General features: G+C 35.0%; 1 non-coding gene across 1 annotated transcript; it reads left to right on the forward strand.

Moving 5' to 3' along the window:
• The first annotated feature begins 35,384 nt into the window (after positions 1–35,384).
• On the forward strand, positions 35,385–35,490 carry LOC122106404. The gene has a single exon (XR_006147170.1). It is a non-coding gene; the product is annotated as a U6 spliceosomal RNA (small nuclear RNA).
• Positions 35,491–72,089: the final 36,599 nt, after the last annotated feature.

Below are 72,089 nucleotides of genomic sequence, written 5' to 3' on the forward strand. Positions count from 1 at the left end.
AATGGTTTGCATTTCGAAGTAAACTACATAGGCCTGGAGTTCAAATGCCAGGACTGCCACCTACAAATGGAGGGAGATCTTGAGAGAATCATTCCTATTCATGGGAATGCTTAATGGAATGTTATAAAAGTAATAATTAAATTGACAGTTTGTTCATGATTCTCTTATAGAATGCCACACAAAAAGTATTGGATTATGTCTTTCATTCTAGAAACATGGTATGGTTCTCCTAATTAAAGAATACTGACTACTTTTACATTAATGCATTAATAAGTATTCAACCATGATACTTCATTAAATGGAGGCTTAATTTAATAACTAATAATTCATTATATATATAATTTAATGTCCTCACATTGTCTCTCTCTCATATATATATATATAGCAAACTACACATGCATCTATCTACCTACCTACCTATCTATCTATCTATCTATCTATATCTATATCTAAATCTATATCTTGGTTACAAGTATGTCTTGATCACACATCCTCGGAACTGACTGGCAGCTCAGCTTGCCAACGGCTTTGTTCTAAAACTGACACTTTCATGAACTGGGCATTGTGGGCTCTGAGTTCAAATCCCAGCATCCCAAAAGTTTATATGTGGAGTAAGAAGCCAATTTTGATACATTTCTTTTCCTTCCTTGTAAAAGTTCTGGGTCTCAGTGTGATGTATAATCCACTTGCAAATATATCCATGTGATAAGATATAATAAATGAAATAAATATTATATATTAATAATAAAATAAAGAATAAATATAAAAGGGTAATAAATGTCATATGGAGTAAACTCATGTATGTAAAAAGATCTTACACATGAATATTGATTTTTACAGTGCTGGGGCTAGAATTCAGGCCCTGGAAATTGGTCTCAATTTCTTGTTTTCAATGATGGTGAGCTTCCCCTCCCTCAAGTGCCACAGAGTTACCCAGACCCTGAGATCAAATCCCAGGCCTGCCAGAAAAATGGTGCAAATTCCAAGCCAGGGTCTTATTTTTTTTGGCCAGGCCAGGGGCTAGAAATCAGCTCAGAGCAACTCTGCATCAGCTTCGATAATCCTAGGCTGGGGTGCAGCCTCTGGACCCACAGCCCATCCTGAGATCCCAGGTCCCGAGTTTAAATCTCGGGACTGGCAAAAAAAAAAAAAAAAGGTGAAGGGCTGGGAAGTTGGCTTAATAGTACAGTGCTTGCCTTGCATGCATAAGCCCCTGGGTTCAATACCTCAGCACTACATAAGCAGAAAAAAGCCAGAAGTGATGCTATGGCTCAAGTGGAAGAACAATAGCCTTGAGCTGAAGAGTTGAGGGACAGTGCCCAGACCCAGGCTTCTGGCCCCACAACAGACAAAAAAAGGGGGGGTGGAGGAAGGAGAAGGATAAAACTGGGAAGTTCCAGAGGGCAGTTTTACATTTTTTTTTCCTTTGCATTGTGACCATCCTGGGTCTAAATGACAGGACCCGAAAAGTGTACATGACCTTGCACTGTTGAAGTTTGGTGGGCTATCAGTGAAGTCATAACCTATACCAGCAACCTAGGTCTGGGGTTTGAATCCTGGGACCGCCACCTACAAATGGCGGGAGATCCTAAGACACGCATTCCGATAGACATCCCTATGAATGGAATCATGTAAAAGTAACAAATACATTAGTAGTTAGTGTATGATTATATTAAAATTATACACAATACTCATAGTACATTGACTAATTTTCAATTGATACTTTATTATGTATTCAACCATAATACAATTAATAATATAATTTAATAATATATAGACATCTCTCTTGTTTTATGCATATATATATATATATATATAAAACAATCTACATATGTATTACTACACTTGTCACACCTGGGGCTCAGTGGTACAGTTCTCGCCTAGTATATATGAAAACCTGGGTTCGTTTCCACACTATCACACGCACAGAAAAAGCCAGAAGAGGTGTTGTCACTCAAGCACAAAAAAACAAGTTAGAAAGTTCTCACTGCAACTATAGAAGGCCAGGATTTCAAATACCTCATGACAGAGCAAACCGAGAGTCTGAAGCTGATGGCTGCCATCTGAATAGCTGAAACGATCCTTATCAGAAGGAACAGTGCTGAGGGAATATGAAAACAGAATTTGAATTCATCTACAAAGCCATAGTAATCAAAACAGCTGGGTACTGGCACGAGAACAGACCTCAGGACCAATGGAATAGAATTGAAAATCCAGAAATGAACCTACAGACCTATAGTCATCTAATCTTCAATAAGGGAGCTAAAAATGTAGAATAGAAGAAAGACACCCTCTTCAGTAAATGGTGCTGGCAAAATTGGTTAAATACTTGTAGAAAACTTAAGCTAGATCCTTATATATCACCTTGTACTAGAATCAACTCCAAATGGGTCAAAGACCTCGGAATCAAAGAAGAAACCCTGAAAACTTTACGTGATGGAATAGGAGAAACACTAGGTCTCCTTGGCACAGGCCGAAATTTTCTTAATAGACATCTAGAAACACAACAAATCAAAGAAAGGGTGGACAAATGGGATTGCATGAAATTGTAGAGCTTCTGCAGGGCAAAGGACATAGCTAGCAAGATCAATTGAAAACCCACAGATTGGGAGATCTTCATTAGCCATACAATGGACAAGGGTCTCATATCTAAAATATACCTGGAACTCAAAAAATTAAATCCCCCAAAAATAAATCTTCAAAGAAACAACTACCCAATAAATAAGTGGGCTAAAGACTTACAGAGAAAATTCTCTGAAGAAGAAAGAAGGATTGCCAAAAGATATATGAAGAAATGCTCAACCTCCCTAGACATAAAAGAAATGCAAATCAAAACAATATTGAGATACCACCTCACCCCAGTTAGAAAGGTTAAAATCAAGAACTCTAATAACAACAGAGGCTGGAGGGGATGTGGACAGAGGAAACCTTACTGCATTGTTGGTGGGAGTGTAAACTTGTTCAACCATTTTGGAAAGCAGTATGGAGGTTCCTCAAGAGACCCCACAGAGAGCTCCCCTAGGACCCAGCAATCCCAATTTTGGGCATTTACCCAAATGTTCACAAACAAGGCCACACTAAATGTACCAGCACGACTATGATTATTGCAGCCTTATTTACCATAGCTAAGGTATGAAACCAACCCAGATGCCCCTCAGTAGATGAATGGATCAAGAAAATGTGGTATATATACACAATGGAATCCTGTGCCTCCATCAGATTTAATGACATTGGCCCATTTGTTAGTAAATGGAAAGACTTGGAAAAATTATATTAAATGAAGTAAGCCACGTCCAAAGAAACATATGTCCCATGGTTTTCCTTGTTTGCTATAATTAGTATATGTCTGAGTCAAACAGAAATGGTCAAATAAGTTGATGTTAAGGAAATGAACCCTAAGTTATGTGTTCGAATGTTTTTTCTTCCTTTCATGTGATTGTTTCTAACACATTTATAAGATGATTTCCTTATTGCTTTGTATGCCCCTTCCCATGGCATAACAATAACCCCTGCTTTCACTGTATTTAATATCGCTATAATTTGTGGAGGGCAAGGGAAAAAACAAATCATTTAAATAGGGATACAGGTGCACCCATTGCAACAATCAGATATAAAAGTCGTTACGTTGAGAACGAACTTTACAAATTTGTTGGTGGGGGGAGGAGGATTGGATCGGGGGGGGAGGTGAGGATCGGAGGGGATGGGAAGGGGAGACCAAGGAGTAGGCTACATTGCTTGATAAAAAATTCACTCATTATCTTGCCCATGTAATTGTAATCCCTCTGTACATTATTTTCACTATTATATATATATATATATATACATATATATATATATATATATATATATTCATTGTTAGAAAAACAAAAGAATCCAAGGCTTGAAGAAAACTCTGTCCTGACTTTTTTCGAGTGTGTTCTTTATTCATATAAAAATTGTCTGTAAACTTCTTCTTGAAAGTATTACAAAAGGAAACAATGTGCCATTTGAAGGCCAGAATAGAATAAAAGGAAATAACGTTGTTTTAAAAGTGTTCTATTACAAGGAAACAAAGACTTGGAGGTTTTAAATTGTCTTATGTGTGGATATTTCACTACTGAGATGATTCTGTTGTTGCAGAAGTCATTTATTAATTCCTTTAGTCTTGTCCTAAATTCTCCAGCACAATTAGTATTCCATAAAAGCAGGATCCACTGAGTATGATCAGCAAATGGAGCCTGTTCTCAAACCAGTGCTTTAAGGATGGTCCCTAAGAAATATGTACGGTTTTTTTTTTTTTTTGCTTGTTGGTTTGTGTAGTTTGTCCTTGTTCTGGAGCTTGAACTCAGAGGCTGGACCATGTCCCTGAACAAATATCTTCCCTGGCCTACTTCCCCCAAAGCTAGTATTCTACTGCTTGAGCCAAAACTCCACTTCTGGCGTTTTTGGTGTTTAGTTACAGATAAGAATGTGACAGACTTTCCTGTCTGGGTTGGCTTTGAACTGAGAAAGTAAGAAAGCCATGTGACATCAACTATATCATGATTTCTGTTTTGAACCAAGGAATAGTAGATGAAGTTTATTATAAAGCTAATATTTGACAATTTTTAAAAGAAAAGAATATGTCTAACAAAGAATCCATAACTGAAATAACTCCACAAATGTAGGTGCACTGAATCATTTTGGAAGCATTTTTTCAACTGCTTGGGAAGATAACTATTGACTTCATACATCCTTTTGGGGAAACTTAGTCATATTTGCTTGTTGTCACTGGCTTTGTACACATGTATGCTGTACATACTTCTAAGGGCCTTACATAAAGGAAGTCTTGGAATTCTCAACAATATTTAAATAAGATGCTCCCTATATTCATTTTCACATTTGAGGATCACTAAGTACCAAAGTTATGTGGAAGGCTGGGGTTAGAATATGGACATGAAATCTGTCTCCTAATATTATAAAGATAATTTATGTCATTTTGAGTTACAGTTTCTAAAGTAATAAAAAAATAAGGTAAAACAGTAACAGAAAGACAATTTTCTATCTTTCCTAACTCTCCAACAGAAATTAGAGAATCCAGTAAAGTTACAGCAATCCCAGGATGATATAGGATTTTATAGGATCACTAGATGGTGAAAAACAAGATAAAAAAATGGTTCCCCTGGAACAATGGGAAACAAAATCTATACACACAGATTGTGATATAGCTGGAAAATAGTTTCCACTATGCTATGTGTTTGATATTTTAGGTTTGTTTACACAGCAACTTTCCTCTCTCAGGAAATGACTCTATTCCTACTTAAGGTTTTGCCACTTATAACCCAGCAACAAATAATGCTTCTAAATATGCACAAGCATGATACTAAGAGTAACCAAGGCTACTTCCATTGCCATAGGTGATAAATAACAATGCTCTTGGGAATAGTCAAACAATTTTGAACTTTTTCATACCTTTCCTAGAAGTCCTAGTTTGTAAAACATTAATAAAGGATTTTTATATTTTTTATTTTTCACACTAAACAAATACACTTTTCCTCCTTGCAAGCCTGATTTTGAAAGAATCAGACACTCACAATTATTTTATAGACAAAAGTTTACTGCTTTGGCTTAGGTGTTTTCCTGCCTTTGGGTGTTGCTCTCTATTATTTTGGCAACTATATAGAAAAACAAGAAAAATACATTATGCTTTGGTTGAATTTTTCAAAGTCAAGCTGTCTTCAAACACAGTTTTCTATTCCATTCTTCACTGCTAATTAAAGTTTAATTATTGCACTTTAAATAACAAAAACATACTTTAATGTATATTCTCATTGAAACCAATGAAAACAGGTGTGTCTGCCATTGCTTTTTAAATTGTTTCCAAGTATTTTCCTTGGCTATTTTCATTATTGCCTTTGTTCCAGTCTTCTAATCAGGAATACAGTGTTACACAAAAAGATCTTCCTAAGATATAGGATGTTAGGCAGAAAAAAATAGAAATATAATTAAAGATTTTCGTCTCTTAAGAGACTAAAAAGCTCAGAAGACATTTTGCTATTACTGGCACGGTTCTTAAGCTAAGTGAAATGCATGTAAATATGACAGTTATTCCAAACAATAGTTATGGCTTATACTTTTCTGCTTCAATGAGATGAGTAACTTTACTGTCAATGAAATCTCTGACAAGGTTGGAGGGCATATTGATTTTAGGGTAGGAAGGTTAATGTTAGAAAGCCAAGGGAGATTCCTAAAACAGCACTGCCTATCACTTATCAGTTAATTATACTTATGGCATATAAGTATATAAATAAATAAATAAATATGAATTGATTGAGAAATGTGTGACTTACACAATTGATTCAATGGTTACCAAAACCAGAAAACACTTGTCCTCATTTATATAAACTATTATATCTAGTGAGGATTCAAATATGTTTAGAATTATATTTTAACATTTATGCCAAATATTCGTTTATTTTTAACAGTTTATTTTTAAATTTTGTTGGTCGTGGGGCTTGAAATCTGGGCCTGGACGTTGTCCCTTAGCTCTTGACCTCAAAGCTAGTGCTCTACCACTTGAGCCACTGCCAGTTTTCTGGTGGCTCATTGAAGATAGTCTCAAGGAGCCGGCACCAGTGGCTCACGGCTGTAATCCTAGCTACTCTGGAGGCTGAGATCTGAGGATTGCGGTTCAAAGCCAGCTGGGACAGGAAATTCTGTGAGACTCTTGTCTCCAATAAAACCAACAGGAAGTGGTGCTGTGGCTCAAGTGGTAGAATGCTCACCTTGAGCTGTAGAGCATAGGGACAGTGCCCAGGCCCAGAGATCAAGCCCTACGATAAACCAAAATTAACAAAAATAGTCTAACGGACTTTACTGCCTAGGCTGGCTTTGAACCATGATTCTCAGCCATCAGACTCCTTAGTAACTAGGATTACAAGCATGAACCACGGGCACCTAGCTACATAATTATTTTTTACACATTTATGAAGTATGGAGTGGTAATCCCATTCATTTATATGTTGTGTAATGATCAAGCTATATCATATCCATTAGTTTCTTTATGTAACATTTCTTTTTAGTGAGACTGCTCGAAAAGTTATCTTTTGGCTGAGATGAAATATCTATTCTTAACTATAATCACTTTGGTCCTTATGGTATAAAATTAATATATTTACCTTTAGTATTGGAAGTCTGCTAATTAAACTCATAGAAAACATGAATTGTATGGTGAGAGAGGTTCATGGTTCCATTACTTGTTTTAGGAAAACAATTATGCCTTTTGTTTTCAATTATATTTCTGTGGGAATGTGAATTATTCATTGATTTAACTGTTAAAGTTAATAACTGTTACATTATATCAAGTTGATTCCAACTTGTATTTGAAAATTGCACATTTAACACAAATATGTTTCCACTTTTTTCTACCACATAACTAAAATAACAGTAAAGCAAAGCTTGGTGTTAGTGGCTCATGTGTAGAATCCTAGAAACTCAGGAGGCTAAAACCTGAAAACTTTGGTTCAATGTCAGTCTAAACAGACAAAAATGTGAAAACTTATCTCCAATTGTCCTGCAAGAAGGAGAAGATGAAGATGTAGCTCAAAGGATAGAGTGTGATCAACCAAGGAAGACAATTAAACATTGAGTTCAAGCCCTAAAAATGGCATAGACACACAAGACAACAATAAAAAGTACTATGAACATCAATAATGAAGACAAAATAGTAGAAAAGATCATGAGAAATATTGCATAAAGAGCTGGAAGACAGAAATCATTTGACAGAATTTTGATTCAGGAGAGGGAAAACTCACAGTCTCATTTGTACTCATTTGTGTTGAAACCTGGCTACTGGGTAACACGTGAAAGAGTAGACTGGATTACCTGACATAACAGACATTGCCTGTGACTGACTATGCACACAATTCCATCAGTGCAAGTTTTTGAAGAATTTGTCTTTCTTCCATCCTGTGTTTCTAGCTCCCTTATCAAAGATTATATGCCTATAGGTGTGGATTCATTTCTGGGTCTTCAATTCTTTTCTATCGATGGAAATCTGTGCTTCTATTGGAAAGAATGGCATTACCACATTCCTGAGGAAATTGGCTTCTCTGTAAACTGAAAAGAAAACTTCTAAGTTTAGAAGATAAAATTGAGGAAAGATTTGAACACTTAAAGTATAATATATAGTGCAAAATATGGGAGAGAAAAGATAAGATGAAAAGTAGAGTAGCTATCAATTGAAGAACTCATAAACAATTACCAAAACTATACAGGAGAGCTGGGATAAAGCTCAGTTGTAGGACTAGACTAATATATACAAAGCCATAGGTTCAATCTCCAAGAATACCTAATAATAAGTTAATAAATAGTAATAATAAAATAATTACTTGAAATAAATGCTTTCATATTAGAGAGGCCTGAATCCTAAAACAGTAAACAAAATACCCTCAATTCTTGTATCCAATGACAAGAAACTACAAGGATGAAGAGGAAATAGTTTTCCTTTTCTCTCCTTTCTTTTCCTTTCCTGTTTTCTTCTTTTCTTCTTTCCTTTGGCACTACTGGTACTTGAAGTTGCTAAGGCTCTGACCACTTTAGATTATTTTTCAGATGAGGTATTCCTTTTTGTCCAAGCCTCCCTTGAGCAATACTCTCTTACCTATGGCTTCCACAAATGACAGATAACAAGGAACTTACCCTATATCTTGCTTTCTTTTTTGTAGTTTCTCACGATTTTTTTTGGTCAGAACTGGCCCAGAGTATCAGTCTTCTAAATCTCTGCCTTCTAATTAGCATGGCGTGGTTCAATTAAACCTTGGACCCATACTATTTTTCATTGTAAACATTCAATATTGACTTCTGTTTTCTAGATATCATTAAATTCAATTGAGGTTAGTATGGATATTTATGATGTTATAAGAAGAACATAGAGAAATCCCTTGAACAGGTTTTTTCAGTTACTTTAAATATTTATAGTATGAGATTAAAAGAAGGACATTAATATTTCACAAGTATTATGCAGACTTCTATTGTTTTAATGATTTTGTGCACACATTAAGTTCAATATAATTTTATCAACTCTATATGAATAGTTACAGACACGTTTCTTTCCCAAAAATAAGTCTGTCTCATGCTTCCTTTTTATATTTAAACACACTACTTCTCTTGGTCCCACCCCAAACCTGTTTCATTCTGGAAACCAAAACATTTTTTTTTTCTCCGACTTCTAGATTATGCAATAAATAAGCTTTTAGGATTGCCCTCATATCTATGGTAGATTATTCCCTGTTGTTGTATGCCTTAATATTGTATTGTATTCACTCGATTAGCCTTTTGGTTCTGTTATTAGAGAATGTAGCACAATTCGTTTCCCATTCACCTGAAGAAAGCTTGAATTGATTTTCATTTCTTTAACTAGAGGAAATACTGCTGCTATAATCCTCTGTGTTTTGGCCTTTGGGTGAATGTTACAGTTTATTTTCATGAGACAAAGCCTGAAGAGCTCAATTCCTGTGCTATAATCTAGGTGGTTGCATATTTTATATTCTAGGAACCTGTCAAAATGTTTTCAGAAGTGGCTTTCCCATTTGAGATTCCTGCCAGCATCCAGTTTCTCTGTTTCTTGATAGCATTTAGTATGGGCGATATTGTAATATGTGCAGTAATTCTCATACATGTTTTATGATGTCATTTTTGTTTTAATGTGCATTTATTTGATGACTGATGATGCCTTTCTTGGGCTTATTTTTCACAAGATGTATTTTGCTAGTTTCTAATTGATGTTCTTTTTAACATTAGTTTTTGAGAGTTCTAGGTAGAGTATAATTTGAGGCATTCTTCAGGAATAGGATTTGCAAATATTTTATCATTGACTATCGGTACACTTCATCCACATTATTTTCATCATCATTATCATCATCATTATCATCATCTGTTGGGACTTCATCCATCCCGCGAAAGACGGCCGGGGTCTGAGGAAATGTAAGTGCGGCAGATCACCCATTACCCAGCCTCCCTCAGCCTGGGAAACAATCAGACCCAGCAAGGAGTCAAGTCAAGCAGGAAGAAACTCGTTTTATAACACAGAGCAACCCTTTTAAAGCAAAAAAGAGCAGGTGGCATGGCAAGGGAAGAAGAGGAACCAATCACTGTCAAGGTCACACCCTATCATGAACCTCAGCTTCCACGGGCTGGGTATGCACTGAACAAAAGCAAATTGGGCTCTGCCCACTCAACTCCCTCTCAGCACCATCTTTGCTGCGCATGTGCCCTACAATCATCATCATCATCATCATCATCATCATCATCATCATCATTATCATCATCATATCATCATCATCATCATCGTCATCATCATCACTGTTAGTAGTATTACTATTAGTTTTGTACGTGTATGTATGGTCCTGGGACATGAAGACAGGGTGCCTGAGATTTGCTGCAATTTGTTAACAATTTACCATTTCAGTCATGCCTCACTTCTGGCTTTTTTGCTGATTAAACAGAGATAAGATTTTCAGGGACTTTTATTTTGTGGTTTGCCATTAAACAGCAATACTCACATCACAGCATACCAAGTAGTTAGGTTCAGATACACGAGTCTCCTGCTCCCAACTTCCATTCACTACTTGCATATGAGCTTTCACAGACTAAATTATTTTATACATTTTTGAGTTCTACTATATCAACTTTTCCTTTCCTACAATTTTAATGCCAAATTTATTTATGTTTCATCTCCAAAATTGTCAAGGCATCTTCCTTTGTTATACATTTACATCACTCTTTATCTTTTATATGCCACCTTCAAATCCTGCTTGAAGTTAATATTTGAATAAATTGTTATTTTGAGTTAATATTCACTTTTTAATTCTCCCCAATATTGTCTAACCTATTACCACTTATTAAAGAGAATGTCACTCCCCAATTGTTTGGTTTTATACTCTTATTAAATATTACTTGATAATAATTAAGTGGCTCTAATCTGGTGTTCTACAGACACATTGAGCTGTAAAATCTTTCATCTACAAATATAAAAATTTTACACTAACATAGCTTTAATATTAGACAGAGAAATATATTCCAGTTTATTTTCCTTTGTCAATGACTCAAAGAGTGATGGTCAGGTGTTTTTAGAAATGTTCATAAACTTATAAATAAAACTGTGAACCTGGGCACTGTTAGCTCACGCTTATTATATTAGCTGGATAGGAGGCTGAGAGCTGAGGATTGCGGTTCAAGGCAGCTGGAACATGAATGTCTGTGAGACTCTTATCCCCAATTAACCACCAGAAAACCAGAAGTGCTCAAAGGGTAGAGCACTCACTTTGAGCTGAAGAGCTGAGGAACAATGCCCAGGACCAGATTTCAAGCCCCATGTATGACCCCACAAAAGGAGTGTGGGGACAATTAATATCTTTGCTCAATTGTATCCTCCAATCCATAAAAAGTATATGTCTCTATTTACTTAGATTTTTGCTTTTATATTCAGCATTGCATAATTTTCAATGAGGGTGAGTCAACAACACTTTAATACATTTTGACGATATGTGGAGATGGTACAAAGAAATTCACAGAAAACAGATGAAAAATAAGGGGCAATTGGAATGGAGAAAGACAGAAATGGATTAATCAAGCCCTTGATCAATATGTGAGTGTGTAAAATATTTCAATAAGGTTCCTTTGTACAATTCATATACACCAATTAATAAATATCTTCCAAAGGCGCTGGTATTGAAGTATGTCATAAAGGATAAATACAGATTTTGTGGTGAAATGAAAGAAAATACATACTTATATTAATACTTATAGTAATAATAAACTAAGAAATTTGGTCAACTTTCTGAGGGCTCATGGCTCATTAGAATAGAAAGCCCTTTGTATCTAACATAAGACTAAAATGTTAGACTTGAGCCTATTTTTAAGACTGCTAATGCTATTGCCTTTTGAGTAAGTATTCTCTTTATTGTTGTTGTTGTTGCTGGTGGTGGTCATGGGCCTTGAACTCTGGGCCTGGGTGCTGTCCCTCATCTATTCAACTCAAGGCTAGATCTCTACCACTTGAGCCATAGCGCCACTTCTGGTTTTCTGGGGTTTATTGGAGATAAGAGTCTCATGGACTTTTTCTGTCCAGGCTGGCTTTGAACCACGATACACATTTCAGCTTCCTGAGTAGCTACAATTATAAAGTGAGCCACCGGCACTGGGCTGGAATCAGTATTCTTAGTACAAAGAAAAAATACAAGTGATTTGGAACCAAGCAGTAGAAGGCTGCCTTTTTGGCTTCAGAAGAGAGCTGGCTGGTATCTTATGAGTAGATAGATTTAGGAAAAATTGAACATATAAGTCCACATGGAAGGCTACAAAACATTTTAGTGAAGTTCCAAAAATGATAAGGACATGAATTGCAATAACTAGCTTCGTAATAAGGGACATGTTTGGAAGTTTTGTCTCTATTGTTACTTTTGTAAATGTGCAATGTCATTTTATTCATTTTTGTTATTGTTGTTTCCTTAGTATGTTCTTTCCCCTATGGAATATCCCCTGTTGTCACTGTACTCGATTTTGATACCCTGCATCTTGCATATACATTTCTAATCTGGGGCGGGTAAAGGGAATTACAAAACGCTGAAACAAGGACACAGGATGACCCATTGCAACACAGATACCAATAAGAGTATATTGGAAATCAACCTTACTACTTCATGCTGTGAAGAGTGGGGAGAAAGGAATGTGTGAGCTGGGGGAGGGAAGGGATAGTGGGACAACAACAAGGAAGGAAAGGGGTAATAATGATCAACAAGTAATGTAATCATTGCCTTACTCATGTAACTGTAACCCCTCCGTACAACATTTTAACAATAAAATAAAATAAAGTAAAATCAATAAAGGGCACGTTTGGCAAATAAAGTAAAATGCTAACTTACAGACATATGAAAATAATAATAAACATATATGTCTATATACATGTATGTACACATCTGTATATTCATATATATGTATACATATATAGGTATTTGTGTATGTACACATATAAGTATGAATATATTCATATGCACATAGTGTGTATATATATTTGTTTAAAGAGACTTGAATAAGAAATATATTAATGTCTATGAAAAACTTTAGCCATCCTGCCTATGAAAAGCTTTAACTATCCTGAATATGTTATCAAAAATCCAAATACATATCTTTATAATAATATACCAAAATCCAAAGAATATATGGAAAAATCATACCGTACCTATACATTGAATACATATAGAGATTTGTGGAAATAGAAAAAACAACAATAGAATAGCAGTGCACAATCAATATGTAGAAATTGGAATCCTTATATATTGGTGCTTGACACTTAAAGTGATATAGTCAGTTTGTTAAACATACTGGCAATCTAAGATATTACACATAGAGTTGCCTCTATGATCCAGCATTTTGAATCACAATTTCATATACAAAATATATTTCAACATATGTCCAATGAAACACATGTACAATTATATACATAAGAAACCCTTTTATAATAACATATAATAAAATATTGAAATGCCATGGAGGGCATCAAAGAATTACACACACATACAAATCAATATGGTATATCCCTGGGAAAAATTTATATGGACTTGGTTTGGAAACTAATTTTACTTGGGAGGAATGGATAAAATAGATTTCAATTTCTAATTATATGAGCTTTTTATAATGGACACAGCCGTAGTGGTAGACTATGAATTAATGGTTGTTCAAGTGGAGGGTAGGTTGAAATGATGACAGGAAGTGACTAATAATAGATATTGGCGTACTTTGAGAGGGTAGTGATGATAAAATGTTCTAGAACTGAAAGTGATATTCATAGTCCAACTCTTTAACAGTCTATTAATCATTGTACTTTATCAAAGAATTACAGATTGCATTTGCATTAACCTTAAGAAAAAATTTAGAATAGTAATGGGTGTATCTGAGTGATAATTTAGAATTTAAAATCACAGAATTCTATAATGCGTAAATTTAATATGTTGATGAATAAGACTATCAATAAAATATGATCTGTGATATATCTTCTGAGTCACTGTTTATGATATTGCAAGTCAGTGAATACTCTACAAAATTATGTAAATTGAAGAATGAGATAGGACTGAAAAGAATGAGGAATAATGATCATCAAGATGCATTGCATTGAGCTGGGAATTTGGCTTAGTGGTAGTCTTAGGGGAATAGTGTGAAGCCCTGGGTTTGATTCCTCACTTCTCCATTAACAAAAAAAGCTGGAATTGGCACTGAGACAGAAGTGCCAGTGTGGGAAAAGAAGTTCGTGGACATTGCCAAGGCCCTGAGTTCAAGCCCCAGGACTGGTCAAAAAGAAAAAGATGCATTGTATTAAGATAGGCACTAACGGCTCATGCCTGTAATCCTAGATACTCAGGAGGCTGAGGATTGAGGTTTGAAGCTAGCCCAGGTAGGAAAGTCTGTGAGATTCTTATACCCAATTAAATGTCAGAAAAATCTGAAAGTCCTACTGTGCCTCGAGTGATAGAATTCTAGTGTTCATCAAAAGGAGGTCATGCACAGCACCCAGACCCAGAGTTCAAACCTCAGGAGACAAGAAAGAAAACAAAATAACTCACTAAACACTATTCATAAACTGCATGGTCAAACAGCAACTCCCATGCAACCACTTAAAGTGAATTAAAATATGATTAAAATAGAATACAAGTCATTTTGTGGACCAAACATAGATAGAATACAAAGGTTGTTTACAGGGACAAAGTAAATTTTATCTCAGTTAGAGTTGAAATTTGTTCTTCAGTCTTCTTAAATCTTTTATGAAATTGACAATGCTGCCAATTATAGGTCAATTTCCTTGAGGAACAGACTGAATTCTGCTTTCTTTTCATAGCAAACCATAGAGGTGAATTTTTTGCCTCTTTTTGGAGTATATCTGATATTTTAAATATATTTGTCCTAATATAATATTGATCCAATTAGGGTGATTCATTAGGGTGATGTTAGTCAGATTTTTTTTCCAGTAAATCCTATCCCTTATAATAAATGAGAGCATGCTGTGTCAGTCTCCTATTAATATGACAAACTATTTTATAAAATTAATTAATAAGGGGGAAAGATTAATCTTGGCATCTGATTTTATACATTTTATACATGCTTTCGGTTGGTGGTGGCACAGAACCCAATGTCAGGAATTTGTGATGGAGTATGTGTATTCATGGAAAACAGAAAGTAAATAAGAGGAGGAATAGGAGTGGGAGAGAGAGAAAGGTGAGGAAGGGAAGAGGGAGAAGGAGAAGGAAAAGGAGACGGAGACAGAGAAGGAAAAGAAGGAAGAGGAGGAAAGGACTTTGATGTTAACATCTTCTTTGATCACAAGTTCTCAGTTACCATACCTCTACAACTGTGCCCACCTGAAAAGGTTCACCATCTATTTATGGCAACAAAGTGAAAGCTAATTATTAATCCCAATCTTTATGATTTCAGATTTAACTTCTAGGATGGTGGGTAGATACTTCTATACAAGTGTGATAACTTCTGTTCCTAAATATTTACTTGAATTAATCAGATAAGCTATTTGACATGTAGTTGGTTTGATTATACCAATGTTGGAGAGATGAATGAAATATTTTGAATGCAAATACATTTTATTTAACAGATAAAGAAGCTTCAAGAGATTTCATTTTGTGACCTTCAAAAATGACTATTGCATTCAACTTACAATGACTTGAACTTTTCATAATTTTATGGCATTTCCATTGAAAGTATTTTGTCATCTATAGCGAGGTTCATTCTTTCTAGTGAAGGAAAAATGAATGCTATCACGATCATTTATTTCTTAATTATCCTATAGAGAGTAGGTATAATATGAATTTCCTGCCATTCAAAAATAAGTTATATTCAAGTTTATAGGAATAATTGGAAAAGTCATGTAATATCTTGCTTTAGTTATCTCATATTAAGATTGATTCAATTTCTAAAAATCACTGTTGATAGAAAATACATGAAATTCAATTTTTGTCTGAAATGACTTGGTACTCAAACCTGAGAAATACACGACCATTAACTATGATTTCTGTATACTCAAAAATATATGAATCTGCATTTTTATGTAAAAATTTTAAGGTAAAAGAAGAGAAAATCATATAACTGCAGTAGATAATAATCAAAGTTAATGACAAATTGCTCAATTCATCCTGAGAGAGCCTATTGATTTTATCTTACATGAGAAATTTGATTAATGATCCCTTTGTTGCTTTTGAATAATAGAGTATTTCAATTTGTCCAAAGATTCTGTCATTTAAACCTTCAAGTGTATATTTTTTTCATAAAAATGAAAAGTATTTTTCCACAGTGCAGGTTCATATTTAACAAGTAAATAAATATCTAAATTTTAATTTATTAAATTGAACCTCTAGAATTCAAATAATAAATTTATTTTATTCTTAGATATATTATATCTATGCTGAATATGTGTGTCTCAAGATTGTAATCCTTGCTACTCAGGAAGCTGGGGTCCAAAGGCAGCTTTGGCAAGAAAGTTTGTGAGACACATCTCAATTAATCACACACACACACACACACACACACACACACACACACACACAGAAAGCCAGAAGTGGAGTTGTGGATCAAACGTAAGGACACTATCCTTGAGTGAAAAAAACTAAGATATAGGCCATGTGTTCAAATCACAAGAATAACATACACCCACATGCACACACATGCACATTATTTCTAAATTCTTATTTTAGTTTGAAGAAATAAACAATGTCATGAATAGTAATATTTGTTTCATATCCTGCAACTTTTATGAAGTGGTTTTTAGTACAATTTGCTTTAAGATATAACATAGGTCATTAAAATTAATATTAATCTAGTTAATATTTATAATTACTCATAACACATTAGTATTTTATGTATACACTTGAGACATATTATGAGTAAAAGAAAGAAAGGAAGAATAGAAGAAAAGAAAGAATGAAAGAAAGAAAGGAAGAGAGAGAGAAAGAAAGAAAGGAGGAAAGAAGGAAAGAAAAGAGAGCAAAAGAGAGAGGTAGGGATGGAGGGAAGAAGGGAGGAAAGAAAGACAGAAGGAAGGAAGGAAGAAAGGAAGAAAGGAAAGAAGGAAGAAAGGAAGGAAGGAAGGAAGGAAGGAAGGAAGGAAGGAAGGAAGGAAGGAAGGAAGGAAGGAAGGGACAAAAACAATATAATTTATAAAATCTGTTATTTAGCCCAACATAAACTTCATGTAAGTTAACCCTTTTGTAAACGCAAGGATACAATTGTCACTTCTCTGCATGTTTTCCATGCATGAATGAAACCAACAAAGGAAGGATCAGAAATAACGAGATGAATCTGTTTGCATGTCTAGTAAATATGTACACAAATCTTTTCTCATTTTCTATACATCATCAAATAACTATTTGCATTGTTATAAATATTCTAAAAATTGATGTAACCAAAGTATGTCAATATATCATATAATGTGAACACTAGTATTTATAATGTTATTAATATTACAGTCTTCATATGATATTAATTATAACAATTATATATTTTATCAGAGAAATTAGCATACTCTGATTTGGTGTCTGTGGGAGTCTTAATAGCACACAGCAATTAAAATCTAAGGAGATCTGTATTTCTGGAAGTAGTTAACTCATTGGAGATTGTTCAAATACATCAGAAGGGCCTTAGCAAGGCTGAACATGTTTACATGATTACCTATGATGTGACTCAAGAGCCACAAAACAATCATACTTCACTTTGTCATCACTACAATTATTCCCATTGTAAGAATCATTCACATAATTTACACAATATAGGTTTGTCCTTAAGTTATTATTATCTATGAAATAATATAGAAATGATACACTACACTGAGTTAAAGAAAAAGTTGCATAATGTATTGGACACTGTAACTCCTTCCAATTACATGTATTGAAATTCTATTCCCCTGATTGGTGACATTAGAATCAGACTTTCAGAGATGTCCCTGCAATAATGATCCTGATAAAAGAAGCTCAATATAACTAGTCAGCAAACAGATTATAATGAACCAGAAAGTAGACCCCTGTAAGACAAAGGTTTGCTTTGAATAACCATTTTTATAATCAATGTTCAAGCTTCTAGAGTATGGGTAATATAATCTTAATGTTTTTAATCCACTTATTTTGAAGTATTTTCTTATAACATCCCAATAGAGAACAAAAAGCAAAGTAGTATTGATTTAAATTTCAAATTTTTTAAAAAAACTATTCATAATGTTTTATTACTTGAACTTTATTCTCCAAACCTCCAGGTTACAAATATTATTAAATGGGAATTGAATTGAGGTTCAATGCTATATTCAACTATCATAATTAACATTTGGAATATTTTTATTATCTTTAAGTATTTGTACAAAGGAGTTGCCATTCACTGAAACAGTTTATGAATACAGTGTCACCCCTTTCAACATTCTCATCCACCCCTCCCAATCAACCCAGTCCTTACTTATCTCAATATTATGTTTTGTATGGTATTACTTGTCATTTAACAAAACATTTTATGTATGCAATACACCTGGAATTGTGTTACCACTTCAACAACTTTACTCCCATTTCACACTACCCATTGTTTTGTATATTTCAATTCTGGGAAGTATGCAATGGATTCTTGCCTGTATTCTATCCTTTTCAATTTCCTACCCCTCTCACCTTGCCCCCACTGTCCTCTCTTGTAGTACACATTTACTGGTATTTATTTTGTTGGGTTTTGACTTAATCTTTTAAGAGAACTATACTATTTTCACTTGCCATGGACTCTGACACTTCAGATAATACATTTACCTCCTTGCATATCAGCCAGTATGTTTACTTTTACATTTATACGCACCTTCTGTCTACCAAACATAAGGAAAATCATACAACCTAATTTTCTCTGGTTCCAGTTAATTTCACTTAATATGATTATTTCTAAGTCTTTCATTTTCCTTAAAATGGTGCAATAGGGGCTGGGAAGGTGGCTCAGTGGTAGAGCGCTTGCCTTACAGGCATGAGGCCCTGGGTTCGATTTCTCAGCACCACGTAAGCAAAAAGAAAAAAGCCGGAAGTGGCACTGTGGCTCAAGTGGTAAAGCACTAGCCTTGAGCTAAAGTGCTGAGGGACAGCGCCAGGGCCCCAGAGCTCAGGCCCCATGACTGGACTGCCCTCCCCCCAAAAAAGAATGGTGCAATATTATTTTTTTCTGATTGATGAATAAAATTTGGTTATGTATGTATATATACAGGCATACTTGTAAATAGTGATCAATAAAATTATATATATATATAATTCATATACACACACGCACACAATTCTTGATCCCTTTTTGCAGTGAGAGGCATCTGGGTTGATTCCATATGTTGGCTACAGAAAATAGTGCAACAATGAACATGATTGTGCTGGCAACTTCAGTGTGGTCTTCTGCTCTATTGGATAAATGGCAATAAGTGGAATTGCTGGATCATAGGGAGCTCTCTATTCAGGTTTGTGAGCAACCTCCATAGTGTTTTCCAAAGTCGTTGAACAAGATTACATTACGACCAACAATGTAATAGCGTTTCTTTTGGATCACTTCCCTATCAGTATCTGTAATTGTTTGTTTTTTCATAATGGCATTGTAACAGGAGTGAGAAGAATCTCGGTGTTGTTTGGATTTGCATTTTTTTCATGGAGAGAGATATGTCTATTTGTCATTGTTACTTTTCTTCTAAGAAGTTCTCCTTAAGTCATTATCCCATATATTAATTGTGCTCTTGTTAATTTGATCTGTAAATATGGTTTAGTTATATAAACCCTTGTCTAATGCTTAGTTAGTAAAAATCTTCTTCCATTCTATTCTCTTTCTATATACCCTGTTAAATTTTTCCTTTCCCATGAAGAAACTCTTCAGTATGATGCAACTCTATTCACCCAGAAAAAATGATATTGCACCATTCATAAGGAAATGGAAAGACTTGGAACAAACCTATATTAAGTGAAGAAAGTCAGATTCAAAGAATATAGGTTGCCCAATTTCCCTCATTTGTTGTATTAGAATGTGCCTCTAATTATACAACTTAAAACACTTGGATGGTAAAAGAGAAAACATTACATTTGGACATGATAAATTACATTGAATTCTGAACGTTTATACAGTAAGATCAAAGGAGGATGCCCTTTGGAGAGGATCACAAAGGCTCAATAGGTATATGAATATTATCATATAAAATAATGTTCATCATATTCATCTCCAAGAAATGATAATGAGAGTTTTTATTTATTATTTTGCTTTTTCCATCTGAATTCGGATGCTGTTTTTTTGTTTCAATTTCTGCACCTTTGGTCTTATATGTAAGTTTGGAAAGGGCAAGGGGAAACACAGAAATGGTGGGACAAAGGGTGAACAAATGTAGCAATGCCACTCAATAGACACTATCTTGTAATGAACTATACAACTTATGGGGGAGGGAGGTTGAAAGGGAAAAACTGGGAGAACATGAAGGAAGAGGTGACTCTATTGAAAAAGAAATGTGCTCATTATCTGACTTATGTAATTGGATCCCTTCTGTGCATCATCTTTACAAATTAAAAATGGACCTCATAAACAGGCCAGAGTAGTTATATTAATATTAGATAAGATTTGCTTTAATGTATTCCTTCCCTTACACATGTAACTAATCTCTCTTTAAATCATCCTAACAACAAAATAATTTTTTAAAATATTGAAATATAAAACTTGACAGGAAATCAAAAAACACTTAAAAAATTTAGGTTCAAATTGCAAGTAAAATTTAGACCTACACTCTGAGCAAGAGTTAGGATAAATGTGAAAAAAGAGGCTTGCTAACATGATGATTCAGTTATATGTAGGCTTAGGCAAAGTGATCTAGTTAGAGTTGGGGTTGAGATGAAAAAAAGACGTAAGATATTGTGTAAAACTGTCACATATTTTAAGAAGAATGAATCAAAGTTAGAATGAATGAAAACGAATGTCTGTGTTACTTTCAAGATTCAGATATAATTTGGTTTAAAGAGTGAGATACTTTTTTGTTCTGGTTAGGGTAAGGGAAGGATAAGCTTTAGGGTAAATTTTAGTTTTCCACTAAGAAATAGAAGCAAAAAAATGTGCGATTGAATAAATTCCAAATATTTTTCCTTACATTAACCAGTTGGTGTTAAATCAGTCTGTGCTTAGGATTAGGTTTCTGGTTAACCGGGGTTGAGGATAGAGTAAAGAAATGGGTTAAACTTGTGGCTCATGCCTATTATCCTAGCTACTCAGGAAGCTGATTTCTGAGGATCACAGTTCAAAGCTAGCCCAGACAGGAAAGTCTGTGAGACTTTTATCTCCAATTAACCACCAGAAAACTCAAAAGTGGTGCTCTGGCTCAAGTGGTTCAGCTCACACCTTGAGCTAAAGAACTCTGGATCGTGCCCAGGCCCAGAGATCAAGCCCCACGCCGGACAAAAGAAAAAAAAAAAGAAATGTGTTAAATGTTAAGTAAAGCTGAATGTTATTTAGGTTCTAGGAATTCAGGAAAAACAGGCATAATGGAAGTACAATGTATTTCATAATATCAGGATTTGAGATCAATGGGTATAATGATTCCTGCTATGAAACAAGATACATTCAGAGATAAGAGTGAGAAAATCTGTAGGGTTTAAGAATACCTGCAATTTATTTCAAGAATTGCAAGTGGAATTTCAGTTAGGATTCCACAAAACAAGCATTTTTCATAAATTTTTGAAATGGAATACTATTAGTCTCAAGGTTATGGTTAGGATTCCAGCCATGGTTAGCGTTAGAGTGAAGGAGAAAAACTGAGGCTCAAATTCAAAGTAAATTTTAATGTAATCCTTGTATGAATTACAATGAATGTGAACTAGAGTCTTGCTATTAATATTAGATTCTACTTAAAATTAGGCTTATGTTTATTCTCAATGTTCCAGTTAGGATTATGTTTAGGTTAGAAAATGACTAAGATATTGGAAAAAATTGAAACCTATATTTGGAAGGTTTATTTGAATCAAGTTAGGATGAGTGAAAACTAATTAACTTGTGTTAGTGTTATTGTCATATAATTTGGATTAAGACCAGGGTCAATATTTTGTTCTGATTATGATTACTGTTATGAATAAGTTTTTACTATAAAATTGAGTTTTCACTAACAAGAAGAATAAAAAATATGACAATGAACATTAACTAGAGCATTATCATTATATTTATTTCTTAGTGTTCCTTCTTATAATGATTAATGAGGGTTTTCCAGCCAGGTTTAGGTTGAAAGCGTTAAGTAATGGACTAGGTGGTAAGTAAATCTGAAACTGTTTTAGGGTACAGGGGTTCAGAAAAAGGTAGGATCAATAGAAACTACAGTATTTTTCCTGATAAGATAATTTGAGGACAAGTAATAAAATGGTTCATGTTAGGGAACAAGATAACTTCAGAGGTAGAGTTAGGAAATTGTTGGGAATTATGGCAAACTGTACTCATTTCCAGAGTGCAAACTGGAGTATTCATTAGAATGATTAAAAACTAGAGTCTTTTTCTTAAACATTAGAATTAGACCATAATTAGGGTGAAAGTTAGGTCTCAGTTCCAGCTGGGATTAGTGTTAGCATTAAGGAAAACATCATTTTCAACATAGTGTCTTCTGAGTATCATTGTTGAAATGGTTCATCCTATGATGAACCTAAATTTTCTATTTCTCTAATCCTAATTCTAATTCTTTCTGGGGTGCTAACCTTAACCATAAAACCATAATAATAATGATAGCTCAATTCAAAAGTTAAAAAAGTTTATTCATCCTATTAATCCACTGTACATCTTGAGTTAAGTTGCAGTTTAGCTTAACTTTTCCAAATTAGTTTATATGCACATATATAAAGATGTAATTTTATGTGAAAAACAAAAGATCTTTGGAGGTAGGAGTAATGAAAAGGAAATAGAGGGAGTATAATCAAATACTTTAAATATATTATGGAATTGCCACTTCTGACAATTAATATCCATTAACAAAATAACTAAAAATTAATAAAAAGTACACTGCCTTCTAGTGTTCTTTAAGAGAGCCATGACATGTCTTGTGAAAGTAATACTTACGTTAGATAAACCTTGTTCATGCATAATTTATATTGTTATTGGTCAATTATTTAACTAAATGAATAAAAATATATGAAATAAGATTCCATGACAAAAAATACAAAACAGTTACTTAGTAACTGTTTGAGAAATAGTTATAGTCATGCGTTTTTGGAAACTGAATTTCTATTTCCCTACAAAGGAATGAATTAGTTTTACTAATCTAGTATTTGTAGTAAGTTTAGAGAACATAATTGGCATGAAAAACATCTAAAAGTACATCTTCTCCTGAATGAGTGATATTTTAAACATTGTCTTTTATTCAAATGAATACTTAGATTTACATTTCAGAATATTGCAATTTTATCTCCTTTCAGAACAAGTACTTGCCCTGCAATTAAATGTATTAGCATATTCAGATGTTTAAAAGCTAATTTTTCTGTTTTATATGTAGCTCTACGTATTCAGAATGACATGATTTTTTATTCATAAATGTCTAACCTCATATTTTTGCTTCACCAATATAAATTGTCTCATGAGGTTTTAGTGAAGGCTCCAGTAAGTAGAGTGGTCAAAATCACTTCCTGAATTTTAAATTTTAAATCTAATAATTTTTAGGCTTTGATAATATCATTTTTAGTCTCTTCAGAGCAATTAAGCTAAAATAAATACTATTTTTAAACATTTCACTCACATTGTAAATAGTATTTACATAGGTCAAAAAGAGACTAATTATTTAAGATTCAACATATTTGGTGATCTTAGTGTGAAGAATGTAGAGAGTAGAAGGTTTTTATATTCAATAAATATTTTTGGTTAAATTAAATCATATATCTGGATTTCTAATTTGAAGGTTAATCACATGGAAACAGGAAAACAATAAAGGAGTAATTACTTTGGGATCATTTTTCTTCTTAAAATTATGAAGCAAAAATATATCTAAGAATATATTTTTCAATAAAATGTTTCAACTCTTAGTAAAGTGCATTATACTTTAATATAAAGTTTTTCTCAAAATAGAAATTCTGCAACTAATCTAATGTATGTTTTCATGCACAAAATTCTGTAACTTCTAGACATGATCCCTATTTACATTTATTACAAACATCTGTTATTATACAAATCATCCCTGTACACACTAATTTATGTAAGATAATATTCTAGCAAAATTATCTTTTTTCCTGTCTCCAACCGGGAAGGATGATGTGCTGAAGTATATTAAATGAAAGTACTCTAACAAAGAATCTTTATGGAATGAAAATTTGCAACATGTTGATGTTCTACTTGGCTGAACAGGAATTCTTGTTTCTACAGTGCTTTCTTACCTTTTAATCAGACAAGGAAGGCCACAACATTTGAAGTTCATATGAAGGAATTGCATTCCTAAATGATGTGGCAATCCTGCTCAAAAGTTTGATCTTATCAGCTTGCTTGCTGATCTAGTTCTTTATCCTATGTTCCATATTTTTAAGCATATTAGTTATTCAGCTGTGAGTACATTGCATGAGACTCCTGAATTCACAGCTATTGCTGTGTAATAGAAGAGAGGAAAAAGATTATATTAATCTCCAATTCCTCCCTTTGACCGTCAATATACCAATTAATTGTCAAAACAATCATGTAAGATGTTAATTCATTTTTCCCTTTCTAATTAGAGATTAAGCAAGTGCTTTTAACAGTTAAAAGTGGATTGTGTTACAGATACAAAAATCTTCTTCTATAGGCTCATGAATTGAAAACTTGTCTTCCTATATTGAAAGCACAATTAACATTTACAGTTTTCCAGGTATTTTGCTTACCTATCAGTTCTGATCGATCATAAATCCTCTTATGAATTTTATAGTATTTTTGAATAAATCACACGATTTGCATGTACTTATCATCTTAAGGAAAGGCAGTCTACTTTTATATATTTATTCTATGTGACAAACCCTTATTTTTTGTTTCCCTATATGCTGAAAAAAATGTATCCATGGAAACAAGATATTAGCAAATCTGTGTGTAATTTTCATTTTTCAAATATATTTTAAACTTTGTTTTGACTAGTCATTTTTTAACAATGAGTGATATTCATGAACACTAACATTTTGGTGCTTTTAAGTAAATTGAGACTTGATGTGGTATGGTAGTTCTTGCGTCTAGTTGATTTAATCATTAGATTATTCATGTATAAACATGTGCATTGCACTTTTTTATTTTTTTAATCTTTTTTTGGAGGGGTCCGGTCATGGGCTGAAATCTGGGCCTGGGCCCTGTCCCTCAGCTCCTCAGTTCAAGGCTAGCACTCTACAACTTGAGCCACAGCGCCACTTCTGGCTTTTTTTTCTGCTTATGTGGTGCTGAGGAATCGATCCCAGGGCCTCATGCATGCAAGGCAAGCACTCTACCACTGAGCCACCTTCCCAGCCTTGACTTTTGTATTTTTATATATAAAATAGTCCCCAAGGTTTTACTTTAAAGTATAATGGGGGAGGGTTGTCTTCATGTTAAAAACTTTATATATATTTCAATTAGAGTATTAGAATGGATTTATTGATTAAAACATAGAAAAGAGTAAATAGTCATGTTTCTTGCTTTGGACTGTATAAATTTCATATGAATGCAGCTCAAGATGAGACTGAGAGATAAATTCATATACATATCACTGAGGTTTACATCACAATATAGGAAATATAGGTATTTTAAGGAATTGGTTATTCAAAGCCCTTGATATATAATGGAGGAAGAATGGAATTGAAAATAGCAGAGGATAACAAATCAATATGCAGGGATTATGATTTTATAATACTAATATGAAAGAACTGAAGCTTTAGTCTTCTGAAAAAGAAAGTTTAGCTTGTAAATTCAGTATAAGGCATCAGCTGTGATGAGTCTAATATCTTTCCTCCAAGATATCCAAGAGTACTATACTCATCCTCTGAAAATTAAATAAGTAATTTTTTTTTTTTTTTGTCGGCCGTGGGGCTTGAACTCTGGGCCTGGGCACTGTCCCTCAGCTCTTCAGCTCAAGGCAAGCGCTCTACCACTTGAGCTACAGTGCCACTTTCGGTTTTCTGGTGGTTTATTGGAGATAGGAGTCTCACGGTCTCTCCTGCCCGGGCTGGCTTTGAACCGCGTTCCTCAGATCTCAGCCTCCTGAGTAGCTAGGATTACAGGCGTGAGCTACCAGCGCCCAGCTAAATAAGTAATTATTTTAATAAGCTTTGCTTATTAATTTACTTGAAGCAAAAAGGTTAAAATGTCTGCTCTTTCTTTCAATGTAATAATATATATTTCATATCATTACTGTCTCTTCATACAAGCCTGAAATCACAATTTCAACATAACATAAACAGAAAAACAACAATAACCGGAAGTGAACAGACAAAATATTACCTCCTCTAGGACACAAGAACATAGGCAATACTCAGGAAAATTTATAGCTTTGAGTATATACATCAACAAATTAGAACAATCTTAATTCAGCACTAATAATACACCACTAGGTCCTTGAAAAACAGGAACAAGGCAATTCAAAAACTGGTAGATAGAAATCATAAAATTAGATTAAAGAAATAAATGAATTAGAGTCTCAGAAAAACATACAATCATAATTGACTTCTAACTACTAGTAGCTCAAAAATTCGCCCAATGAATGTAAATGTAGCTATTTTCAGAGATAGATTCAACCAGCTCAAACCAGTGAACAAAACATACTTGTACGATTCTAAGAAACAATGTTTTGTTCGACTTTTTAAAATAAATTTATTCTGTTGTTAAGTTGATTTATAGATGGATTACAATTACATGAGTCAGGTAATGGGTACATTTCCTTTTATGCAATGTCTTCAGTTCCCTCATATTTTCCCATTCCCTTCCTTCTTTCCCCACTCATGTGTTAAATAGTTCACTTTCATCAATGTTCAAAGAACTCCACTGCTTAATTTTTTCACCCTTTCCCTAAAGCTCTGTGCCCACCCCCACCTTTCTGAAGATGTATAATGAATATACCATGCATAAGGTAAAGAAGACAGAATCATCACAAACTATAAATAACAACAACATACACTAAACAAAAAACAGAGTCTTCTGTTTCCATACCTTTTAGTTTGTTTCAGGATGTTTATCATGTTATATAAATGTAATTGTTTTTATAATAAAGTCAATTCTGGAATTAAGGTGTGATAAACTTATAATTTTCTTTCTATTTAGTAATGCTTTTATTTTACATTAATGTTGTAAGTAACATAATTCAAATCCTAGTGAAATTTGAAGGTTCAGATTTAAAGTTAAATATTCAAAAGGTCTAAAAGTTCCATTTTGGCAACCAAACTGAAAAGCAGGCATGTTTTATCCTTAGGAATGTCATTATTTCATATGCAATTTTCATATGTAATTTTACCTACGTTTTCCCTTACATGATAACATATTATCTGCTAATCAGAGAGATACAAAAAGATTTTTAATTATGATATGAAAAATGCATCGACATGAATGAATGAAATCAGGGAGTAGATGGCCCAGAGCGGGGTGGTTCTGTTAAATATTCTCACGATTTTGAATGATCTGGTGTTTTTGTATGTGTGGAATTATGAATGTATTTTATGTCTGGACAAGAAAATTTGATTAATTGATCATTGTCTGATACCCAATATCTGGAATCTAACCTGAGTCAGAGTGGTAAGTGTGTGTGTGTGTGTGTGTGTGTGTGTGTGTGTGTGAGTGTGTGGGTGTGTGAGTGTGTGTGTATGTGTGTGGGTGTGGGTGTCTCTCTGTCTGCCTGCAAGTCTGGATTTAGAAGGAAGTATCTTATTTCCCTGAGGGTATGTACTTAATTCTATTAGGTATACTCCATTAATGGCAGCAGATAAAACTAATTAACATTTTTGCCATATATTTATGTTCCTATGATTGCATGAACAAACTAAAAATTATGTTTGGGGTATGAGTTTGTAAAAGGTCAGCTGAAAGTATAAACATTTGGAATCTTGAGAACAATATCAATGGCAATCATTTCAGTGTAAATAAATTTTGACAAAACTTGCAGTGATAGGTAATCCTATATCAAAATTCAATATTTATTGATTTTCCATAGCTACATTATTCTATAAATTTGTAGGAAAACAAGTTAAATTATAGAATCATAAAAGTAATGTGATTATTTATTGCCAACAGTTTTACAGTTAGGTCCTGATTGTAAGCTTTAGGATCAACAGAAAAAAAACACAATATACAACATGGAGTTAGATATTTTATAATGAAGCATATTTTAATATACTCTACATTGTTAGAAAGACAAGAACGTTGGGTTAGCTTTATAACCTACCATAATAAGTGATATTGTCCATTTATTAAGCAGAAAGGCTTACTCAGATTTACAAGATTGAATGTTGCAGCTGGTTTCATTGCTTTGGTGGCCAGTGCCAAGACAATGTCAAGGAGGGGAGTATGTCAAAGAGAAATGCTTTTTTACCTAGAATGATTAAAAGATAAAAGAAGAAAGAAGATGAGAGTCTATTTTCTCATGGGTTTCACTCTGAAGAACTTAATCTCCAGAAGAACTATTCAGGTATGCTCCACAGTCTGGGAGGAATTGGAATGTCATTTTTCTTTAACACATAGGTCTTTCTGGGGCATTCTAAAATCAAATGGCAACATCTTCACCAATGATAATAACTTGTCCAGGGGTGGAAGCCACTAGATATTTCTATAAATTCTAATCAGATCTCAGCAGACTAAATATTTTATGGAAATCCTATTAAAATATTCTCTTGCAGACTGACTGGGTCTTCATAATGTGTATCTGTGTGTTTATATGTGTGTGTTTGAATAAACTAATAAAACAATGTGGCAGATAAAAGTATTAGTATGGTCTTTTGTTTTTCTTCTCATACTATGAAAGCCTATCACAATTCCCAATCAAATCCCATCCAAGATTCAAACATTAATGCTGTCCCAAAATTTCTTTATGTTAACCTACGTACATCCATCTCATTTCAGATGGCCATGGTATAGGAAAATTTTAAGTCTTCCAATTATGTTGTCACCAAGGAAACAACATAAAATATTTCTTTTAAAAATACCTAGAATGTAGAACATTTTAGCCAGAAAACTGAAGGAGTATACATTATAGGATTTAATTTAATTATTTAGTCACATAAATGGATATTCTCTATCCCCAACTCAGAGCCCTTTTAAATTACATAATTGCACAACTCATCTATTACTATCTTCCATGAAGACAGTCCTTGCTGTAAACAAACCAGATGTGGTGAACAAATTAACATGTACACCATTGTTACATGCTGCTGTTCTAAAGCATGGAAGTGAAAGAGCATTTAATGCCTGTGAAGAACTGATTCTAAGGATTATGGAAAGTGATTACTTTGCACCTTAAATAGAAAAATCCACAGATGTTTCAAGTTGTGTTTTGTTGTTGGCCTTTGTGAGATATATTTTGGAAAGCACAATGAATGAAAGCATGCTATTTTGTAAAACTTTGCTGGCTGACACATTTACTGAAATGTTTCATATGAGAAGACAGACAATAGGGTGGGTAGGATATGGTATGCAGCTTTAAATACAGACAAGCAAAACAAAGAATGGGAATTTTTTTTTCCTTAACAAATGCTTTCTGGTTATATTGTGCTATACACTATAATGATGAAATAATCATTTCTTTGGAAAAGTAAGGAGAAAACACTGTCACCTGTTGAATTTCTTTTTAAAGTGAATCTTAAATGTCAAGGTTAAAGAAATTTAAAGCCTTAATAAAATATTATCAAGTATTACTTTCATTTTTGATAAAAAGTTAAAACAAACTGACAGACTGTTAGTCCATTAAGATTTGTAAGTTTCCTCCTATATATTTCCTATTGTTCCTCTTTTTTGGGGGTGATATATATATATTTTTAGAATGGCAACCTGGTCTTAACCATTACCCACAAAATTTATGCTGTCATAGAATCAGAGAGGTTTTGTTTTTTTTGTTGTTGTTTTGTTTTGTTTATTTGGTCAGTCTTGGGGCTTGAACTCTGGGCCTTGGCGCTGGTCCTACACTCTTCAGCTCATTGTTGCAATCAAAGAACTCTTATTTGAACCTTTTAAAAAAATTTAATTTTTTAAATTATTTTCTATTAATCTTATTTTCCTCCCATAATTTTTATTTTAGGTGTATACGTGTGTGTGTGTGTGTGCTTTTTTTTATAGCTTCTGAACTTTTGGTCCTTTTTAAGTATTCTTTTCATTTTTTTCTGTTTCATTCATTTTTTGATTGACTAAATTTCTGTTCGGCTCATTCCCAGATATATACCTGTCATTGATTATTAGACGTAATACCCCATTGTGTATACATTTAATCCAGAAAAATATTACTCAATTCACAACCTCTTAGGCTTAAATTCTTTAATAGTAGTATTATCTCTTTATATGTATATAATTTTCAAGTAACTAATTTTAAGAATTTTTATTTTTTAGTTTTCATTTCTCTTTTCAATCCATCCTTTCTTCTCATCTTATCCTTTTCTCCTCTCAATATCAGTTGTTTAAACTTACATAATTTTTAAGTGTTTCACTACTTAAATTTAAATTTTGGTTTTTCCATTTTTTCTTGTTCGTTTTTTTTTGTAATCTCTCTCCTATCATTCTATCCAAACCATTTCCCTCTCTAAGATAAGGACTTGGTTAAATACCACATTTTCCCAATCCATCCATCTACTGAGGGGCATCAGGGTTGATTCCATATCTTAGCTATGTTAAATAATGCTGCAATAAATATAGTTGTGCTGGTAGAGTTAGTATGGTCTTCTTTGTGATGATTTGGGTAAATGCCCAAAAGGTAGATTGCTGGGTCATAGGGAAGTTCTAGGTGGAATCTTTTGAGGAACCTCCATACTACTCCAAAGTAGTTGAACAAGTTACACTCCCACCAACAATGCAGTAAGGTTCCCTTCTGGCCACATCCCCTGAAGGATCTGTTGTTAATAGAGTTCTTGATTATAGCCATTCTAAATCGGGTGAGGTGGTATCTCAATGTTGTTTTGATTTGCTTTTCTTTTATGGCTTGGGGGGTTGAGCATTTCTTCATGTGTCTATTGGCCTTCCTTCTTTTCTTTTCAAAGAAGTTTCTCTTGAAGTCTTTACTTGTTTATTGGACAGTTGTTTCTTTTAGGATTTGTTGTTGGGGGATTTAATGTTTTATATTTTAGATATGAGACCCTTCTGTATTGTATGGCTAGCGAAGATCTTCTCCCAATCAATGGGCTTTCTATTGATCTTGCTAGCTATGTCCTCTGCCATGCAGAAGCTCTGCAATTTCATACAATCCCTTTTGTCCAAACTTTCTTTGATTTCTTGTGCTTCTGGGTCTCTATTAAGACATTGCCACATTTGTTAGGAAATGGAAAGACTTGGAAAAAATTATATTAAGTGAAGTAAGCCAGGCCCAAAAAACATAGGTCCCATGGTTTCCCTTATTTGCAATATCTAGTATATGTATGAGTCAAGCGGAAAAGGTCAGATAATGTGATGTTAGCAAAATGAACCTTTAGATATTTATTTTAATGGTTTTTTTTTCTTTCATGCATTTGTTTCTAATGCATTTATAAGATTATTTCTTTGTTGCTTTGTATGTCCCTCCCCCACATTATAACCCCTGCTTTCACTATATTTGATGTCAGTAAAACTTGTGGAGGAGATGGGGAAAAACAAGTCGTTTAAGGAAACAGGTGGACTTGTTGCAACAATGAGAAGTACAAGTTGTCATGTCCAAAGCGAGCTTTACAATGTTGGTGTGTGGCGGGGGAAGCGGGGATTGGTTGGGGGTTTGGTGGGGAGGCTGGGAAGGGATGTGAAGGGTAAACAAAGGAGGAGGCTGCAATGCTTGATAAGAAATGTGTGCATTATCCTGTCCATGTAATTGTAACCCCACTGTACGGTATGTTCACAAAAAAAAGTAAAATAAAATAAAATGAAAAAAAAAAAAAAGAAAATTTCAGCCTCTGCACAGGAGACCTTGGGAATGTCCTACTCCATCCTGTAATGTTTTCAGGGTGTCTGCTTTGACCCCGGGGTCTTTGATACATTTGGAGTTGATTCGGTACAGGATGATATATAAGGATATAGTTTTAGTTTTCTATGAGTGATTAACCAATTTTGCCAGCACTTTTACTGAAGAAGCTCAGTACTGTACGGAGAGGTTACAGTTACATAAGTAAGGTAATGAGTACATTTCTTATTGACCATTTTTACCACCTCCTTTGTTTTTCCCCTACTATTCCTTACCTTCACACAACCCCAACACCTCTGTCCACCCCCCTCTAATAGTATCTAATAGTATCTTGTTGCAATGGGTCAACCTGTATCCTTTCCTTGCATCTTAAATGAAGAAATGCTGGCTTGTTTCATGCTGATTCTACTGTGTAGACACACTTAAATTCACTTTCCAAGTCCAAAAGCACATAAATGAAATACACATCATCTTTTGTCAGTTAGTATAATTGTGTTCTACACATTTATTAACAGGTTACAAATTATTCTCAAATTTTAATACATAAAAAACTTTCTTTTTTTCTCATTTTCGTGGCCAGGACATCGGCATGACCTCAGTCAGAATTGCTCACTTTAGACTTTTCATATGGGTTGGTTAAATTTTGACCTGCGCTCCAGTCTTCTGGGGAATCACTCATCTGCTTAGGAATTGATGCTGGCTGTTGGAAAAGAGCCCAAGGAAAGATGCCATTTAAAGCCTTATAATTTTATTCTTAACAAGGATATTGTCCTACTACTTTGGCTGTTGAGAGTGTCTACAAGAGCAAGCATTCCATGGGAAGCAGGGAGACACAATATTACCTATACTTATTGAGATTTTCGAGTGACTTGCTATCACTTGTACTGCATTTATCAAGTTGAATCTCTCTAAAGCTACCAGTTGGAAGAGATAAGAGGAGTGGTAAAAGAACTCTTAGAGACAAATACATCTTCAACACATTTGTTTCCAAGCATTCTCTCTAAGGCATATTCAACAACTAGTGAAACTTGTGTTGGCTATATCTATGTGTCTTTTTTTCCATTTGTGCATATGTGTATGTATGTGTGTATTTGTGTGTATAGTAACATTCATGTGTGCATATATGGGCCGATGTACACATATATGCATATATAAATAAATATACATATATAAATACATGTGCATACATAAATATCAAATGTTCAGTGATTTAATCTAGAGTTCCTAGCACATTGTCCTTATCACAAAGTATACATGATAAACTGCTCTAAGGATCTGTGCTATATGAGGGGTGTCCTTTGTACTCACTTCCCCCATTAACTTGTTTTTCATCCCTGTGAACAACTTCAGCCTACTTTCCCATAGGATAGCTTTGTTTTTGTTACTTACTGATAATAAAAGAAAAAGGTTGTTTGTAAAAGAAAAAGAACTTTTGAGTCCCAGGCTAAAAGTACATTATCAGTCCCAATGATTCGTATGAGATAAAATTTATAATAGTACTAAAAGTGAAAAGGAATTCCTAGATCTGTTGTTTTGCCATTTAGAATGGCAAAGAATAATTTCACGTCACTGTTATAACTCTTAAAGAATGCAAGGGTAACTGATGGTCCCCATCATGTTCCCACAAAACCAGTGGATCTTGAAGGATAATAGTAGACCAACAGAAATTCTAAGTAGCAGACATGGAGCATGAAAGAGAAAGAGCAGAAATGAGAGAGTGAAAGAGAGAGAAAAATATCATAATATTAAAGTGCATAACAGATAAACAAGAGGTGTATGAGAATATTCATACTGCTATCTTGAGGCTCTACATGTACATTTGAAGATATTTGATGTGTGATAACTCATCAACATAAAGTATAAAGTGATTTTGATAATAAATAAAAATGGCTCAGAAGAAATTATAAATGCAAAAACATTCTTCACAGAAGCAAACTCTCAGAAATATTCCTTGACTTTGAAAAAGATAAACTGGCTGCAGTTAGTATAAATTTAGCAGTATGACAATTCACAAAAATATAAAAATGTATTCACATATTTCATTATATAACCCAAAGCAGAAAGCAAATATTGTTCAGATGATTTTTTTAAATCACAGTTTCTCAGGTGCTGGGAAGGTGGCTCAGTGGTAGAGTGCTTGCCTTGCATACATGAGGTCCTGGATTTCATTCCTCAGCACGACATAAGCAGAAAAAGATGAAAGTGGTGCTGTGGATCAAGTGATAGCACTAGCCTTGAGCTGAAGAGCTGAGGGACAGTACCCAAGACCCAGAGTTCAAGCCCCACAACCAACAAAACCAAAGCAAAAAAAAAAAAAAAAAAAAAAAAACACAGTTTCTCAATTTTGTGGCGTCAACTCTGTAATACCACTACTTCAGCCTAGGGTTAAGATTTTAGGTGTGGACATTTATCAACACTCCTGATTCAGACTCTACTTGATATAATTTTTAATCAATATTTTGTTTTTAGTTTTGCTCTTTGTAAATTCACATGCACCTATGAAAAATGGTGTGGCCATCCCAATAATATTCTCAAAGTACTTCTTAATCACGACTCATAAAAAGTGGTATTCTATTACAACAAGGAAAAATGCTATAAATAAAGAAAACAATAATTATATGTTAATGATTACTAAAATAAAAAACAAAACCATTACCAGGGTTTTCAGTATTTGAGAAGTACAGAGTAGATTTTACTATTTTCTCATATTCCTTTACATTCAAAACTGGATAAAGCTATGAGTAGCCTTTAAATTTATCCACTAAGATTAGTATTTATAGTTCATCTCATCATTTGTATGTGGCTTATATCATTCTTTGTTCATCACTAACATATAATGTAAGGGAGCCCTAAAGATTTAACAGAAACTGTCTACTTAAAACCTTAACTCTTCACTCTTCTTCTTTACACAGTCTTTGCAACTTCTCATTAGTAAAGTTTCTATAAACTCTGAAATGTACATACTTACTAGTACATGCTACCAGAAATATTATATACTTTATCGAAAAATTTTATGACCTGCCAACCAGTCTTAATTTTGCCGTATATAAGCAAATCCTAAAATGAAACATATTTAAAACATTAAAACTTTTAACAAACCTTAACATTTGCTGCAATGAACATTATGACAGGTGCCTTGTGTAGAATAATTGAATTCCTCCTCCTACACAACTCATGAACAACAAATATCTGGAATTATTTTGTTTTTGGCATGTCAATCTTGACTTTGTTCTTAAATGTGTGCTTATGTAAGAAATACATGGTTGTAAAATTTCACAATTCTTTTGAACTTACTTTTTGTTGAATTGTCTAGTTTAAGAAAATCAATTACACTTTATATATAAAAAAATGTTCTGTGCTCAATTTGGCTGCACATACACTAAAATTGGAACATACAGAGAAGATTAGCATGGTCACTGCACAAGGATGAAACGCAAATTAATGAATCGTTCCATATTTTTACAACAACAGATGCTGGAAGGGATATGGCCAGAAGGAAAGCCTACTGCATTCTTGGTGGGAGTGTAAACTTGTTCATCCACTTTGGAAAGCGGTTTGGAGGTTCCTCAAAAGACTCCACATAGAGCTCCCCTATTACACAGCAATCCCATTTTTGGGCATTCACCCAAATGATCACAAACAAGTCCATACTAAAACTACCACCACAACAATGTTTATTGTAGCATTATTTGCCATAGCCAAGATATGGAACCAACACCGATTCCCCTCAATAGAATAATGGATCAAGAAAACGTTCTGTGTGTGTGTGTGTGTGTGTGTGTGTGTGTGTGTGTGTGTGTGTGTGAACGTACACTTACACAACCACGTTGGAAAGCAGTCTTGTGAGTCCTCAGAAAGCTAAATATTGACCTTCCTTATGGCCCACTCATACCACTTCTAGGCATCTATCCTGAACAACAGGTACCAATATTCAAGGACACATGCACCTTCATGTTTATTGCAGCACTGTTCACAATAGCCATGATATGAAAACAATCCATATGTCCCACCAGAGATGAATGGATCCAAAAACTATGGTAACTATACACAATGGAATATTTTCCAGTCATTATAAAGGACAAAATAATGGCATTAGCAGGGAAATCAATCAAGCTACAGGAAATCATGTTGAGCGAGGTAAGACAAAAGCAAAGAGACAAACAGCAAATGGTCTCCATGGTAAGTGGATGTTAAATCCAAAATGTAAGGTGATACAACAAAATTACAACACTTAAGAAACCAAAGACTTCCACTCATCTGATTGAATCACTACTAAATAACCCCATTCTGCTGATCATATTTGCACACTGAAGGGAAACCAGGAGGACGACACAGAACTAGAGGGAATCAGGGAAAAACATACAACGTGGGATCCATCAGCCGCACTGGACATTGAACAAAATGAACTAAGCATTTCAATGTCACTGAAGGGAGGGAGGGGACAAGTGGGAAAGAGGGAACAGCGGACGCTATGCAAAACAAAAGAAATATACATATTTCAAAACAAAAAAGTATACATATGGAAGAAATAACTCTATTGCAAAGCTCATAGACCTCATAAGTGTTGTAGACCATGATAGATAATTTGCTCCATCAAAGTTAGAATGTGTTTGTGATTTAACTAAGCATCACTATCCCACAATATTGTGAAATTTGGGAAATTATGTAACCACTTAACCACAATAAAAACATTTGAAAAAATGGTGAAGGTGGAAAACTAAGTTGCTCTAAAAAACAAAAAAGGAAAATGTTCTGTGTGTGTATGTGTGTACACACACATATACTATATATATACATATATATGTGTATATATATTAATTCTATGCCTCTATCAGAAAGAATGACATCGCCCAATTTTTAGGAAATGGAAAGACTTGGAAAAAAATTATATTAACTGATGTAAGCCAAGTCTAAGTAAACATAGGTCCCATGGTATCCCTTATTTGCAATAACTAGTGTATGTCTGCGATAAGCAGAAAAGTTGAAAAGCTATGTATATTTGAATAGATAAATAAATGTTAAGCTAAATGACCCCCAAGATAGAGACACAAGTGGTTTTTTCTTTCTTGCTGTTGTTTCTCACATATTTATAATGTACGACGTGATTTTGTTCTTGTTTTTGATATGTTCCTCCCCAACAATATAAACCCCTGTTTTCACTTTGTTTGATGTTGGTGCACCTGCATCTTGTATATACACTTCTCTAATTTGGGGAGGGAAAGGGAAAAAACAACATGCTTAAATAGGTAGGAATACAGTTTGACCCATTGTCTAACAATAGATGCACAAGACATTATTTTGAAGAACGAACTTTAGAATTTAGGCTGGGGACATTAGTTGGGGCTTGGGGGTGTGAGGAGTGTACTTGTGGAGGTGGAAGGGAAGGAATGGTGGGGGAGAAACAAAGGAGGAGGTAACAATGCTTGATAGGAAATATACTTATTACTTTGCTCAAGTAACTATAACCCCTCTGTACAGTATTTTTACAACAAAAACGTATAAAAATGTTTTTAGATGGAAGAGTTTATTTTGCCTATTTTACCCATATAATATCATTAACAAAGAAATTAATGCAAAACACTGATATGAAGATATTTTGAAAAAGTGAGTGTGTGTGCATTCCTGCGTGTTGGCATGCTCAGAGTTTAAAATCAGGGCTTCACGGTCTCGCTATGTCTTTCTCTCTAGATTGGTGAGCTACTATATGATCTACATCTCCATTCCTGGCCCTTTGTTAGTTCATTAAAATTTTTGAAAAATAATCTCATGAATTTATTTTGCCCTGATTGGCTTCCAAATGTTATCCACACATCTCAGGCTCCTGAGTAGTTATCCCAAGTAGTTAGGTTTACAGGTGTGACAAACCAGCACAAGGCATTCAGAATAATTTTAAAAGTAGAAGAAAATTTACTTCACAGAGGCCTCTTTTATCATCTCCTAGTTGTAAAGCATTTTGGAGTGATTATATGTATTTTTTTTCATTCTTGAAATCTTAAAATACAGTAAGTGATGATATATAAAAGATTTAGTACTTTTTAAAAACAATATTGGAACTATGGGACAGAAGAAATTTGCCTCTCCTTGAACCATAATTTATAAGCTCAGCTCTGTGCATGTTAACCCAATGTCACCAACACAGTCTGTGTTGAAGAAAAATGTAACAGAAAACATTCACCATGGCAATAATTGCTATGCTATTATTTCTTGGACAATATGATTATTGAATTAAGAGTGTCAGAGAATGCAGAGAATTTATCTACCTTTTGTGTATTGCTGAAAGACTTTTGGAAAACTTGACTCATTTCCTTCCTCACTGTGTGTCTTGGGCCATGCACTTACTGCCTTTAGTTACAATTTTTCCCAACTCTAAAATGGTAATAACATTAGCATTATAGCAAATGTTATCTTAAGAATTAAGGGTCCTTAGAATGATGAACTCTTTCTCATTCTTGTAGAGGCGTTATCAGATGAAAGGAACTGTATTTTTTGTTTGTTTACTTCCATTTATTCTTCAGTTTGAAATCTGAACTATTTAAGACTGAAAGACACCAAAATTAGACACGCAGGCTTCGGAAAAAGCAATCAATGTAAAATGAATAAAATACATATAGCTATGTAGAAGGTCTAACTAAATTGTTATATAGTCTCAAGCATAAACAGAAAATGATTTAAGCAATATCATGTTATTGAAAATTGAAAAATGTTAGGAGTTGCTTAATTTTTTCCTTTTTACTACCTTGAATTAATTATTTTTGTATAGAGAGATTAAAGATGAGATTAACAAGAAACGATTAAAAATGGACAAAAGTTCAAATAGACATGTTTTCCATAAACCCCTCTATATCACCAGGGGTTTACACATTTGTGTTTAATACAACTTCTGTGCTGGCTTAATGCTTTGTGAGCAGAAGTCATTAGAGAAATGTAATTCAAAATTACTATGATACTACTTTATAACTATTAGAACTCTTATCAAAATAAATCAAAGGAACCAGGTGTGGTGGTAAAGGTATGTAATTCCAATCATTTAGGTGGTTGGATTTCAGTCTTAAGCCAGTCTGGGGTAGTGAAGATAGTAAAAACTTGCCCTTTATTACCTTTTGAATAAAAGATAATGTTGGTGAGAGTGTGAAGAAAAGGAAATTTTCTACACCCTTGGTCAAAATACAGGTTAATATTCTCCTTGTAGAAAGTAGTATGCGGTTTTCTAAAGAAATCATAGTTGAAATATCATCTGATCCACCAATCATGTGATTATTTCTCTCTGGGTAACTCGTAAATATATCTGTAGTTCATTGTTATTCACATTATTCACAACAGCCAACATATAAATTGAAGTTCTGTGTTCAACTACATTAATAAAGCAACTGTTGTACATGCACAAATATCTTTTTGTTTCATCCTTAAAATAAGAAGAGACTTCTCCCATTAGCCACAACTTACAATGGCCTGAAAGATGTATTCGAAATGAAGAAAAATGTTATGTTCTGATCTTTGTAAACACACACACACACACACACACACACACACACACACACACACAGCATCCGCAAACATTAAGACAGATTTTTTTTTTAAAGTAAAGCAAAGTGGAACTTCTGGGGAATTTATGCATAAGATACTAGATATACATTATGACCAGGTACAGAGTTGTAATGTACAACATGAAGATACAGGGGACAACATTCGCCTTACATAAGAATGAAACTAATTAAGTAGGAGTTGTTCTTCCTATTAGTGGTTACTCTTTTAGTTTTTCTTCCTTCAATAATGGATAAGATTAATGTAATTCTTTAAGTATACCTGCCTATTTGCAGAAATAATAACAAACAATATAGCAATACTGTTGCACGCTCAACATAGAACAAAACGTCAAATTAAAATACATGAGATTATCCTTGATGTAAACTAACTATTACAAATAAGGGAAACCATGGAACATAGGTTTCTTTAAGTTTGGCTTACTTCACTTAATATGATTTTTTCCAAGATTTTCCATTTTGTTACAAATGAGGTGGTCACATTCTCTGTGATGGAAGCATAGTTTTGCACATGTGTTTATCTGTGTGTGTGTGTGTGTGTGTGTGTCATTTTTGGTAAATATTACTGTGATACACAGTAGTAGCTTTACTGTGGCCTTGTTTTGATCATCTGGTTATATGCCCAGAAGTGGGATTACTGGGTAATAAGGGAGCATTATTGTGTACATCAAGGATAATCTTAGTAGATGAGCAGAATAGCTCAATAGCTATGTACATATGATCGAATAAGTTGATTCCAAGTGAACTGAACTACAAGACATGTTCTTTGTTGTGGTTGTTCTTAATGAACTATGTGATTTCTTTTGATCTTTTTGTGTTTTCCCCACATATGGTTTATCCCCTGTAGTCACTATATTTGATTTTTATACCTTGGGTATTTTAAATATGTTGATCTGAACTAGGGAAGGGAAAGGAAAAATACCAAAATGGTGAGACAAATGACAAAGGGAGAACCTATGCAACAGTAGTACTCACAAGACAATATGCTGTATATAATCTTGGGGGGGGGGGGTGCTGGGAGCGAAGAGGGAGAAAAATAGGGAAAAGGGTAACAAATTAGAAAAAAATAAATTAATTACCTTACTTATGTAACTATATCCCCATCTGTACATTACCTTGACAATAAAATTTAAATAAAAAATAAAATGAAATATATGAGAGCAGCAATACAAGAGATGGAACTGGGGGAAATACTGCAGTATCGTAGAGTAGAACAGCTGTGGAAAGCAGTAATTTTACATTAACATAGCAAGTAATAATCTAGCATACAGCTTTTCAGCCTCATGTCAGTCATTAAGAAGGTTAAACATAATGCATAATCAGCAAACCAATAGAGATAAAATAGAAAACTAAACAATTAAGATGAAAAGATGACTTGGATCAAGAATAACAAATGACACAATTAGGAAACAAATAACAAGCTGCTGGGCTGGGAAGGTGACTCAGTACAAGAGTGCTTGCCTTGCATGCCTGAGGCCCTGGGTTTGATTTCTCAGCACCACATAAGCAAAAATAAACAAGCCGGAAGTGGTGCTGTGTCTCAAGTGGTAGAGCGCTAGCCTTGAGCTGAAATGCTGAGGTAGAGCACCCAGGCCCCGAGTTCAGGCCCCATGATTGGACCCAAAAAATAAAATAAAATAAAAAAAACAAGTTGCTAATTTTAAAAATGATCACCCTTAATTCTATTGACTTGTTTAGATCACAATTTGTTTGAAGTAAAATTCAAATCACAGTTTAATCGTATATCATTTTAAAAATAGTTTACTTATTATTGATTTCTTAATATTGAATGTTTAATATATAATTTTAATTTCAGCAGCTATAGAAAAGAAGAAAGTGAAAATAATTTTAATAATATATTTATGAATTGTAAAATTGAGAAGCATTAGAGTTTAAACAAATAACGTATCATTATTGCTTCATTTCTGTAATTTAATGTAATAATTCAAAGTGTATTCTACATTTAGCACTCATCTTAACAGCAAATAATAAATTATTGCACATGACTCTTGGTATTAGTTGGAAGGATTCAGCACTGTGGTAAAATTCACACTACATAGTACACGAGGTTATGACTCCTCTCATATAGCTTAAATTGTGGAAATTTGATTTCTACATGCATGTTAAATTCTTGTCTAGGTTACATCTATAAAATTATTTACAATTATATACACGAGGACTATTTCAGATGATTCTTAAAAGTCATATTCATTAATTAAATTTTTATTATTTCATACCAAATAAATATTTACAGAGAGACTGAATTTTTGTGTAGATGATGTTGTATGTGTGCCAGATTATACGTATTAAGGCTTATTTTATATTCCTGACATTGTTTATAGAGTTGGATTTATTTGTCCATTATGGGTTAGGTGTATTATATTGGATATATGAAAGTAAACTGAATGTTTATTCCATTAATCCTTTCTCTAATCCCAATATAAATTATCCATGTGTTTGAAGTAATGAAAATAACAATAGATAAAAGCAAGATAAATCAGTCTGTAGTAGACAAGTATTTACACCATTATTTTGAGAGTTGGTCCTCTTTTACACTACAGAATATTCTTGGGAATATGTGATCCAGGCTGGCCACAACTGAAAAATATTACTGTTTGATCTATCATAAGAGAAGGAAGGAAGGGGAACCTTCCTTCCAAATTTCTGATCCCAGGAATATGATCTGCTTTGTGGTGCCTACTTGGAAATGAACATTTTTCACAGTCAACCTTGAAAAGCCATCTTGATAGATGACTTCTGTAAGTGGTTACAAAGCATTATTGATGGCTTTGCAAGGATGCCTGATTGCCTCATTTTGAGACAATTAACAGGAATTTAGTCAATTGTTCTTTGTATCTTTAGGAGAAAAACCCAATGACTCTAGACCAGGGGATCACGGGGCCCAGAGAAACTACTACCTTGAATAGTAATCCCAGACATCTAAAACAAAACACCCCCCCCCACACACACACACTCCAGTAAGCACAGCCAGGCAGGGTTGCTATGACAGCCTATATGAAGTCAGGCCAAAAACAGAAGCTGAGAGTCATTTAGCTGATAATTAATATATTTTTTATGAGGCAGACTCATATGAGACTCCAGAGAAAGGACTGAAAGACTGATCAGAGAGACTAAAATTGGTCACACAAAGATTGGAAAGTAGAATTCCTTGTAGAACAAATAAATCATAGAACCCTTGTGCATGTAAAAACAAGTCAGAAGACCAAATTCAAAAAATGCACATTTTCTTAGAAGTCAGCTTAATCAATTATCAGTGCAAATCTTTGAATTTTTAAATATTTGACCAGATGTGGGAGAAGGTTGAAAAGAAAGAAAATTTCATCACTCTATTAGGAAGTCCAATATCACATTAGGAAGTAATCAAGCACAGATTTGTAATAAAAAGAGAAAACAATTATTCCAAATGAGGGTTTCATTTCTTTTGATGTAAAAGTTCTTAAATTAGGTGCTAGCAATTACCATACAATTGATCCAGTCCCCCAGCTGAGTTGATATTGACTGCAGTATTACCACATGAAGGAAAAGAGAGAATTTACAAATGTCTGATGAAATGAGGTGAAGGTGACATGTTCTAATAGTAATATCTGAGGTTTAGACACAGGTGAAGAAGTGGATTTTCTTTTCTAAAAATCATGGCAGTGGCTCACAGCTGTAATCCTAGCTACTCAGGAAGCTGAGATCTGAGGACTACGGTTCAAAGCCAGCCTGGGCAAGAAAGAATATTATTTCCATTTAACCATCAGAAAACCAGAAGTGGCACTGTTGCTCAAGTGGTAGAGCACCCACCTGGAGTTGAAGAGTTCAGGGACAGTGCCCAAGTCCAGACTTCAAGCCCCTCAATCAGCAACAACAGAAAATCTCCCTTTCATGGACTACCTACATCTCTTGCTAACATTCAACAAAGGAGCCATTTTATCACCCACTACATTTAGGTCCTAATCTAGCTACTGCAAATAGATTGATTTGGTATCTTATATAGAACGGTTCATATTTGCGGAAACAAATACCAGCAGTGGTAACTTTTTTCCAGTCCTTGAACTCTGGGCCTGAGCCCTGAACATGGTTATACTGGTAGCTTTCATGTGAGCTTGTTTGTTATCTATTGGATTACTACCCATAAGGGGAATTACTGGGTCTTAAGGGAGATCTATATTTACTCATTTCAGGAAACTCTTACTGCATTCCACAGTGGTTGAACATGTTTAATTTCCAATCAACAGTGTAATCGAGTTCCCAATTGGCTACATCCATGCCAGCGTTTGCTATTGTTAGTTTTCTTAGTAATGTCCATTCTGATGGACGAGGTAGAATCTGTCTTTTTTACTTAAAGATTTTTATGCATCTTCTAGCTACAATAAATGAAGGAATCCATGAAAACTATATTGCTCTGAGTCTGCATTTCTTTCTCTTTTCTCTTAACATAATTTTCCCAAAACTTTCATTTTCCTTACCACTGGTGAAAAGTCATCTTTCTGATGGGTGAATATAATTCCATTTTGTGTGTGTGTGTGTGTGTGTGTGTGTGTGTGTGTGTGTGTGTGTGAGTGTGTGTGTGTGTAAGATGACTATAGTCCTATGAATTCATTTCTAAGCATTCTGTTTCATCTGTAATTTTGTAATTCAATATTATAGTTGCATTGCTTCCTCTTCTACATTGAAGAATATTGTTGGAATTTTGATGAGTATTGCATTGCCAATTGTTTAGGGGAAGTATTGCAGTTTTCAAAATGTTAATTCTTCCAACTAGGAACATTGACAGACTTTCTATTTCCTTGAATCTCCTTCAATTTCCCTTTTTATATTTTTAAAGTTTTCACATATAGATCCTTCACAATTTTAGTTAATTAATTCCTAGTTTTGTTGTTGTTTTTTGGTTTGTTTAGATTTGATTTGATTTTGAGGCTAGTATATGAGGTTGTTTTTTGGATTTCAGCGTGGATCTTCCCATTGTTGGTAACAGAAAAACTACTGATTCTTGTGGTTTTTATATCCTGCTACATTGATGAAGGTTAGCATCACCTTTACTAACTTGAGGGAGGAATCCATAGGCTCCTTTAAATACAGGGTCATTTCATCTGTAAAAAGGGATAGTTTTACTTCTTCCCTATTTGGATCTGCTTTATGTTTTTCTTTTGTCTATTGCTTTTGCAAGAAAGTCCACTATCATATTGAAGAGTAGTAGAGAGTGAACATCCTTTTCTCATTCTTCATGTTAATGTCTTCATGCTTCCACACTTAGCTAAATGCCAATTATCTCTGTCATATACATACTCAGTTTAATATTGAGGAATGTTCCATGCATTCCTAGGTTTTCAGACCTTTTCATCATAAAGGGGTATTGGAGCTTGTTAAAAGCTAGTTCTACACCCTGTTAACGATCATGTGTTTTTTGTCCCTGCTTCTGCTGATGGTTCATATTATGTTTATTGACAAGAATATTGAATCAAATCGTATCCAAGATGAATCCTATTTGATCATACCATATGATTTTTTTAGTTAGTTGCTGAAATTGTTTAGTGAGAATTTTATTAAGAAGTTCTGCATTAATGCTTATCAAAGAGTTTGGTTCATCGTTCTCTTTCTTTGGTGAATCCCTATGTGATTTGGCGAGGAGTCTAATTCTAGCTTCATAGAATGTGTTTGATAATGTGTCTCTCGCAGATACTAAATGGATGATGCATCTTGGTTTTTGATACTACTATCTAATCTATGTATTCTATTTGGAAATTTAAGTCCATTGATATTGAGGGTTAAGACAGAAATATCTGATAAGTCCTGCTATGTTATACACCTGTTATTAGGAGCTGTGCCTCATCTACTCTTAACATATTTACCTCGTTTTCTGGTAGGGAGCATTTTATATAACCAGTTCCCCTTCTTCTTGATCTTCTCTATGTAGTATATATTTGATTATATTCTTTCCTGATAATTTGGTGGACATACGTTATTTCAAGTTTTCTTTGTCATGAAATATGTTTATATATCCTTTAAATGTAAAGGAGAGTTGGTTTGAAACTGTATTCATGGTTGGTAGTTGTTTACCTTTAATGTTTGTCATATATAATGCCAGGCTTTTCTTTTTACCATATCAGCTAAGAAACCTGTATTTATTCTGACTGTATATCCTTTATAAATAATCAATCTTTTCTCTATGGCATCTTTAAGAATCCTTCCTTGATCTTTAATAATCCTCTAATGGGTTATGATATCATGGTGGATTGTTCAGTTCTAGAATTCTGATTGGTTTCTAAAGGCTTCTCTTCTCTGAATGAGCCTATCTTTTTGGATGTTTGGCATGTTCTCTGCTAGAATTCTGTAATATGCTTCCCATCCATTTAGTTTCTTGCTCTTCTCCTTCCTGATACCTATCGCCCCGAAATTTGATCTTCTATCTGAGTCTTGAAGTTCTGGCAAGATCATTTCTTATTTCTTGGATTTGTTCTAAATGATTATTTCCTCTTTCCTATTAGATCTATTTTGTCTTTGACCCTGAGATTATCTTCTATCTCATCTATTTGCTGTGGAGACTTTTTACTTTGTTTTTTATTTCACTGTCTTCTAATTGGTCATTTTTTAGGGGTTCTGTCTCTTTATTAAAGCTTTGTTTTAGGTCTTGTATGGACTTTCTGTAAAGTTTTTCTTTGGTTGGGGGAGATGTAAGGGTTGTTTTCTTAGCTGTGTCTTCTCTCATATCTTTTAACTAGGCATCCATTTTTTCTTGGACTCCCTTGCCTTCTCAGAATTTATTTATCTTTCTGTTTGAAGTCTCCATGAATTATTTTGCTAATGACTGGTTGGTCTCATCTTGTTCACAAATTTCCTTGTAGAGGTTTTCTATCTTTCCATTAATCACATTTTTCACCAACATCTGTAATACATTTTGATAACTATCTTCTACGTCCTTGATTGTCTGTTTTAATGCCTGGTTATTTACTGTGTGAATTATACTAATTTGACATCACTTTTCTTGTATTTTTCTGATTTGTTCTGTCCATTTGGAGGCTTTCTTTTGGGGGATCTATGATATTAATAGGTGACTCTCTATGTTCTTGGCTGATTTGCAGGGTCTTGGTTTGGTTTCCTGTTGTGATTTGTTTTTCTGGAATTGCATTTTTGTCGAGTCCATTCAGTGTAAGAATAGAAATCAGTTGTGGTGAGATGTTGTGATGTTAATATTTGTGGTTCCAGTGACCATTTGGACTGTCCACTGGCATGGTGAAATGTCTATGTGTATGGAAGTGGCTTTCTCTAATGTACACTTCTGTTCTTGCTTTTTTCCATGTTGCCTTTTATTTCCACACTGCACATGTGCTTTTGAATGTGTTGCCCAATGTGTTCCTGGATGGCACCTTTTCATAGATTTCTGATTTCTTGTGAAGACAGTATAAAATCTTCTTATGAATTGTATGTCTATAATTATGTCTATATTTATAGCTGCATATCTATAATTATAGCTGATTTGATGTGACCCTCTAGATGTGGAGTACCTGCTAGGACCCTAAATTTCTGTTTCATTAGAGATTTCTAGAATAATTTTCTGTTGTTATTCTGTCATTGTTTTTCCTCAGATTTATTTTTTATATTGTGGATTTTTTCACATAATTTAGGATTTGTGATTGTTGTATCAGGTTATTTTGTTTTCCTGCTTATACTACTTGGAAATAGTGATTTCAAGCTTGTAAGAAGAAACAGAAAGAGACAGAAATATATTTTATTAAATTGAGAGAAAGAGAAGACATTTAAACCTATTTACTACAAGTAAATTAATATTAAGCAAAGCTAATGAAAATAATTACTTATTTACTCTTCAGAGGATGAGTATGGTACTCTTGGGTATCTCGGAGTAAAGACTTTAGACTCATTACAATTGATGACTTACATTGAAATTACTGGCTAAACGTTCTTCTTCAGAAAGGGAAAAGCTCCATTACTTCCATATTCGTATTATAAAATCATAATAGCTGCATGTTGAATTGTTTTCCCTTTGCTATATTCAATTCCATTCTTCATCCATTATGTATCAAGGGCTTTGAGTGACCAATTCCTTAAAATACCTATATTGATTATATTGTGATGTAAATCTCAGTAATATAAATATTAATTTATCTGTGAGTCTCATCTTGAGCTACATTCATATGAAATTTATGCAGTCTCAAGCAAGAAACCTGACTTTTTTTACTCTATTCTCTGTTTTCATCAATAAATAGATTCTCTTTAGAAATGCATTCTCAGCTTTTAAATTGCTCCTGTAAAACATCATGTGTTTCTAGTACTTTTACTGAAGTAAATATAAAGTTTGGAACATGAAGACAACTCCTCTATTATCACTTTAAAATAAACCTTTGGGGATTATTTTATATATAAAAATAAAAAGTGCAATGCAATGTTTATACATGAATAATATGATGGTTAAGTCAATTAGACACAAGAACTACCATAGCAATACTCAAATAACATAAAGACATCAAAATATTGTGTTCATGAATATCACTCATTTTTTAAAAATGACTAATCAATACAAAGTTTATATTATATTTGAAATTTACAAATTAAAAATTACACTGAGATATGCTGTCAATATACTGTTTCCAGGTATACATTTATTCAGCAAACAGGGAAACAAAAAATAAGCGTTTGTCACATAGAATGAAAAATGTAGAAGCAGACTGTCTTTCCTTAAGGTGTTACGTACCTGCAAATCGTGTGATTTATTCAAAGATACTATAAACATAATAGAATTTGTGATCAGAAGTGATAGGTAAGCAAAGTAACTGGAAAATCGTATGCTTAAATTGAGCTTTCAATATAGGATGACAAGTTTTCAATAAATGAGCCTATTAATCTGTATCTCTAACACACATACAGCATTCTACATTTTCCCACATACTCCCGTTCTCTTAGCTCAGTTCCTGATTGATATTCTTCTATTTCATGATTTCAATTCCTTCTAAAATAACAAGGTGGGCGTTTTTTTGTCTCTAGATCCAATACATTCTAGTATCTTGGAACAGTAGTATGAATTCATGGAGTTTGACTTGAATGTCAAGTATGAAGATATTGTATTCAGGGTACTCTTAATTGGCTTGAAACATACAAAGATACATACAGGTCCACGCAAGATCCTGAAGCAAAGAAAAGCAAGGGAGCGCAAACATCAATCAACTATAATTACAAAGGAATGGAACTGATTTCTGATGTGTCTGGGTGGCAGCTCTATGTGTTTGTGTGTGTGTGTGTGTGTGTGTGTGTGTGTGTGTGTGTGTGTGTGTGAGTAGATAGAGAGAAAGAGAGACAGACAGAGGAGAATTTAGTGTGGCTTCCATATGTACAGTCCATAGAGCACTACTTGTTAGGGAGGAAGTACTCATATCAGAGCTGTGATACTACTGTCATCACTTTACTACAAAAAAAACAATTGCTTAATCTCTAATTAAATAGGGAAAATAAACTAACATCTTACACGATTGTTTTGACAATTGATTATTACATTGAAGGCCAAAGGGAGGAATTGGAGATCAATATAATCTTTTTCCTCTCTTCTAAATATTACACTGCAATAGATGTGATTTCAGGAGTCTCCTGCCATGTAATTCCAGTTGAATTACTAATATGCTTAATAATATGAAACCTGTGATAGAGAAATAGATCAGCCAGCAAGCACAAAGAATTTGTAATAAGATTGAGCTTTTAAGCAGGGTTGCCACAACTTTTAGGAATGTCATTCCTTCATACGAACTTCAAATTTTGTGGCTTTCCCTGTGTGATTAAATGGGAAGAAAGTACTGTAGAAACAAGAATTATTGTTCATCCAAGTAGAAAGTGTTCATGTTCCCATTCTCATGTTGCAAATTTCCATCCCATAGACTCTCTTTTAGAGTGCTTTCATTTAATATACTTCAGCACCTCATGCTTCCCTGTGGGAGACAAGAAAAAAGATAATTTTGTTTGTGTATTAAGTTATGTAAATTACCATGTACAGGCATGATTTGTATAGTTACAGAAGTTTGTAATAAATATAAGTAGGGCTCATTTCACAATAAAAATATAATTAAAATCACATAATAAGACCAGAAGTCACAGAATTTTTTGCATGAATACATACTTTAGATTAGTTGCAGAATTTCTATTTTGAGATAAACCTTATATTGAAATATAATTCACTTTACCTAAGGATTGAAACATTTTATTGAAAAATATATTTCCTGGAGATATTTTTGTTTCATAATTTTAGGGATACCGTTGGACCCATGGTAATAATGAGATGTACAAGACGCTATGTCGAAAGATGAACTTTACAACTTTGGCTGGCGAGAGTGGGGAGATGGGTAAGGATGGAAAGGGGAAACAAAGGAAGAGGAAACAATGCTTGATAAGAAATGTACTCATTACTTTGCCCATATAATTGTAACCCCTCTGTACGATATTTTCATACTAAAAAAATTAAGAAGAAAATGATCCCAAAGTAATTATTTTTTATTATTTCCTTATTTCCATGTGATTTACCTGAAATTTAGAAATCTAGATATATAATTTAATTTAATTTAACCAAAAATATTATTGAGTATAAGGTTCTTATACACTCTACATTCTTCACACTGAGATCATCAAATATGGTGAGTTTGAAATGATTAGTCTCTGTTTGACCCATGTTAATATTATTTAAAATGTGAGTGAAATGTTTAAAAAGTAGTATTTATTTTAGTTGCTCTGAACAGACAATAACTGATATAATCAAAGGCTAAAAATGAGTAGATTTAAAATTTAGAATTCATGAAATGTTTTTGACCACACTAGTTACTGGAGCCTTCACAAAATCTTCATGAGATAATTTATATTGATGAAGCAAAAAATCCCAGAGTTTAGACATTTACAAATAGAAAAATCATGTCATTCTGAATATGTAGAGCTACATGACAAACATAGAAAATTTAGCTTTTAAATATCTGAATATACTAATACATTTAATTGCAGGGCAAGTACTTGTTCTGAAAGGAGATAAAATGGCATTTATTGTGAAAAGAAAACCTAAGTATTAATTTGAATAAAAGACAATGTTTAAAATATCACTCATCCAAGAAAGAAGATGTACAGTTGATTGTTTTTCATGCCTATTATGTTCTCTAAACTTACTACAAATACTAGATTAGTAAACCTAAACCATTGCTTTGTAGGTAAATAGAAAGATTCTTACAACTCATGACTATAACTTTTTCTCAAACAATTACTAGGTAACTTTTATATTTTTTTACATGGAATCCTATTTGATAAAGTTTTATTCATTAAGTTAAATAATTGGCCAATAACAATATAAATTATGCATGAACAAAGTTTAGAACAAGTATTTCTTTCACAAGACATATCATGGCTCTCTTCAAGAACACTGGAAGGCTGTGTGTTATTTACTAATTTTTAGTTATTTTATTAATGGTTATTAATTTTCAGAAGTGGCAGTTTCGTAATTCTCTTTCCATAATATATTTAAAACATTTGATTATACTCCCTCTATTTCCTTTTTGTTACTCCTTCCTCCAAAGATCATGTTTTTTACATAAAATTATATTTTTATATATGCACATATAAACTCATTTGGAAGATTTAAGCTAAACTGCAACTTAATGCAAGATGTACAGAAGATTAACATGATGAACAAAAACGAATATTTTTTGTTAACTTCTGAATTGAACTATCATTATTATTATGGTTAGAGTTAGGATACCAGACAGAATTAGAATTAGGGTTAGAGAAATAGCAAATTCAGGTTCAACACAGGATGACCTATTGCAACAATAATACAGCACACTGTACTGAAAATGAATTTTACACCATGGGGAGAGAAGAGTGATGGAGATGGGAGAGGGAAGGGATAGTTGGACAACAACAAAGAAGGGGGTAATAATACAAGAAATGTACTCGTTACCTTATACATTTAACAGTAATCTCTCTGTCAGCCTCATTACCTACTCAGGAAGCTGAATTCTGAGGACCTCAGTTCAAAGCCAGCCCAGTCAGGAAAGTCTGTGAGAATTTTATCTCCAATTGACTACCAGGAAATCAGAAAGTGGTGCTGTGGCTCAAGTGGTACAAGCGCACACCTTGAGCTAAAGAACTCAGGGATTGTGCCCAGGCCCAGAGTTCAAGCCCCACGACCAACAAAAAGAATAAAAAAAGAAATGTGTTAAATGTTAAGTAAAGCTGAACTTTTTTAGGTTCTAGGAATTCAGGAAAATCTGGGATAATGGAAGTACAATGTATTTCATAATATCAGGATTTGAGATCAATGGTTATAATGATTCCTGTTATGGAACAAGATAGGTTCAGAGATAAGAGTGAGAAAATCTGTAGGGTTTAGGAAAACCTGCAATTTATTTCGAGGATTGCAGTGGAATTTCAGGTAGGATTGCACAAAACGAGCATTTTTCATAAATTTTAGAATTGGGATACATTTAGTATTAAGGTTATGGTTAGAATTCCAGCCATTGAAATGACATAGCTAGCAAGATCAATAGAAAGCCCACGGACTGGGAGAAGATCTTTACTAGCCATACAACGGACAAGGGTCTCATATCTAAAATATACTTGGAACTCAAAAAATTAAACCACCCAACAACAAATCCTCAAAGAAACAACTGCCCAATAAGTAAGTGGGCGAAAGACTTAAAGAGAAGCTTCTCTGAAGAAGAAAGAAGGATGGCCAATAGACACATGAAGAAATGTTCAACATCCCTAGCCATAAAAGAAATGCAAATCAAAACAACATTGAGATATCACCTCACTCCAGTTAGAACAGCGAAAATCAAGAACTCTAACAACAACAGATGCTGGAGGGGATGTGGACAGAAAGGAACCTTACTTCATTGTTGGTGGGAATGTAAACTTGTTCAACCACTTTGGAAAGCAGTATGGAGGTTCCTCAAAAGACTCCACATAGAGCTCCCCAACGACCCAGCAATCCCACTTTTGGGCATTTACCCAAATGATCACAAACAAGGCCACACTAAAGCTACCAGCACAACTATGTTTATTGCAGCATTATTTACCATAGCTAAGACATGGAACGAACCCAGATGCCCCTCAGTAGATGAATGGATCAAGAAGATGTGGTATATATACACAATGGAATTCTATGCCTCCATCAGAAAGAATGACATTTCCCCATTTGTTAGGAAATGGAAAGGCTTGGAAAAAATTATATTAAGTGAAGTAAGCCAGGCCCAAAGAAACATAGGTCCCATGGTTTCCCTTATTTGCAATATCTAGTATAGGTATGAGTCAAGCGGAAAAAGTCAGATAATGTGATGTTAGGAAAACAAAACCTCAAATATGTATTTTAATGTTTTTGTTTCTTTCATGCATGTGTTTCTAATGCATTTATAAGATTATTTCTTTGTTGCTTTGTATGTCCCTCCCCCACAGTGTAACCCCCGCTTTCACTATATTTGATGTCAGTATAACATGTGGAGGAGACGGGGACAAACAAGTCGTTTAAGGATTCAGGTGGACCTGTTGCAACAATGAGAAATACAAAATGTCATGTCAAAACCAGCTTTACAATGTCGGTGGGGGGGGGGGGGGGAGGGGGGGTATGATTGGGTGGGAGGGAGGGGGGAGGCTGGGAAGGGAGGTGAAGGGTAAACAAAGGAGGAGGATGCAATGCTTGGTAAGAAATGTATGCATTATCCTGCCCATGTAATTGTAACCCCTCTGTACAGTATGTTCTCAAATAAAATAAAATAAAATTAAAAAAAAAAAAAAAAAAAAAAAGAATTCCAGCCATTGTTAGGCTTAGAGTGAAGGAGAAAAAAAATGAGGGTCAAATTGAGGGTAAATTGTAATACAAGCCTGGTAAGAATTAGAATGAATGTGAACTAGAGTATTGCTATTAATATTGGAATCTGCTTGCAAATAGGCTTATATTTTTTCTCAATGTTCCAGTTACGATTAAGTTTAGGGTTAGAAAATGACTAAGATATTGGAAAAAAATTGAAACCTATGTTTGGAAGGCTTATTTGAATCAAATAGGATGAATAAAAAATAGTGTAACACTAACTAGTTAGTGTTAGTATTGACATATTATTTGGATTAAAATCAGGGTCAGTATTTTGTTCTGATTATGATTAGTGTTATGAATAGGAAAGTTTTACTATAAAATTGAGTTTTCCCTAACAAGTAGAAGCAAAAATGTGAGCCTGAATAGTAACTAGAGCATTATCATTATATTTATTTCTCAGTGACAATTCTTGTAACGATTAATGAGTTTTCCAGCCAGGGTTAGGTTGAGAGTTAGTGTTAAGTAAAAGACTAGATGATATGTAAATCTGAAATTGTTTTAGGATACAGTGGTTCAGGAAAATGTAGGATTAATGGAAACTACAGTATTTTTTCCTGGTAAGAGAATTTGAGGACAAGTAATATAATGGTTCATGTTAAGGAAGAAGATATCTTCACAGGTAGAGTCAGGAAATTTGTTGGAAATTAGGGCAAATTGAAACTCATTTCCAGAGTGCAAACTGGAATATTCATTACAATGAATCACAACTAGAGTATTTTTAATATTAATTTTGGTCTATTATTAGGTTGAAAATTAGGTTTCAGTTCCAGCTGGGCTTAGTGTTAACATCAGGGAAATGGAAAATTTAGGGTCAAACTGAAAGTAAATCTGTGAATAACAAGTCAAGATCGAATTAGGATGAATAGGAAATAGGAAACTGCTAATAATATTAGGATTAGGGGATGATTAGTGTGAGGGTTACCCTGAATGTTGTGTTAGAAAAATGGCAAGGTATTGAGTAAAACTAGAAACTATTTTAAGAAAGATGAGTTGAATCAAAGACAGGATGTATAAATTTAATGTATTTTTGTGGCTTTTAGAATCCAAAGGCAATTGGTTTTAGGGTTAGGGTTACTTTTCTAATTTATGAACTAATGAATTAAAGGCACAATTCTTTCATTCTTACAAACCAAGACAGTCACGAGTTGGGGAAAAAACAATTTTCTACATGAAAATGTGTCTTAAAATATTTTCCAACCAGGATTAAATAATAGTGAACAGGGTGTCATTTATTAAAATTAGGTAAGTTGATGATAAAACTTTCAAAAATATCCAAATACATAAGATTGGAACTAAGTTATGTTATTGAGAAAACAAATACTTGCTCTTGCTGGGAAATTGTGTGTGTGTGTGTGTGTGTGTGTGTGTGTGTGTGTGTGTGTGTGTGTGAGTGTGTGCATGCACCCACCACAGGTCTTCAAATCAGGCCTGGGTCCTGTCGTCAGCTTATTCTGTGGAAGTATGGCACTAATCCACGTAGCCAAAGGCTTTCTTCTGGCTTTTTAGTAGTTATTTTGAGATAAATACCTCATGGATTTTCCTTTCTGAACTTAATCTCCTGATTCCCCAGTAATCCTTGGGTTAGTGTTACTGTGGGTGCTACCACAAAGTGACAGTTAATTAAACTGGGAGCAATATGAAAGTACTCGTGCAAGATATGAAGTAACCAGTTCATTAATGTGGGAGTAACAGGATCACATTTGATTGCCTTCAAACACATTATTTCTGATGAGTTTAACTGAAGCCCAATACATAATCCATACCTATTAGCCACACTGTATGAAGTAGCACATATTCATGGTGTAGAATATGTACAATGAATTGAACCCTGAATCAAAAGACTTTGTTGGGTTTGCACCAAAGAAATAGAGTGTCATTGAAATGAAGTCCAGACTGGAGTCCTGTAGCGAACAGGAGAGCATCTGCTTAGTGTGTGTCCCACCCTTAGGACCATAAAGAAGTAGAAGAGAAAGTGTAAGAGAAAGAGGAAAGGAAAGGAGGAGGAAGGGGTAAGAGACTAGGAAGGGCATAGCAGGAGGGAGAAGAGAAGGGGACAGGGAGAAAGTAGAGGCAGGAGAGAAGGAAGAGGGAAACAGGACCCTGGGGAAGAGCAGCAGGAGAGGAGACAGGAGGAAGAAGATAAATGCAATATAACAGCAAGAATTGTTGGAAAAAATTTTGCATAAGTGATTTGCATGTGCATGGCAAGGTTATTTTCTAATCAGAAAGACAGCTAGCACAGTGACAATATGGGTGATACCTGTTGCTCAGTCATTTTATTCTCTTTCTTCAGTGAGGAGTTAAGAAATGCTGAGTTCGGTGATTTACAGATATACTTCAGGAGTTCTTTTTCATGAATCAAACAATGGAAAGAACTAAATGCATCTTCCCTTAATTAAAAAAGAATAGAAGCTATATTTATTTGTATTACTATGCGTGAAGAAATCCTGGAGATTTCTGGTTAATTCAGAGGGCCCTATACAAAAATATAATACAAAAGGAAAATATAATGTATAATAGGCTATCATTGATGAAAAGATTTACTGGACTTTTTTCGTTTTTCTTTTTGTTTTGTTTTTGTTTTTGCCAGTTGTTCATTGCTCCAAGGCTGTGCCCTGGAGCCCTTTCCAAGTCACCAAGTGAAACTCCATTTCTGTAGTCCCTGTGGGTGTGGGTGCCTCCTCTGGTCACCCGTTGAGATGTGTGGCCAACTCCTTTATGGTGGATGTGCAGTGAGTGGATGTGTGTGCATGCTCCCCAGCATTGCCAGATGAGCCCCGTCTACCCTTCCCACCTAACTTCCCAGTCTCAGTTGCTCCATTTCACCCAAGAGCTGGCAGCCATGGGTCTGGAGTTGAGGCCACTGCTGCCCTCTCCTCCTCCAGTTGTGATGGTACTGGTCTTCTGTGCTCCTGAGTGCATGGCTCATCCTAGGGAGACTCTGTTCTGGGGTCACTGCCAGGCCCATGAGTGCGGTGTGGGGGACATCATGTTTGTACACTGCACAGTCCATGGGTAAAGGAAGGCTGGGCATGCAGTCTGCCCCCTTGGGGACAGGCAGCCCAGCCGTGGTTTACCTCATCAGTCTTTAAGGGGGTCTGGGTACTGGAGCCATGTGTTGGCCCCTCTGCCAGCTGGCTTGTGACAGCTGCAGCAGCTCAGCAACCTGGAGCCCCTTCAGCATTTCTGTGGACGTCCATTTTCTGGTCCTTGTGGACTCTGGTACAGGACCAACTGTACATATGCCAATCAGTGCCAGAGAAGCCTGGACTTGCAGCACACCAGCTGCAGCACCAAGGGAATGAAGGCCCTCTTGCTTTGCTGTGTAGCCTCCTCCTTCGCCCTTCTGGCCCACATGGGCCCAGGTCTGGGTGCCATTCCAGTGATACTCCATTTGGACGCAATGGGGTCATCCCCTACCCGCGTTGTTCTCCAAAGCAGGGGAAAGGACATGGCCTTGGAAATGTAGGCTGCACAGATGGAAGGCAGGACTTGGCATCTGCCCTGCCTTCCTCCCTGGCTTTGGCACCTGAGTCTAGGTTGCTTGGCTTGGTCATTAATGGAACCTTCTTGGCTACAGACCACCACAAAGGTCCTGCACCTGCTGCGGCAGCAATGCGGTGTCCTAGACCCCCTTAGGGTCCCCACATGGACCTCTGATGGGTCTACATGGGCTGGGTGTGGGTTTCATCTCAGGACTCCCATTAGTAAGTGCCACTCCCCTTCGTGGTACTGCAAGCAAGAGGTGCCACATATATCTACTTTCTAACATTTTCCTTCACTGAGATAAATAGAACTTGGAAATATAAATAAGCTTTATAAAAACAAAATATATAACCTATATCACTTCAAACTTCTAAATCATTGTAATATTTTTCATATCCAGTAGGAATTCTGTCTTTAATTACTTATTTTACATTTGAATGTAACTAATGTAATGTATTTTGTGTGTATTTAACTATTGTAGTATAATTTTTTTTAATTTAATTTAATTTTATTTGTGAACATACTGTACAGAGGAGTTACAGTTACATGGGCAGGATAATGTGTACATTTCTTACCAAGCATTGCAGCCTCCTCCTTTGTTTACCCTTCACATCCCTTCCCAGCCTCCCCCCTCCCCCCCTAATCCCAATCCTTCTCCTTCCTCCCCCCTCCAGCCCCCCCCCCCCCAACCAACGTTGTAAAGTTCGTTTTGGACATGACAACTTGTACTTCTCATTGTTGCAACAGGTCCACCTGTATCCTTAAACAGCTGGTTTTTCCCCATCTCCTCCACAAGTTATACTGACATCAAATATAGTGAAAGCAAGGGTTATACTGTGGGGGAGGGACATACAAAGCAACAAAGAGATAATCTTATAAATGTGTTAGAAACACATGCATGAAAGAAAAAAAACATTAAAATACACATATTGTAGTATAATTTCATTTGCACTACTTACAATTTTTTTCAAATTCTGAGATTCAATCACGTGTTTATGGATAAGTGTTTTGTTGTACTTTTATTTCAGTTTTCCATTATGGCCTTATGAATACAAACAATAAGATCCATTCTTGCTAGTATAAAGTTCAATGATTTTGGACTAGAGACTCAAGGATATAGTATTACATATCATGCAGTAATGTGTATCACTTTGTTTAATACTGCTCCATAAAATAATTAATAATTCAGGTGGCAGCCACTTCATCTGGCATACTGGTCTGTCTGGTGAAGTAGGATCCTAGTGGCAGCCTGCCCATATCGGGCCATTGCGGGCACCTCACCTGGGACTGTGGGAGAAGATCAGGGTGCACCTGCTGTTCAGCTAGGGCAGAAACCCGGTAGCTGCTGTGTGAATGACACAGTGTCACTGACTCACAGCTAACACATGCCTGCCCCGTGGGCTTGGGCCCTGAGGATCAGCCCCTGGGAGCACACACACACCGTGGGGCAGGGGGCGCCTACCTAGGAAGATGTGCAGACCAAACAGAAGCCACTCTGCAGATTGGCTGGTACAGTATTTATTCTCCTTAGAGCAGGGGACAATTCTGCTCTGCTGTGGGGAGAAAACAAGAAAGACAGACCCAGGCAGGTGAAGCCAAATTTTTGTACTCAGGCTGGCAAGGAAACATTCCTCCATGCACTCTCCAGCAGGCTCAGGAAGCCCTTCCATGATCCTTGTCCATGAAGTAGCAGCCAGGGACACTCAAGTCTGGTACTCCTGGCTGTTCTTTTGGGTTTATTTGTTAATTTATACAGACATCCCCTCCCTCAGACAGCAGAGTTATTCTGGGTATTGTAAAACGTTCTGCATCTGAGCATTCTCAATGTTTGTTTTTTGTATTGTTCCTTGTAAATGCTTTGTGAACTTTGTGTTTTAGGTGTTGAGGTGCGAGAAAAGGAGCCAGATTATGAACATAGTTTCCTACCAGGCTTTCATTTATAAATGAAAACAGATTCTCTATAAAAATGCCTATCAGGAAATAACTTGAGAGGGGAAAAAGGCTGCTTTCTCATAAGATCAAAATGTGCTAGTTTTATGTGCTCAAAATACAATGAAGAAACTCACTATCTAGGAACAATTGTCCAGAGCTAAGAGTTAAGTGTCTAGGAGCTAGAGGCAGGGTGTTTGTGAGCTGTATCCAAAGGGAGGGAAGAAAGTTAAAATTCATAATTGACTTTGTAGAATCAAGGTGGCAATACAAAATGAGAATCACAATAAAGTTCTTTGCTATTTGGAGTCTTTTATTGTTCCATATGAATTTTTGGATTGCTTCCTCTATTTCATTGAAGAGTGACATTGGGATATTGGTAGGTGTCACATTGAATTTGGATATATCCTTTGGCAGTATTGCCATTTTCATGATGTTAATCTTCCCAATCCAGGAGAATGGGAAGTTTCCCACTTCCATAGCTCTGCTTTAATTTTCTTTTTCTGGTATTTAAAGTTCCCATCATAGAGGTCCTTCACCTCTTAAGTTAACTCCTATGTATTTTATTTTTGTGCAGCTATTAAAAAGGGGTTGCTTTCCTAATTTCAGCTGTACTCTTATCGTTATTGGAATACAGGAAAGCCTTTATTTTCTGAGGGTTAATTTTATACTCTGCTAGTTTGCCAAAGTTTCTGATGAGCTCAAGTAACTTGGGAATGGAGTCCATGGGTTTCATTAAATACAAGACCATGTCATCTTCAAAGACAGAGTGTTTTACTTCATCTTTTGCTATTTGGATCCCTTTAAGATTGCATCTTATCTTATTGCCCCAGCTAGCATTCTAATACTAAGTTGAAAAGGAGTGGAGAGAACAGATATCCTTATCTTATTTCTGAATTTATAAGAAATGGGTTTAACTTCTCACCATTAAGTATAATGCTGGCTGTAGGTTTGTCAATTCTTAGCAGAAAGAACAGCACTAGAGCAATATTAGTTCCAAATTTCAAATGCTTTTTTTTTTTTTTTAATTTTATTTTATTTTACTTGAGAACATACTGTACAGAGGGGTTACAATTACATGGGCAGGATAATGCATACATTTCTTACCAAGCATTGCAGCCTCCTCCTTTGTTTACCCTTCACCTCCCTTCCCAGCCTCCCCCCTCCCTCCCAACCAATCATACCCCCCCCCCACCGACATTGTAAAGCTGGTTTTGACATGACATTTTGTACTTCTCATTGTTGCAACAGGTCCACCTGAATCCTTAAACGACTTGTTTGTCCCCATCTCCTCCACATGTTATACTGACATCAAATATAGTGAAAGCGGGGGTTACACTGTGGGGGAGGGACATACAAAGCAACAAAGAAATAATCTTATAAATGCGTTAGAAACACATGCATGAAAGAAACAAAAACATTAAAATACATATTTGAGGTTTCGTTTTCCTACCATCACATTATCTGACTTTTTCCGCTTGACTCATACCTATACTAGATATTGCAAATAAGGGAAACCATGGGACCTATGTTTCTTTGGGCCTGGCTTACTTCACTTAATATAATTTTTTCCAAGCCTTTCCATTTCCTAACAAATGGGGAAATGTCATTCTTTCTGATGGAGGCATAGAATTCCATTGTGTATATATACCACATCTTCTTGATCCATTCATCTACTGAGGGGCATCTGGGTTGGTTCCATGTCTTAGCTATGGTAAATAATGCTGCAATAAACATAGTTGTGCTGGTAGCTTTAGTGTGGCCTTGTTTGTGATCATTTGGGTAAATGCCCAAAAGTGGGATTGCTGGGTCATTGGGGAGCTCTATGTGGAGTCTTTTGAGGAACCTCCATACTGCTTTCCAAAGTGGTTGAACAAGTTTACATTCCCACCAACAATGAAGTAAGGTTCCTTTCTGTCCACATCCCCTCCAGCATCTGTTGCTAAAAAGCCATAGTAATAAGAACAGCTTGGTTCTGGCACAAGAACAGACCTGAGGACCAATGGAATAGGACTGAAGACTCAGAAATTAGCCCCTGACTGATAGCCACCTAAACTTTGACAAGGGAGCTAAAAAAAAGAGAATGGAAGAAAGACAGCCTTTTGAGTAAATGGTCTGGCCAAAATTGGTTAAACATCTGTTAAACCAAAGCTGCATCCATATATATCACCCTGCACAAGAATCAACTCCAAATGGATCAAAGACCTCAAAATATAAGAGGACACCATGAAAACACTACATGAAGGAATAGGATAAACTCTAGGGCATTTTAGCACATACCGAAATTTTCTTAATTGAGAGCCAGAAACAAAGAGTAAAGAAAAATAAGTTAAGAAATTCATTCCTTAATTCATCTCTTTATGAAACAAGTAATTTACTATTACAGGATGATGATACAGTCTGTATGTAATAAACATATTACAATAGTCAAAAAAAAAAGAAATCAAAGAAAGGTTGGACAAATCGGATTGCATGAAACATGAGAGCTTCTGCAAGAAAAAGGTCATAACTAGCAATATCAATAGAAAGCACACGTTCTGGGAGAAGATCTTCACGAGTTATAAAACAGACAAGGTCTTATATCTAAAATGTACTTAGGACTCAAAAAATTAAATCCCCCAACAGCAAATCCTCAGAGAAACAACTGCTCGATAATTAAGTGGGCTAAAAACTTAAAGAGAGACTTCTCTGAAGAGGAAATAAAAATGGCCATTAGATATATGAAGAAATGCTCAACTATTCTAGCCACAAAAGAAATGCAAATCAAGAGAACATTGCGATTGTACATTACTCTAGTTAGAATGGCTATAATCAAGAAATTTTTTTTTGTTTATGTGGTGCTGAGGAATCGAACCCAGGGCCTCATGCATACAAGGCAAAACACTCTACTACTGAGTCACCTTCCCAGCTCCTAATCAAGAAATTTAATAACAACATGTTGGAGGGGATGTGGCTAAAACGGAACCCTATTTCATTGATGGTGGGATTGTAAACTTGTTTAACCACTTTGGAAAGCAGTATGGAAGTTCTTCAAAAGACTCCATGTAAAGTTCCCCTATGTCCCAGCAATCCCACTTATGGGCATTTAGGCATTTACCCAAATGATCACAAACAAAGTCATAACAAAGTTGCCTGTGCAACCATGTTTATGGAACCAACCTCAATGCTCCTCAGTTCATGAATGGATCAAGAAAATGTGATACACACACACACACACACACACACACACACACACACACACAAACACACACTGGTATTCTATGCCTCCATTAGAAAGAATGAGGTTGTCACAATTTTTAGGAAATGGAAAGACTTGGTAAATATTATATTAAGTGAAGTAAGCCAGGCACAAAGAAACATACGTCCCATGGTTTCCCTTGTTTGCAAGGACTAGTACATGTCTAGGACAAGCAGAGAAGATCAAAGGCTATGGACGTATAACCATATAAGATGACATTAAGTGAAAGGTACCCCAAGTCAGACACACAAGTGATTTTTTCTTTCTTGTTTTTGTTTTTAATATACTTATAATGCGCTATGTGATTCTTTTGTAAGTTCATCCTCCCACGGTATAATCCCTGTTTTCATTGTATTTGATTCCAGTATTCTGCATTTTTATTTACATTTTTGTAATTTGGGGAGTGGAAAGGTTATAGAAGAATGCTGAAATGGGGATGCAGGTTGACCCATTGTGATGATGAGATGTACAAGACACTGTGTCGAAAATGAATTTACAATGTCGGGTAATGGTCAAGGAGGGAAGAGTTGGAGAGTAGGGGAAAAACAAAGGTCAATAGGAAAAACAATGCTCAATAGGAAATGTACTCATTACCCTACTTATGTAACTGTAAACCCTCTGTATAGTATTTTTACAATAAAAAATATAAAACTCTCTTCCTGGTATAGATTTCCAGTGCTGCCCTCGGCATTGCATTTTTTTGCCTTTTCTGGCTGTGGTTAGGCCCATCTGCCTAATCGATCAGTATTCTTCAAGGTTTCTTGGTCCTGAAGTGGGACTTGGATTATCCAGTGATAGTTGGAACTAGGCCAAGGACAGGACAAAACCACTTCCAGGGCATTGCTTCTTCATCCCCCCCCCCCCATGCAACTAGGATTGCAAGCCGAATTTCTCTGAATTCGACTCCAGAAAACAATCACTGAACCAAAAGGCAGGGTCACCAAACACCTCCCCTCCTCCCCCCATTCCCTCCTTTCTTCCTCCTTGGTAAAGTACAAAATAATTTTGCAGGTTTTGGCAAACACACAAATTGCCCATTACCTCCCCTTTTAAACTAGGTTTAAAGTCAATAAGTCGTTTAAACTGACAATGCCACACTCATTATTCTGTACAACAACTTCAGGTTGTTTGATGCTTTAATTTGTTGTTGTTGGTGGTGGTGGTAGGAGGGCCTCAACTCTGGGTCTGGTTGCTGTACCTGATGAGCTTTTCAGCTCAAGGCTAGTGTTCTACCACTTGAGCCACAGAGCCATTTCCACATTTTTCTGCTTATGTGGTGCTGAGGAATTGAACCCAGAACCTCATGCATTCAGGACAAGCACTCTACCACTGAGTCTCCTTCCCAGCCTTAATGCTTCAATTCTTTAAATTGTATTTTTGTCTGTCCTGTGGTTTAATCTCAGGTTGTTAACATATTCCTGAGTTCTTCAGCTCAAGTGGAGCCCTCTACCACTTGAGCCACAGTGCCAATTTCTGTTTTCAGATAAGCGTCTTTCAGATATTCCTGCCAGGGTTTGCTTTGATCAGTGAATTTTTAAATTATATTTCTTCTATGTATTTATTGGAATATTGCAGTTTTCTGTCTTCAAGTATTCCAATAGTATTAAATATTACATTTACAATCTATTCTGTAGCAATACATTTTGAAATTATTATGTTAAGATGAAAATCTTGTTGTTTGTAGAAAAATCCCATTAAAGTCCAAATGGGAAATATGCTCATTTCAGCAGCCTTGAGTCTCCTTCGTATTTATTTATTTATTTATTTATTTATTTATCTATTTATTTGTGAAAATACCGTGCAGATGGGTAACAATTACATGGGCGAGATAATGAGTACATTACTCATCAAGCATTGTTGCCTCCTCATTTGTTTCCCCTTCCCATCTGTTCTCATCTGCCCCCCCCCATTGCTCTCCAGACACCCCTTTGCCCATCCCCCGCCCTCGCCGGCCAAGTTGTAAAGTTCGTTTTTCTTTTATTTTTTATTTGTTTATTTTTTATAGTGAGAATACCAACAGATGAGTTACAATTACATGGGCAAGATAACGAGTACATTTCTTATCAAGCATTGTTGCCGCCTCTGTGTTTCCCCTTCCCATCCCTTTCCATACTACCCCCCTCTCCCCATCCGATCCTCCCTCCACCCCCCATCAAAGCTGTAAAGTTCGTTTTTCGACCTAAGGACTTGTATATCTCATTGTTGCAATGGGTCTACCTGTATCCCGAGTTAAAAGATCAGTTTTTTCCCTTCCCCTCCACAAATTATACCAACATCAAATACCGTGAAAGCAGGGGCTTTACTGTGGGGGAGGGACATACAAAGCAATATAGAAATCATCTTATAAATATGTTAGAAACAATTGCAAGAAAAAATATTGAATCCTTATCTTGTGGTTCATTTCACTCAACATCAACTTGTCTGATGTTTTCTGCTTATCTCAGAAATATACTGGTTATTGCAAATAAAGGAAACCATGGGACCTATGTTTCATTGGGACTGGTTTATTCTCTTAATATAAATTTTTACAAGTCTTTCCATTTCCTAACAAATTGGGAAATGTCATTCTTTCAGATAGAGGCATAGAATTCCATTGTGTACATATATATATACCACATTTTATTGATCCATGCATCTACTGAGGGACATCTGGGTTGGTTCCATATGTTAGCTATGGTAAATAATGGTTCAATAAACATAATTGTGCTGGTAGCTTTAATACGGTCTTGTTTGTGACCATTTGGGTAAATGCCCAAAAGTCGGATTGCTGGGTCATAGGGGAGCTCTATGTATAATCTTTTGAGGAACCTCCATACTACTTTCCAAAGTGGTTGAACAAGTTTACATGCCCACAAACAATGCAATAAATTTCCCTTATGCCCACATCCCCTCTAGCATATGTTGTTATTAGAGTTCTTCATTATACCCATTCTAACTGGGGTGATGTGCCATCTCAATGTTGTTTTGATTTGCATTTCTGTTATGGCTAGAGAGGTTGAGCATTTCTTCATGTATATCTTGGCCATCCTTCTTTCATCTTCAGAGGAGTTTCTATTTAAGTCTTTATCCCACTTATTTATTTGGCAGTTGTTTCTTTGAGGATTTGTTGTTGAGGAACTTAATTTTTTTGAGTTCCAGGTATATTTTAGATATGAGACCCTTGTCTGTTGTACGGTAGTGAAGAGCTTCTCCCAATCAATGGGCTTTCAATTGATTTTGCTAGCTATTTCCTTTGCCATGCAGAAGCTCTGCAATTTCATGCAATCCCATTTGTCCAACATTTCTTTGATTTGTTGTAATTCTGGGTCTCTAGTAAGAAAATGTCAGCCGGTGAAAAGGAGACCTACTGTTTCTCCTATTCCATTCTTTAATGTTTTCAGATTGTCTGTTTGACTCCGAGGTCTTTGACCCATTTGGAGTTCATTCTGGTGCAGGATGATATATAAAGATCTAACTTTAGTTTTCTACAAGTAGTTAACCAATTTTGCCAACACCATTTACTGAAGAGATTGTCTCTTCCATTCTAATTTTTTAGCTCTCTTATCGAACATTAGATGTCTATAGGTCTATAGTTTCATTTCTGGGTTTCCTTGTCTAGTCCATTGGTCCTATGGGCTGTTCTTGAGACAGTATCAAGCTGTTTTAATTACTATGGCTTTGTAGAAGAGTTTGAAATTTGGTATTGATATTCCTCCAGCAATGTTGTCTCCGTTAAATAGCGTTTTTGCTATTCGGGGTATTTTATTTTTCCATATGAATTTTTGGATTACCTCTTCTTTTTACTAAAAGAATGAGGCTGGAATATTGATAGGTATCATATTGAATTTGTAGAAGTACTGCGATTTTCACGATGTTGATCTTTCCAATCCAGGAGCATGGGAGTTTTTGCCACTTTCTAAGTTTGGTTTTGATTTCCTTTTTCAGGTTTTTAAAGTTTTCATCATTGAGGTCTTTTTTTCTTTGTTAAGTCCTAGGTATTTTATTTTTTGTGGGGCTATTACAAATGGAGTTGCTTTCCTGATTTCAGTCATACTTTTCTCATTGTTGGCATACAGAAAAGCCATTGTTTTTTGAGGGTTAATTTTATACCCTGTTACTTTGTCAAAGTTTTGAATCAGCTTGAATAATTTGGGAGTGGAGTCCATGGGATTCTTTAAATCCAAGTTCATGTCATCTGCAAAGAGGTAGAGCTTCTTCTTTCCCTATTTGGATTCCCTTTTATAGTTGAATCTTATCTTATTGCTGTAGCTAGGCATTCTAATCCTAGTTTAAAGGGAAGTGGAGTGAGTGGACATCTTTATCTCATTCCTTAGTTAAGAGGAAATACCTTTATTTTTTCACCATTAAGTAAAATGCTGGAAGTAGGTTTGTCACATGCATCCTTTATTGTATTGAGGAATGTTCCCTGAATTCCTAATTTTTCCAGAACCTTCATCATAAAGGGGTGTTCGATCTTGTCAAATCCTTTTTCTGCATCTATTGAGGTAACCATGTGGTTCTTATCCTTGCTCTTGTTGATGTGATTTATTGTATTAATTGGTTTGCGTATATTGAAGCAGCTTTACATCCCTGAAATTAATCCTGTTTGATCATGATGTATGATTTTTTGGATGAATTGTGAAAGTCGATTCACCAAAATTTTGTTGAGAAGTTTTGCATCAATCTTCATCAAAGAAATGGATCTATAGTTCTCTTTCTTTGATGAGTCCCTGCATAGTTTGGGGATGAGGTTTTGATGGTTTCATAGAATGAGTTCGGTAGTGAACTTTCTCTTTCAATTTCATTGAAGACTTGAAGGAGTATAGATGTGAGCTCTGCTGTAAAGGCCTTGTAGATTTCCGCTGTAAAACTATCTGGTCCCTGGCTTTTCTTAGATGAGTGGTCTCTTATTGCTATTTCTATTTCATTGTTTAATATGGGCCAGTTAAGATGGTTTAACTCATCTTGGTTTAGTTTCGGCATGTCTATATTTACTAGGAAACAGTACATTTCTAACAAGTTCTCAAACTTATTAGCCTAAATGTTTGAGAAGTATTCCTTATAATATATTGAATCTTGGTTGTTTCTGTGGTGAAGTTTCCATTCTCATCTCTGAGTTTATTTATTTGAGTGTGTTCTCTTGTTCTTCTTATAAGATTTGTTAAGGGTCTGTCAATTTGTTAATTTTTCAAAGAACCAACTCTGTTTTGTTGATTCTTTCTATGCTTTTAAAATTCTAATTCATTTAATTTTGATTTAATTTTAGTTATTTCTTTCCATGTACTGGATTGGGGTTTATCTTGCTGCTCTTTTTCAAGGAGGCTCTGATGTCTCAGTAAATTGTTGGTTTCAGATCACTCCAATTTGTTGATGCCTCTGAGTACTGCATTTGCTATGTCCCAGAGGAGCTGGTATTGTGAGTGTTCATTTTTGTCGAATATTATAAACATTTGAAGTTCATTTCTGATCTCTTCCATGACCCACTGGTTATTCAACAGTGTGTTGTTCAGCCTCTATGTGTTACAGGACTTTCATTGGTGGCTTTTGATGTTGAGTTCTAATTTTATTCCCTTGTGGTCTGAGAGAATGCAAGGTATAACTTCAATGTTTTTGTATTTGGACAAGTTTGCTTTGTGACCTAAATGTGGTCTATTTTGGAAAAAGTTCCCTGTGCTGCTGAGAAAAACGTGTATTCTGATGCTGCTGGGTGAAATATTCGGTAGATGTCTGTTAAATCTAGGTGATCTATGCAGTTATTTTTATATCTATGGTTTCTCTGTTGATTTTTTGCCAAGTTGATATATCTAGTGGGGAGAGTGGGTGTTAAATTCCCCAACAATTAATGTCTTTGGATCTATGGGAGATATGAGAAAAAGTACAGTTTCTTGGATAAATTTGGGTGCTCTTGTGGGGAATAGATATTTTGAATTGTAATATCCTCCTGAAGGAGAGATTCCTTAATAAGTATATAGTAACTTTCTTTATCTCTTCTCACGAATTTTAATTTGAAGTCTATTTTATCTGATATTAGGATTCCAACTCCTTCCTGTTTATGAGGCCGTTTGCTTGTTAGATTTTGTTCCAGCCTTTCACTTTAAACATGTGTTTGTTTTTAGGAGCAAGTTGTGACTCCTGAATGCAGCAGACAGAAGGATTTTTTTTAATCCAACTAAACAGTCTATGTTGCTTAATTGTATTGTTAAGTTTGTTAATGTTGGGAGATAGTACTGAGAGATATTTGGTAGTTCTTGCCATTTTATGCACCTTCTTGGGGGCTGCGCCCACTGGGTTCTTCCTATGGTTCTTGGATTCTCAATTTGGGTGCAGTTTCTTAGCCTTTATTGTGGTCTTGTTGGTTTTCTCTGTGTAGGACATCTTTAAGTAACTTTTGTAGGGCTGGATTGGTAGAGATATATTGTTTCACTTTTTCTTTGGTATGGAAAATTTTTATTTGTCCTTCAGGCATGAAGGAGATTATAGCTGGGTACAGTATTCTTGATTGATAGTTCTTTGTCTTTAGGGCATGGCCTACATCATTCCAGGCTCTTCTTGCTTTAATTGTCTCTGCTGAGAAATCTGAGGTGATTCTAATTGGTTTCACTTATAGGTGATTGATCTTTTCTCCTTGACAACTTTAAGGATCTTTTCCTTGTTCTGACTTGATCCTGTGGATATTATAATGCGGAGTTGTGATGTCTTGTTCTGGTCTGGTCTATTTGGGGTTCTAAAAGCTTCTTGTATCTGAATAGGCCTATCTTTTTGCATGTTTGGGAAGTTTTCTGCTAGGATCCTGTGAAACAAATTTCCTAGACCTTCTGTTTCTAGGTGCTCCTCTGCACCTATTATCCTCAGATTAGTCTTTCTGATGGTGTCTTCCAAATGTTGAATAGATCTATCATATTTCTTGGAATTTTTCATAGATAGTTGTATGTTCTTCCTCTATAATATATAGGCTGTCTTCAATCCCTGAGTTTCAGTCTTCTGCATGGTCTAACCTACTGTCAAGAATTTCTACTTTGTTTTATTTATTTCTTTTCCTTCTAATTAGTCGGCTTTGATGGCTTCAAATTCTTTGTTGGAGCTTTGTTTTAGATCTTGTTTGAACTTGCTTACTTCCTTCATTTCATGTTCAGGGCTTATTCTCAAATCATTTAGTTGATTGGTTATGGTTTCCTTGGACTCCCATTCCTTCTGTTGGGCTCCATTCAACATTCCCTTTCGGTCTCCCTGATTTTTTCAGCTGTCTTTTAATGGATTCCACGAATGCTTCTATTTGGTATGAAAGTAACACCAGTTTTGTGCTAGAACACTATTTTAAGGCAAGCATCCACCAAAGTCCTGTAGCTGCAAATCAAAAGTTGACAGATACAGTCTATTTCAACAGATGCAATCTATTCAATGTAAAACAACAATGTAATAATGGGCTAAGAACAGCAAAGTAGAATTTGGCAAACCAGAAATTATTATTTTTAGGGAGAAAAGTGGGAAAAAATAGGATTAGAGCACTGTGGAAAGGTAAAAGGAGAGTGAAATTAACCAAGTCCTAATCTCAAAGAGGAAAATGGATTGGACAAAATGATAGGAGAAAGAGAAGAGAAAATAAAAGAGGCAAGAAAAAATGGAAAAACAAAATTTTAAATTTAAAAATTGAAACACAAAAATGATGCAAGTTTAAAGAAGAATATTCAGAGAAGAATGGGAATAGGATGAGAGGAGGGGAGGAGTAGAAAGGAGATATGAAGAACTAAAAATACTTACAATAAAAATAAAAAATAAAAATTGTTATAATATTATATAGGTATTATGAGATAATACCATTATTAAGGATAATACCGTTATTAAGGAATTTAAACCTGAGAGTTTTTGAAATAAGTAATAAATTTCTGGATTAAGTGTATAAACAATGTGGAATAAGGTCTAATAATCAATGAAGGGTATATCTGAGGATGAGCAGAACAGCAATTAAGTCACCCAAAAAAGAATCAAGAGAAGAAAAAGTGAAAAGAATGAGAAAGGAAGAAATAAAAAGGATTAAAATTTCAGTAGAGATAAAATAAAAATACAAAAGTGCCCACACACATATACACCTAAAATAAAAATAATAAGAGGAAAAACAAGATTAATAGAAAATAATTTTAAAAAAAAATTACAAGTTAATAAAAAGGTACAAAGAAAGTGTTCTTGGGGGGGGGGGGGGTTCTATGGGAAGATCCTGTATCTCCCTTGTGTCCATAACTAGTCTCTTGGTGGAGTCTCTGGTATGCTTGTGGTGTTTGGTTTTCCTGTTGCTTCATTGGTTTCTTAAGTTAGTTTGTTTGGCAGGCAGAAAAATGCTCTGCTTTACCCAGAATTTTGTGATCCTCCTTCCAGGCTAGTTCAGTGGGAGGTAATTCTGCTTTGTTTCTCACAAAAGAGGGAGTTGGCTGTTTCCTCTTGTTTGTAGATGCTGAGATAAAGCTAGGTTCTGGGTGGAGTTGAGGCCTTTCAGCAAAAAGTAGCTTTTCCTGAGGGGCTACCTAGTGAGACACTCACAGAGCCCAGCATGGAGCCATTCTCAGGGTTTATGTTAACTGAATTTCAATTGATTGTCTAGGCTGCTATAGGGAGGGGAAGCCTCTGGCTCTGTTTACCCAGTGAAGAAAGACATTCCTCTGTGGACTGAGTTTTCACTGCCTGGATTGGGTGACTTTCTCCTGGGTGGAGCTGAGCATGTCAGGTCAGGTCAGGTTCCTGTGACCTGCTAAATGACTCTTTTTTTTCCTCCAAGTCCTGGGTTGGAGCTATATTCTCAACCATACCTTTGCCAGTATGAAAGATGGAGATCTCAGGGAGTGGCACAGTGGGGAGGGGGAGGGGGAAGAGTGACCTTGCCTCCTCTGCTCCCTGAGAAGGTGTTATTATGTAAGGATTCTACTCATGCCAGTGTCTTTGTTCCTGGGTCGTCTCTGGTCTGTGATCTGCTGGATGAAGATACCTGCTCCTTGTCAGCTCTTGCTGGTGTTGGGTAGAATCTGATCATTTGCTGTGTCTGGCACATTTGTCCAGGACTCTCTGTTTAGTAGGTATGGCAGCAATGGCCACTGCTACTGCCACTGCCACCACAGCCACAGCTACAGGCAAGTGCTCAGATCTGTTTCCTTGCCAGGATTTTCCCTTTCTGGCAAAACTCTCTGTACTCGGAAGGCACAATTGGTGTAATTCTCCCGCCTAGGATTGTACACTGGAACACTAAAACTGCTTTCTAGGTGATAGCTTGTTTAGCCTCCAGGTTCTCCTCTGCCATCTTCCTGGAGCTACTCCTCTTTTTTTTCTCTCCAGTATATTTTCTTGTTTTGGAACAAGTGTCATGGACTGTCCAACCATTCAAAAGGAAACTCATTCCATTAATTTAATAGAAAAGGAATGCAGCCTGCCTACATCTCAAGGCAATTTTGAGTATAATGTTAATCTGATAATTCACATCATTGAATTTTCAAAGTCGTATTGATAATTTTTTAAACTATTCATTAAAGAGGTTCCAAATAGCAAGAATAAAAAACAATGTTTTGCTTTCTAAGAATGTTATAAAAGTTAGTAATTCAATAAAACACATTGTATTCTTCCAAGATTCCACGGTGAAGAATTTCTCTTTTATCATAGCCCTTACCACTGACCCCCTCACTTCAAACTTTTAGCTTTATTCAGTTTTCTTGTTCCCGCTTTCATTTTGGTACTAGCACGAATTATCTCCTTGTAGTATTTGACAATGAAATACCATTTGTTGTTAAAGAGCTCAATACATATTTCCAAAGGCAGACCCATGGGCATATCATAGAGCATAAACTATTGAATATCATTAACGTGATCCTATGTAACTATTCCATCAATTAATATAAATACCACATAGATGTGCATCTTCATATAATTTTTAAAATGCAATGTAGTTACATATCATATGTCATAAAATAATTCAGACCACTTGTAGAAGAGACTAACCTCAACCTTTTGCATCATTCCCAATACTATTTGTAAAATTTTCTTTCTCATAACTTTCACTGC

Source organism: Dipodomys spectabilis, unplaced genomic scaffold (assembly GCF_019054845.1).
Source record: "Dipodomys spectabilis isolate Male_0828 unplaced genomic scaffold, ASM1905484v1 ptg000040l, whole genome shotgun sequence".
Taxonomy (NCBI): Eukaryota; Metazoa; Chordata; class Mammalia; order Rodentia; family Heteromyidae; genus Dipodomys; species Dipodomys spectabilis.